This window comes from Salmo trutta, chromosome 13 (assembly GCF_901001165.1).
Source record: "Salmo trutta chromosome 13, fSalTru1.1, whole genome shotgun sequence".
NCBI lineage: Eukaryota > Metazoa > Chordata > Actinopteri > Salmoniformes > Salmonidae > Salmo > Salmo trutta.
This window is the reverse complement of record NC_042969.1, coordinates 53,897,378-53,958,325: the sequence shown is the minus strand read 5'-3', so window position 1 is coordinate 53,958,325 and position 60,948 is coordinate 53,897,378. Positions and strand designations below refer to the sequence as shown.

Genomic DNA, 60,948 nt, shown 5'->3' with positions numbered 1-60,948 from the left:
TTAAAAATAATCACTGTCATCAGTTCGATTTGAAACGTGAGTAAAAATTATATTCAATATACTATCAGATAACATTTTCATTTCATGTTCAGTGATAAAATGGATCTCACAAATCAGGATTTCAAGATGCGCAAGAACCAAATCACAGGTCAGAGATACAACAGGAAAGATGGGGGCATGTTTGTAGGGGTTTGGTCTAGCAGTGTGCGCTCTGTGCAGCATAATCTAATACTATTCACCATCTGTATACTCTAACCTTCCCTTGAAAGAACTACAGGTATAGCCGCAGTATGTGTGATACGTCAGCTGAGCTGGTTGCCCTACTCAAATGCATTAGAAACTATTAAATTAAGTTTCATAATGTCGACCCATGATGGCTTCAAACTCAAATCGGTTACTATGGAACTAGATTTCTTTCTGACATGAGGTTTGTAGATGAACAAAAAGAGGGTGGGGGGTGGGTAATGACCTTGTGCTGTCCTAATACGCTGAGTGCGCACAGCTCTATTTCTCAGCTGCAGCGTCAGCCGAATGCCGCACTCTCCTGCAAGGATAGACCAGCATTTCCCAAACTCTGTCCTTGGTTTTTGCCCTAACACTACTCAGCTTATTCAACTTTTCAAAGCTTGATGGTTAGTTGAATCAGCTGTGTAGTGCTAGGGCAAAAACCAAACGTGCACCGGGTTTGAGAAACCCTGCGGTAGACTCACACAGTCACCGTATCAATCAGAAAATGGACAATCTCTCTGAAATTGATGTTTCTTTTTCTTTACAACTTTATTTTTTACAGATCATCATTCAATCATTAGATAGTAATTTCACATCACCCATCAAAAAGTTAGTTTCCTCCTTTAACAAGGCAAAATATAAGTTTGAGACGTCAACCCACAGAACTAACTCAAGGGATGGATAGTACAGACTAGAACAGCATAGCAGCCAGTCAGTCTCACAGACACCTCCCTCACCAACACACACCATGGTCAGATTCAGTAGGGCGCAACAATATGAAATGTTCCCATAAATGCATTGTGTGGAACAGACATGATTCTCTCATGTCGAATGAGGAACCATGTCTGTTCTGAGCATGACATTTCTATCTGAAACTGAACATTTGCACCCTTCTGAACCCGGCCCTCACATCAGCCAAACCTACAGTTGGTAACATCAACGTGGGTCACCATTTCTCCTGTATTCACTTTCTTATTACATTCAAAGGCTTCATCCCAAACAGCAACCTATTCCCTATACAGTGCACCACTTTTGACCAGGGCCGTGCACTTTATAGGGAATAGGGTGCCATTTGAGACACGACCCCGGGTTCTCGTTCCCTTTTCTAAGTTTCACCACAGGCCCCATCACAGAGGCTCACAGAAGTGACAGACAAGCCAAACAGAGGAATTTGCAGAACACTATAGATCAGAGAGCAACGTGAGGTCTAGACTTGACTGAGGACTCAAAGAGTAGGGCTCCTACTGGACACGTTCTATTTGGATTTAGTAAAGTCCTTTCAAATGGTTTCCCACCGGGTCCGCTAATTTGAGCTACTTAAAAACACCAATAAAATACAACAAGGGAGCCTGGCTTCAGACGTCTACCTCTGGGTCAAGCAACTAAGGCTGAGATAAACAATTGGCATATTTTATTCCCACTCATAACAATACAAGCTAATACCATCAGTGCTCACCGAGTCATTCTGCCTATGCAGAACGATCTCAAATCAACAACCTCTGACGGATCGCTTGTCCTTCTCCTTTCCATTAAAAAGCTGAAGTTTTCATTAGATACAACAGTGTTGGGAGGACATGTTTTGTCCCTTTTCATTGAAAATCTAACTTCAATGTGCTCGATTAAATACTTTTCTTAATCTCAATGAGGAAAAGTAGCAGAGGAAGGGTTATGATCCGTTCCTAAGGATGGCTTGGCTGTTAGACTGCGCTGAGGGATGTGGCCCTGTTCCTGCTGCGTTGCCTCAGAAGGTGTAGCCAGCAGGAGGAGCCTTGTCGTCCTTGTTGCTCTCCAGGGAGAACGGGGGGATGCGCACATCAAAGTGGGAGCCGTCCGTCCTCTCGATGCGGAACGTCCCCCTGCACAGAGAGAGCATCATTAGAATTGTGACCATCACACCTCTGTACTAAAATGGGAGAAAGGTTGATGTTATTTTTTTGGATGTTGGAAAGCTCGAGTTACTCTTGCGTTTCCGTCTGTGTTTTAGATCGTTTGTTTACTTGCCTGTAAATCTGTGCAAGATTCACTCAAACCTCAATGAATATTTTAATGTTTCCCCAGCTTATGTTTACGGCAAGGACCAGTTTATTAAGTCATTCTCAGACCAGAACACCCATAAACCTGCATTTCAGGTACTGCGGTGTCTGCTGCAATTCTCTTAACTCATGTTAATAATGCAGCTCCAACATGTTACTGTGTGTAGAAGTACTTACCACATGTGTCCACTGGGTGCTTGAAGGGAAACATGGCTGCTGTACTGGAAGGCTGGCTGCTCTTTGGACAAGACTGGCTCCTGGAGACAAAAACCATAGGTTATAGCCTCTACTCAGTCGTGGAAGTAGCATACTGTATGAGTGGCTGTTTCAAATACATGCTTCCTCTGACCTTAGATGCTCTCATCCAATGAGCTTGGAGAGGAATTGAGGAAACAAGGACAGAGGAAGAAAGTATTTTGGCATTGTCTTAAGGTTCAGACACAGCCATTGAGAGTTTGTAATTCCGTTGTGTGCTGGCAGTTGTACTACTGACCCGACCTACGACCCCCCGGCCTCGGACCGTCTCCAGGGTGCCTGACAGGCTGAAGATCCTCCAGTGTCTCTCCCTCAGCTGCACCACCTCACTGCCCATGTTCTCCAGGCGGATGCAGTACCGCCACTGACACACACGCCATATAAGCATCGGGTACACATTATGTCGCCGTTCTTACAGTCTACATTTGTACCCTTGACTGGATATACGAGGCCTACATCATACATTGGTAAAAGTTTCAATGATTTGTCCTTTTTCAGGGAATTGTAAAAAAGCAAATGCTACTTACCCAGTACACATGAGAATTTTGAGTATCCTGAGAAAGAAAATACTGTATTTATTCTTTGTGCTCAGGCAGATTCAAGATCATCATAAGAATCACACGACAGAGTGGGAGGACTCAGGGACGAGCAGAACATTATTGAAAGGGTTGAGTTATGGAAAGAGCTCATAGTACCTGGTATAATATTTATTTGATAGCAACTGACATCATTAAAACAGAGGCTTTCTCTCAATGTCTTAACCTGTCCTCCCCTTCATCTGCACAGATTGAAAAAGACTCGAGGGGAAAACAATACGGTGGAAGAACCTGGTCAGTTCTTTCAGATCAGAGCAATAAAAAGAAGTGGCAAGGGGCCCTCCCGAGTGGCGCAGCCGTCTAAGGCACTGCATCGCAGCGCTAAAGGAGTCACTACAGACCCGTGTTCAATCCCGGGCTGTGTCGCAGCCGGCCGCGACCAGGAGACCCATGAGGCGGCGCACAATTGGCCCAGTGTTGTCCGGGTCAGGGGAGGGTTTGGCCGGCTGGGATGTCCTTGTCCCATCACGTTCTAGCAACTCCTTGTGGTGGGCCGGGCGCCTGCAAGCTGACTTCGCTTGCCAGTTATACGGTGTTTCCTCCAACACATTGGTGCTTCTGGGTTAAGCGAGCAGTGTGTCAATAAGCAGTGCGGCTTGGCTCTCGACCTTCGCCTCTCTCGAGTCCGTACGGGAGTTGCAGCGATGGGACAAGACTGTAACTACCAATTGGATATCACAAAATAACAAATAATAAGAAGCTACAAGGAGAGGGCAGATTTTTGAGAAAGCACCTCATAGTCCAAACAGCGACATCATCCTTACCCTCATGCCCATGTAGAAGGGGATGACGGTGACCCTGATGTTCTCCGTCGTCTCTCTGTGCACGTCGGACAGCTCCAGCCAGGGATGGTTCTTCTCCTGCCATGCCTTCAGAGTGTCCCTCGCACTGAACGGGGGAGCTGGGGTGGCTGGACACACAGGATGCTCAGTTTACACAGTTGTAACACATGCATACACACACACACACACACTTGTGAATGCCCACAAAATAACTGGATATATTGTATACTTCACAGTACCTGTGAATGTTTAAAAAAAGTATTTGAACACTTTATAGCATTACTGAATGTTTAAGTTGGAAGAAGTTGGAATTTGTGAATGTTCCAAAAAATTACTGGAAATGTACACCAAGTGTAGAAAACATGAAGGACACCTGCTATTTCCATGACATTGACTGACCAGGTGAAAGCTATGATCCCTTATTGATGTCACTTGTTAAATCCACTTCAAATCAGTGTATATGAAGGGGAGGAGACAGGTTAAAGAAGGATTTTTGTTGTGTATGTGTGCCATTCAGAGGGTGAATAGGCAAGACAAAAGATTGAAGTGCCTTTGAACAGGGTATTGCAGTAGGTGACAGGCACACCGGTTTGTGTCAAGACCGGCAACGCTGCTGGATTTTTCACGCTCAACAGTTTCCCATGTGTATCAAGAATGGTCCACCACCCAAAGGACATCCAGCCAACTTGACAACTGTGGGAATCATTTGAGTCAACATGGGCCAGCTTCCCTGTGGAACGCTTTCGACACCTTGTAGACTCCCCGCCCCGACAAACAGGGGCTGTTCTGAGGACAAAGACGGGTGCAACGCAATATAAGGAAGGTGTCCTTAATGTTTTGTACACTCAGTGTGTACTATGCTGTACAATGAAATGACAGGTGGAGACTGGAAAGCAGCGAGTGGCTAGAACTTACTTTTGTCAGGGTTGAACATGAGGAAGCGCTCAAACAGCTCGTGCTGGATGGGGACCTGCACTGTGGAGTTGTAGGGCAGGATGTCTTCATGACTCACATAGTCCAGACCTGAAACACACACATTGACAGCCAGGCAAAACGCCAGTCAGGAGGGAGGCTGGCAGGGACAGAAGTAGTACAAGGAAGTAACTAGGTTAGTTATACAAAATAACGTGGCAGCCAAGATTATTCACACACACTGACAGTGCCATTTCCTGATAAGAACTCAACGCATTTTTGTGGGTGGTGGGAGAATTTAAATTGTCCCGTTTGAAAAGAAATCCAACCACGTAGCCATTTACTTCACAGGGAGCAGCGGGTCATGTGTTGTTTACCTGGAATGGCATAGAGGGCTCTGCTGTCATCATGGTTCGCCAGGAACGTTACTGCTTCTGTCTGAGACCTCTGAGACTGTCAACACAACAGGAGAAACAACTAGAAGACTAGCAGTCTGGTATATGTCATCATTTAGGCCTAGTCAGCAAGAACAATGGCATTACATTGGTGGTGTTCGGAGGTTACGTACTATGTGAGGGCAATCCCGCGTGTCGATCAGGACCTGGTAGTAAGTATGAGTTTTCCCCTTCACCTCTTTTGACCCGTGTGAACCAGGAGGCTCTGGCTTGCTGAGGACGGGACATGGGTGTAAAAATGTTTATAAAAAAATATATCACCATTAAAACACACTTCTAAGAAGATGTTATACGCACCTGTCAGACATGGGAGGAATGACGTCTCGGTCATAGATACGGGCGTGCCAGGGGAACAACACGATCCCTCTGTAGCCAAACACACTATGAAGGAAGAGCTGAGGAGAGAACATGGAGGAACAGACTTGAGGTTGGAAACACCCTTTGTGACAAAGGCAACTACAGTATAGGCTAGGCCTACTGTACATTCACCTAGGACCAGTTCCCCAGACACAGATTATGACTAGTCCTACACTAAAAAGCAAGCTCAATGAAAAATCTATTTTCAGTCCAAGATTAGGCATAATCTGTGTCGAGGAATCAAGCCACCCCCTAATGTTTAAATCTAGGACAGCGAGGCAAAAGATAATTATGGTTATGGGGGCTGACCAATAGTTCTGGTCTGGGTGGGTAAACCGCATTGTGCTGCCCCTCTTACCTGGCCCGTTTCATATTTGCCGTGCTGCTTCAGCGCCTCAAACACTCCCACCGTCTCCAGAACCTTCCCCTCTGGCCTGTTCCTGCCAAACACAGGCCACACTATGACAACCAGGAACAATAATCACATCACACTAGAGGTCATCACGGGTCCACCCGAACCGGAATACCTGAAATTCGACCCAGGTCCTATTTGTTAACCAGAACAGCAACTTGGCTGATAAACATAATTTTGTCACTTGGGTCCAATTGGTTCTGGTCTAAACTTGGACCCGTTAGTGTATGGGTTGGGTCTAGGTATGGTTGTAGTCAGGTCCGATCGTTCTCTGGTCCGCCTATTTTAAATATTTTTTTATTATGAACGGGTCTGTTCGGGTTGGATTGTCCTCGGGTCCAACTTTTTGGACCCAAGAAGACCTTACATCACACTGTAGAACTACATTAGTCTCACATAGCCAAGTGTTGTAACAGCTTGGAAATGGAACCTAGTACACACAACATGTCATCTCAGTCGTCCCCCTTGGACTGAAGCTTCATCTCAAAAATCAGACCAATTGAATAAAACACCTAGATTTATCAAAGTTCAACAAACATAAATACCAAGTCTAATCTTTGTCATTCCCTTTGCAGTATTATATCAATAAGGTATTGTGAACAACAGCTGGCTGTGTTCAAGTCACTCGTACTTGGACAGATCTATTCTTCAAAACATTGGGGAGTGATATAGATGGGGGATTTAGTTTTGCGTGGCTCTTCTAGATATCCATATTATTGGCAGATGATATGGAAGAGATCTGACCAAAGGCTTGCGTGTTCATCAGCTATGTTGGGGATTACTGGCAGAGGTTGACCCTTGGATTATAATACCTGTGCTGACAAGAAAACAACCAGGTTGGTGAAATACCAGAACAAATACATTGTTAAAAATGCAGGGTCCATGGTGGGGTCCATGTCAACATGGTGGGGTCCATGTCACCCCAAGCCCTCCACCCCCTCTACGTTTAGAAATAGGACTCATTACTGTGCTGGCTCAAGCCAACCTGCACTCTTATGTAATCAACAGTAGATCAGGCGTTGTAGATGGGTCTAAAGCTCTCTACGTTCTTCCACTCAAACAAAAAGTGAACTAGCTAATATAGGCCAAATATGTTGCCAACTTCCTACTAGTGTTCCAGTGTCACTTTTTCCTAGATAGGTGGCTTAGTGTCTATGTAAGTCGACACTCTTGAGGTTTTCACAGGTTCACCCGAAAACCGGAGACCCGAGAGGGCCCGGGTCCAAAATTCAAACTTTTCAGGTCCTGTTTGATTGTCATTGAGTCTATGGAACTACAGCTGATAGGCTATACAGAGCTATAGAGCTATAGTCGGGTCTATAGCATATGTATTTCACACTAATAAAGTTCATTTATTGACTTATAGAAAGCCTAGCCAACATATAAAGATCTATTCGTTAACCAGAAAAGCAACAGGGCTGATAAATGTAATTTTGTCACTCAGGTCCAAATTGGGTCTGGTCTAGGCTCAGACCCATTAGGGTACGGGTCGGGTGCATTCAGGTTTGGGTCCGATTGTTCTCGGGTCCCGGAGCCAACTTTTAGGACATGAGAAGACCTCTACTACACTCCCACTTTGACCTGTCTGAAAACAACCAGGCTTGCAGCTAGGGCTGACCCCCATTTAGTTAACCGGTCGATAGGCTGTTGGTCGTCCGAGATTTCTTTAGTCGAGCAGTAACACAAATAAATCATGGTGTACAAGACATCTGTGAGTGGACTGATCCACTGTTGGGGCCGTAAGGATGGCACGGTCCATCAATCTAAGACGTGCTAGTGAAATTGTATATGGTTATATTACGTATGAACAAATGGTGCAAATAATATTTTATAAGAAATGCACTTTCTCCAGCATTGGATAGCGGTTGCTGTCCGTGGTTCTGAAACCCATCAGTGCGCTGTTGAATTGGCACCTTTCCTAGACCACGTTGCTACATCCATAGAAGCAAAGTTAACCAGCATATCGGTGTTGAGAACAATGCGGTGGAGGCAGGAGTGGAGTTAGAGACGAGAAAACAGCCCTTGCTTTCATTGTCTAAGAAAAGTGAAGAGAGGAAATGCCAACTTAATTAGGTCTCTAACCAACAGTCTAACGTTAAAATGTGCCTGACTTTATAAATCATCCATCTACAGATATGACAGATCCTGCTTCTGTTGCCTGTTTGAGTGTTTGTTTAATAGCCTACTGATTCCGTGAGCACCAAGCCTCACAACAAGTCGGATAAACAATTTCACAAATTCAGCAGTATTTAATCTTTGCTTGTGAGGGAATATGGAATGTTTTTCCTAAACAAATGTGGGATTTCGGTAACAGAACTTTTCAGTCAGAAATGGCTGTAATTATGTTAGAGCTTCAGCAACACAGACACTGTTGATGTTCTGTGGTGGTCCCGGCAGCATGGAGGAGAGACCCACAACGGGCAATAGTCACGCAGTCAACCGCTGTCATTTAACACAGCGCAGTCTGAGCCCGGCCTGGCACAATCAAATCAATTGCGGTCGGACTCCTTCTAGTCATTTAAAACTTCTGACTCACTGGAATTGTGATACAGTGAATTATAAGTGAAATAATGTCTGTAAACAATTGTTGGAAAAATGACTTGTGTCATGCAAAGTAGATGTCCTAATCGACTTGCCAAAACTATAGTTTGCTAACAAGAAATGTGTGGAGTGGTTGAAAAACGAGTTGTAGTGACTCCAACCTAAGTGTATGTAAACCTACGACTTCAACTGTACGTACACTACCGTTCAAAAGTTTGAGGTCAATTAGAAATGTCCTTGTTTGAAAGAAAAGCACATTTTTTTGTCCATTAAAATACCATCAAATTGATCAGAAATACGGTGTAGACATTGTTAATGTTGTAAATGACTATTGTAGCTGGAAACATCAGATTTTTTATGGAATATCTACATAGGCGTACAGAGGTCCATTATCAGCAATCAGCACTCCTGTGTTCCAATGGCACGTTACGTTAGCTAGTTTATAATTTTAAAGTCTAATTAATCATTAGAAAACCCTTTTACAATTATGTTAGCACAGATGAAAACTGTTGTTCTGATTTAAAGAAGCAATAAAACTGGCCTTCTTTAGACTAGTTGAGTATCTGGAGCATCAGCATTTGTGGGTTCAATTACAGACTCAAAATGGCCAGAAAAAGACATTTCTTCTGAAACTCGTCAGTCTATTCTTGTTCTGAGAAATGAAGGCTATTCCATGCGAGAAATTGTCATGAAACTGAAGATCTCGTACAACACTGTGTACTACTCCCTTCACAGAACAGTGCAAACTGTCACTAACCAGAATACAATGAGGAGTGGGAGGCCCCGGTACACAACTGAGCAAGAGGACAAGTACATTAGAGTGTCTAGTTTGAGAAACAGACGCCTCAAGTCCTCAACTGGCAGCTTCACTAAATAATACCCGCAAAACACCAGTCTCAACGTCAACAGTGAGAAGGCGACTCCGGGATGCTGGCCTAGGCAGAGTTGCAAAGAAAAAGCCATATCTCAGACTAGCCAATACGAAAAGATTATGATGGGCTAAAGAACACAGACACTGGAGAGAGGTAGATTGGAAAAAAGTGTTATGGACAGACGAATCTAAGTTTGAGATGTTCAGATCACAAAGAACAACATTCGTGAGACACAGAAAAAATGAAAATATGCTGGAGGAGTGCTTGATGCCATCTGTCAAGTATGGCGTAGGCAATCTAATGGTCTGGGGGTGCTTTGGTGGTGGTAAAGCGGGAGATTTGTATAGTGTAAAAGCGATCTTGAAGAAGAATGGCTATTACTCAATTTTGCAATGCCATACCTTGTGGACGCTGCTTAATTGGAGCCAATTTCCTCCTACAACAGGACAATGACCCAAAGCACAGCTCCAAACTATGCAATAACTATTTAGGGAAGAAGCAGTCAGCGGGTATTCTGTCTATAATGGAGAGGCCAGCACAGTCACCGGATCTCAACCCTATTGAGCTGTTGTGGGAGCAGCTTGACCGTATGGTAAGTAAGAAGTGCCCATCAGGCCAATCCAACTTGTGGGAGGTGCTTCAGGAAGCATGGGGTGAGATCTCTTCAGATTACCTCAACAAATTGACAACTAGAATGCCAAAGTTCTGCAAGGCTGTAATTGCTGCAAATTGAGGATTCTTTGATGAAAGCAAAGTTCGAAGGACAATTATTATTTCAATTCAAAATCATTATTTATAACCTTGTCAACATCTTGACTATATTTCCTATTCATTTTTCAACTAATTTCATTTATGTTTTCATGGAAAACAAGGACTTTTCTAAGTGACCACAAACTTTTGAACAGTAGTGTATCAGTGGAGGCTCCTTAGAGGAGGACCATCCTCAGTGAATTTCATAAAAATTAAAATGGTAAAATATTAAATGTATACTTTCTAGATAAAAATATACTAAATATAATCACGTCACCAAATAACAGATTAAAACATACTATTTTGTAAAGAAGGTCTACAGTAGCTTCAACAGCACTCTGTGGGGTAGCGCCATTGTGTAGCCTGAGGACAGCTAGCTTCCGTCCTCCTCTGGGTACATTGACTTCAATACCAAACATAGGAGGCTCATGATTCTCCCCCCTACCATAGACTTACACAGTAAGTATGACAACTTCCAGAGGACGTCCCCCAGCCAATCAGAGCTCTTGCAGCCTGAACTGACATGTTGTCCGCCCAATCAAAGGATCAGAGAATGAACCTAGTACTAAAAGCATAAGATACAGCTAGCTAGCAATGCATAAAATGTTGTGAGTAGTTGACTCAAAGTGAGAGAAAGACAATAGTTTAACAAATACATTACATTTCTTCCAAAATGATGGAGACGCATCACTTACTTAGCAAATGCAGCTAGCTGGTTTAGCCTACTGAAACAGGGGAATGCTATGTTAGCTAGCTGGCTGCGACTTCCCAACACAACACTGGAAGTCTTCCAAGTCAAGGTAAGCTTTTGGTATTACTAATTTATTTCCACCGGGGCCCACTGGTGTAAATGCTTACTGACTGTACACTAACGTTACTGCATGATTGTATCGCATTTACTAACGCGTTTGTTCTATTAGCTATGTTGACTTTGACGTTACTTTAGCTAATATGGTGAAAACGATGTAGGCTGGTTTTTTTCCGCCTGGTCATACAGCTGATGTGTTGTGCATATAAGTCCACAAGCTAAGGAAAGAGGAGATCGCATGAATGCGAGAAGGAATACAACGTGGCTGCTATTGATGCATCATTCAAGACAGTGGACGAACTGGCTAGCTAACTTGCTAACTCACGTTCGCTAGCTAGGTCACATTAGCTTAGAAGGTAGCCCTTACCGTGACGACATAAACCTCGTCTGCTGAATGTTGGGCAATCCACATGCTAAACACGGTAACCGGGGTCTCTTCACCTCAACTCCACTACTCCCTTCAATAATACTCAATATTCTATGTGTGTGTTTCCTGTTGTATTTACTGACAGTAGTCAGAAAGCCTCGTCGTATTGCACAAGCAGCCATCTTTCCTACTTCTGCACAAGCACGCCGCGGCTGACGTGTATAAAAGCGGGCGAATTAAAAAGTTGATTTAAAGGTCCAATGCAGCCGTTTTTATCTCAATATCAAATACTTTCTGGGTAACAATACTGTACTTATTTTCAATTAAAATGGTCAAAAATATTCCTGGCAAAGAGACATTTCTCAAGCAAGAATTTAGCTAGGACTGTCTGGGAGTGTTCTGAGTGGGGAGGGGAAAATTGAAAACGAGCTGTTTTTGGCGGAGGTTTGGAAATCTTTCTTATTGGTCTATTGATACCACCACTATCATAATTTTCGCAATTTCACAGTATTATGCCAACCTTATAGTGTGGAAATATATATAAACATCGTGTTTTTGACTGCACTGGGCCTAAAAAGTTTAACCTTAGCATCAGGTACTCTTGTGTTTATAAAGTATCTCCATTTAAAGGCCTAGTGCAGTCACACACAATTCCAGAGTGTTATTTCTACCTCAATGTACTAATTTTAACAATTACATTTACTTTTGAAACTTAAGTATATTTAAAACCAAGTACTTTTTGACTTTTACTCAAGTAGTATTTTGCTAGGAGACTTTAACTTTTACAATTGGGTACTTTTTCCCCCACTGCAAACAGGCTATTATTACTGTAACTAGCTACATTGTCTACACAGTAAGTATAGCTAGGTCGTTGTTTTCTATAATAAACTACGTACAATACGTTGTAACACGGAACAAAATAAAGTTTGCGCCAGAAGGGGTCCGTTTTTCAGCTTTTCTCAGATGCAATTTGTCCATTGCCATGTCTTGCTTGAAAGCTTGAAGATAATAATTAGTTGTATGCCCATTCGTTTTCATTGCAGCCCTGTTTGAACGCATAGTTACGCTATCTCCGTATTCACAATGTAGCTAGTTATTGTGTGTCTGCATTGCCAGTGCTTAGTTTGGCTGGAAGCAGGTTAAGTCTTGAGCAGGCAACCTCTGTGAATTTTAATGTAGTTTGCAAAAGTTCAATCAGGAAGGCTGGTCTGAAAGCTCATTTAACTTAATCGTTTAACTTAAGCGTTTCACTCTGTTTCCCAGCAAAGGGTTACCAGCATCTGTCATCAGCATTCATCGGAGACGTGGCCGTACCTCATTAAGACATGTCCATATTGTATTCTGTTTCTGTTGTTCATTCAGTTAAGCATGTACTCGATTGAAATACTGTTGCAGCCGTCAACAGGCAATAACTAGCTACAGGAGATGTTAGAATTAATACATATTTAACTCTAACCTATTTTTCTGGAATTTGTCTTCAGCATAAAAATATCCTGCCTCTTCTTCACCAGTGAATCAATGAGGATGTACAAGCAGCACTTCGGGTATTTGGTCTTTGTATTGCCTAATCTTTTGATAATATATCACATGACTATGAAAGCTCAGTCTTTGTGGTCAGTTTGGTAACAAAATCATCCTGCCTAGTCTATCTGGTTGGTTTGTGACTTTACTAATTACAGGCATTCATGAGCATAAATATTTAAGTTATGGACTGTCAGATATTAAAATGTAAAAAAAAAATAATGTTTTGGGGGGTTTAAAAAGTGACTTTGTCACCTTGCAAACAGGTTGATAACTTGTAGCTACACAATTCCCTTACATTCATGATCCCATTTCTTAAGTGCTAAAGGGTCATCGCTGATGAAAGGCCTGCAAAATGAGGAGGAGCTACTTGAGGACGAAGAGTATGAGATTGAGACACAGACACACATACACAGGACAGACAGGTGAACATCGACTGGCAGAGAAGCAGCTGAACTGGTTCCCCCCTAACCCTTCTAGTTTGATGCTGACAGAGGTGGCTGCTATACATGCTTAACTGGTGGTGCAGGTCGTAGAAATGCTCTAGCCTGGTCCCAGATCCCTCTAGCCGGGTCTTGCTAACTCCTAATGTATATGGTTATGATAGTAATGTAGGCCCTAACTTGCACTTTGTTTTCAGGTTTGAATGAGACAATATATTCCCCTAACCTTATTCTTTTAATAAAGTTATTGTTTATGGATATTATATTACTTGTGTATGTCTGTCCTTATCATATGTAAGACTCAGTGCTTTCTGTAATTGTTTTAGGTGCAGATGGTGTTTAATTTACTATCTGGATAAAGTGTCTGATCATGGAAAATGTCATAGAATTTTAGAAAAGTGCCATCAGTCACGAAAACACGTGTTCCTTATTTTGTAAGGATCAGAATAGAACTACCTTTTAATGTGAACAAGCTATACCTTCCAGAGCTTGGGTTCTAAAACAATAACTTGAAAAGATACACAGCTAGCAAATTTGATTCCTTGGAAGTTGTGAGAAGGTACGTTTTTGGTTTCCCATTGGTTCTGGGAACAAAGCCAGAAGTTGCCGTACCGGTAAAACTGAATGTTTTTTAAACATTCTAAGAACGGAAGTGAACATTTTGCCTGTTCAGGGAACGTTTATTTTTAGGTTGTAGGTAGGTTCTGAGAATGTTTTACTCTGGTTCTATTAAAGTTTTCCTGGGAGGTTTTATTAACGCTCTGAGAACAAAATTACAGGTTATTTGTTTTTTGAATAACTTCCTTAACTTTCACTGAATATTACTTTGTGATCATTACCAAAGCTAAGATGAGTTTTCATTAGTGTAGTTAGACCACTGGGAACGGCTTTGATCACAGAAATAAACTCTCTGAAAGGTATTGGAATCTTATTCAATGTTATAAATTGTTCATATGCAAGAATATTACCCCTGTTGTCAAAAGCATAAAGAACAAAGTCAATATTCCTCTCATGCCAGCTGGGGTAGAACAATTACTTATTCCTTATATCTGAATTATTACACAAAAAAACCTTTATGTGGGGAAAAAATGTGCAGGAAACATATTTTCCAGGACATTAAAGCGTTTTGGTGGAACCTAGCCAATTTAGCGGGTAATCTTTCAGGAATATAACTACATTTCAGTAAAAATTGAAGACCTCCCAACTTATTAAAAACATCGTTTGGAATGAAATAACAAATTGATTTTGTATTGATCAAACATATTTTCAACCAGTTGATCTTGAAAGTGTTATTTATGTCAACAAAATCCAACACTTCCAGACCTCCTCCAGCTCTTTTATTTGAGAGGACTGACTCTTTTAGTTTGTGAGACTTATTTTTCCAGATGAAGTCAAGAAAGGTCTTGTTGATCTCTTTACAAGTAGCAGGATTTACAAATAAAGATAATGAGGGGTACACAAAGCGAGACAGTCCCTCTGCCTTGGACAGAAGTACTCTCCCAAGTATAGAAAGATCCCTTTGTAGACAATTATTAAATATATTCTTGGTTTTCTTAATTTTAGGAGAGCAATTCATACGTTGTCTGTTTTTTTGACAAATGTTTTCCTAAATATTTAACACAGTCCTGTACAGGAATATTTTTCTATTTCTTTATCATCAGAGTCATATAAACATAAGATTTCACATTTAGAAACGTTTTAATCCAGATGCAATAGAGTGTGCAGTGATAGCATTAAGAGCATGGACGACCAGGTCTTTGTCTTTAAAAAAGACACCAGCCAGTTGGGACATTTAGATTTCTCTGTTAAAAATGGATAAGCCATGTGGATTTACATTATTCAGAATATCTAGAGATAGAAGTTCCACTACCAAAAGGAATAAAAATGACGTACACTTCTGTTGATACTGAATATTTTGAATGTATTAAGGTTCAGTAACACAATATTTAAAAAACATTTGTTTTTGTGGAAGTAGCTACGTACGTCAGATCCTGTCACAAGGTGAACATAGATGCTTCAAAGACAGCTTTCTCTCTCCTGTCGTTACTTCTAGTTACTAAAATTAGCTAAACTCTCATCGTTATCAGACAATTTAAAATGCGTAGTTGATACAATGATTAGATTAATACTGAATGTATCCATTTGTGAAGAATTGGGAATGGATCATGTGTATAAACTGCCAACGTTTGCTCCTGGTCTTAGGTTTGCTAGCTAACGTTGTTAGCTATACTTGTAGCCAGAGCATTCTCTACTTGTAGCTAGCTAGATCATCTGGCTAACTCTGCTCGGCCAGCTACGGGCGAACAACAACTAGCTAATCCAGCCACTTGTCAGCACAGTTCATTGTAACTAACTACATAAATCTGATAGTTAACGTTAGCTATAGAGAATGGCGTCGTCATTTGTGATTGGAAACACATTTCGAGAGAGGGTAAGAGACTTGCTGGAGAAGGATGAGGCTTCAGTTCCAACAGAACTACAGAAAGAATTGGAAGATATTCTTCAACAGAAGCAACCATCAACTCTGTCTTTCAGAACTGCAAGAAAACTTCATAAATGTCTGCTAGACAATGGTATGTATAAACACAGTTATATAAACATAGTTGCAAAGGTCTTACATTTCACGAATTAAGTACTAGCCTATGTGTACTTTATCTTCCTCTCAGGTCAACCCTTCTACCTTCATGAGTTGTTGGAGGACAGCTCATTGCACCTGCCTAAGGTTGAAACGCCCCCCAGAGTAAGTGAGACCTTGGTGTATGGTTATTCATTTGGTCTCCGTCATGAGGACTACACTAAAGCGTTACACCCTCTTTGTGACAGAACCCTGTGCTCGTGGCTCGTCTGCAGCGAATCAGAGCCAAGTTGGCCAATGAAGAATACAACAGGATCACACGGAATGTAAACACTCAGGTGAATTGCACAGTCCACACTCAGCATGTAGCCTACTGTAGGTATTGGATTGACACATGGCAGCCAGCCTAAATATATGATAGCGTTTAGTGTTTTGGTTGTTGTTGATTCATGCGAGTACTTCTCCCCCCCCCCCCCCCCAGCAAATGAATCGTCGGGAGACATTGGCGGACTTTGGGAGAGAAGGTTACTATGGGTTTCAAACGTTTGCATGCAAATAGTCTCTTAAGATTGTCACTATTGTCTCCATCTACCTTTTCCTCAACCCTCCCTCCTCTAATGTTGACGTGTGTGTGTGTGTCTAGTGCGCTCAGCCAAAGCTGCTGTTGTGACGGTCTTAAACTTCCTAGTGACAGTGGTGGCGACGTTCGCCTGCTCCTATCTTGGCAGTCAATACCTCTTCACAGAGACAGCGGTGGTAAGAATCCATACAAAGATCCCTCACATTTCAAAACCCTGTTTAAGAATCAGTATCTTTGTTGACATGTTTGATTGTGTGTTTCAGAGGGTGATATCTGCTGTGATTGCTGCGTCCGTAGTTGGCCTGGCAGAGCTGTATGTTCTGGTACGGACCATGGAGGGAGAGCTAGGAGAACCATCGCACCAGTTCGTGTTCTAATCAACAGAACACATTGCTGGAGAACTATGCCCTTACCTGACCCACCTGTGGACTTCAAAACGGAAATCAAAGGGGTTACATTTACATTAGTCATTTAGCAGACACTCTTATCCAGAGCGACTTACAGGAGCAATTAGGGTTAAGTGCCTTACTCAAGGGCACATAGACAGATTTTTTTGCCTAGTCAGCTCGGGGATTCGAACCAGCAACCTTTCCGATTCTGGCCCAACCTCTTAACCGCTAGGCTACCTGAATGGAAGTTAATGTACAGCTTTGACTTAACCCCAAAACTAGTGATAAGAATTGTCCAACGTTATTCATGAATTGAAAACGGATTAGAGTGAAGATCTTGAATGTGACCCAGATGTAAATGTTGTTTGTGCTTTACCATCGTTGCTTTATCATGATGATGTTGACTCCGTGTTTCCCAACTCATTTATTTACTAATGTGCACTGAACAAGTTGGGATATTTATCTATTTATTTCCATCCATTTAGCTTTTATAGGACCTGTTAAAAGAACATGTAGGATAATTTCCTACTAGGAGGGATTTTTTCATACAATAGTTTATTCATACTGTACTTTACACTCCTTCAGTGTGTTTCTGTCTAGTCAATATTGTTTGTCTTCTCAATAAAATTTGCGGCCATGTAATTACAAACTCTAAGATCAGTTTGGTTCAATGTAAAAAAAAAATATATATATATACATACATACATACATACACACACACACACACACACACACACACACATACAGTACCAGTCCAAAGTTTGGTCACACCTACTTATTCAAGGGTTCGTCTTTATTTGTACTGTTTTCTACATTGAAGAATAATAGTGAAGACATCAAAACTATGAAATAACACATATGGAATCATATAGTAACCAAAACAGTGTTAAACAAATCAAGATACATTTTAGATTCTTCAAAGTAGTCAAGGCAAATGGTGTCTTTTTGAAGAATCTCATATAAAATATATTTTGATTTGTTTAACACTGTTTTGGTTACTATGTGATTCCATGTGTTATTTCATAGTTTTGATGTCTTCACTAGTATTCTACAATGTAGAAAATTGTAAAAATAAAGAAAAACCCTTGAATGTGTGTGTGTGTGTGTGTGTGTGTACACAAACCCCCCTCTATGGTTAGGCTTGAAGTTTTGAGCTGCTTCATAACAATTCTTGATAAGTCCCACTTTACCCTTACGTTGATCTTATTAGCCCTGGTAATATTAGGGATATTCCATGTTCTATTGGAAATAAAATAAAGTTGTTTTTGTCCATTGTACCTGTCCATTTACAGTAAATTGAGGCAAGTGGTAAACTTTGAGTAACAATTGTCTCACATCAGACTGAGTACAGTTAACACATTCACATTATGAAAGGCTTATCACTTCTATTCATGCCAGTACATTTACATTTAAGTCATTTAGCAGACGCTCTTATCCAGAGCGACTTACAAATCAGTAGTAGCCTATACTTGGGCTAGAAAAACTCACAGGCAGTGTCTTTGGAGAATAGGGTTGTTTATGAATAGTGAAGATATTATTCCAGCCAGCTTCCCAAAGTCAGTCCTGGGGGCCCCCCTGGGTGAACCTTTTGGTTTTTGCCCTAGCACTACACAGCTGATTCAAATAATCAAAGCTTGATGAGTTGGTTATTTGAATCAGCTGTGTAGTACTAGGGCAAAAGCACCCAGGGGAGGCCTCAGGACCGAGTTTGGGGAAGCCTGTTCGAGCATCCAGCTACCTGCTTCCAGATGTGGCAGACAGTATTGTCTTCAACTGCCAATCGGCACCTATCTGTTTCGAGGTGAATTAGTGAGCAAGATGGATTTTACAGGCCACAAACAAACCAATTACAGTTACCCTAGGAGCTGTGTAGTACTTAAATCCCTTCCATGACAACACATATCTCTTTTCGTGATTCCAAATCATTTTAATACGATATCTGACTTCGGCTTGTTTTATGATTTCCCCCCCACCTATACTACATCTCTGGACAATTTCCTTTCATATCAGTTGAAAGATTAAAGGATGTAACTACATCTGGAATATAAAAAAAAGTATCTCAAAGATCTGAGATTTGACACCCAGATTAAGGGTTTATTGAAAGATTATTTGGTATTAAAGATTATTATGATATGGAGAGATCACTGTCCAGCAGGTTGGGGTGAACTGTCATAGTGCTCTTGTCATATCTTGACTGTATTACTCACATGTAATACTTCACTGGAGACCTTAAACCCAGCTAGAATTAAAGAGCTGGTAAGCTGATAGACGCTGAGCTTCAGTTTTAATATATTTCTTATTATTCATTTTTTTCTCTGTCCAACCCATATTATTGGAAAAAAGTGTTTTTATTTGGAAAATAATTATTTCTGTCATGGTATCTTGCCACAAGAAATCATTTTAATCAGGATATTTTGAAAGATAATACTCCCTGGAAACATTAAATGTTGAATCAAATCCGCCTAGAATGAATAACAGACCAAATGGGTCTATGAGAGATGATTCTATGTCAGATAGAATACAAATACCTCAGAAAACAACTATGTAGCGTTACATTATGTAATGCATATGGGTCCTCTTGTACTCAGCAGAAAGCTGCTTGTCCATCAAAGACCCTACAAAATAAAACTATGAGAGGGCTATCCTATAGGTAACCCTATCTCTGTAACTATATATTATGTTATTTAACTGTTTTAAAAAGGTCATATTAAACTTCTAGTCAATCATTACTATGGTGAAATAAATCAATGTATTCCTCTTTGGATGAAGTAAACGATTATTACGATTATTCACAAGCTAATGAAAGACACAAGACATAAGATTCACACATTTAACAACAAAATAAAAACAAACAATGTTACAATTGGTCACAAATTCTGCCAATGTGGAGAGACAGACAACACACATACAGTGCCTTCTGAAAGTATTCACACCCCTTGATCTTTTCCACAGTTTCTTGTGTTACAGCCTACACACAATACCCCATAATGTCAAAGTGGATTTATGTTTTTAGAAATTTGTACAAATTAATTAAAAATGAAACGCTGAAATGTCTTGAGTCATTTAACCCCTTTGTTATGGCAAGCCTAAACAAGTTCAGGAGTAAAAAAGTGCTCAACAAGTCACATAATAAGTTGCATGGACTCACTCTGTGTGCAATAATAGTGTTTAACATGATTTTTGAATGACTACCTCATCTCTGTACCCCACGCATACAATTATCTGTAAGGTCCCTCAGTTGAGCAGTGAATTTCAAACACAGATTCAACCACAAAGACCAGGGAGGTTTTCCAATGCCTCGAAAAGAAGGGCACCTAAAATAAAAAAGCAGCCATTGAATATCGCTTTGAGCATGGTGAAGTTATTAATTACACTTTGGGTGGTGTATCAATAGATCCAGTCACTACAAAGATATAGGCGTCCTTCCTAGCTGAGTTACTGGAGAGGAAAGAAACTGCTCAGGGATTTCAGCATGAAGCCAATGGTGACTTTAAAACAGTTACAGAGTTTAATGGCTGAGATAGGAGAAAACTGAGGATGGATCAACAACATTGTAGTTACTCCACAATACTAAACTAAATGACAGAGTGAAAAGAAGGAAGCCAGTACATAATACAAATATTTCAAAACATGCATTTGTTTGCAATAAGGCACTAAAGTAAAACTGCTAAAAATGTGGCAAAGAAATGTACTTTATGTCCTGAATACAAAGCATGATGTTTGGGGTAAATCCAACACAACACATCACTTAGTTCCACTCTTCATATTTTGAAGCATGGTGATGGCTTCATCATGTTATGGGTATGCTTGTCATCGGCAAGGACTAGGGAGTTTTATTTAGGATAAAAAGGAACAGAATAGAGTTAAGCACAGGCAAAATCCTGAAGGAAAACCTGGTTCAGTCTGCTTTCCAACAGACCCGGGAGACAAATTCACAGGAGAAGGCCTGGAGTTGCTTATCAAGATGACATTGAATGTTCCTGAGTGGCCTAGTTACAGTTTTGAATTAAATCGTCTTGAAAATCTATGGCAAGACTTGAAAATGGCTGTCTAGCATTGATCAACAACCAATTTAACAGCTTAAAGAATTTTTTTAAGAATAATGTGCAAATATTGTACCATCCAGGTGTGCAAAACTCAGAGACTTACCCAAAAAGACAGCTGTAATCCTTGCCAAAAGTGAGTCTAACATACAGTATTTTGACTCAGGGGTGTGAATACTTATGTAAATGTTATATTTCTGTATTTCATTTTCAATAAAATTGCTAAAATGGGGTATCGTGTGTAGATGGATGAGAAAAATAATAATATTTAGTCCATTTTGAATTCAGGCTGAAACACAAAATGTGGAAAAAGTCAAAGGGTGTGAATACTTTCTGAAGGTACTGTATTGGGCAAGTGGTATAGCCTAGTGGTCACACATCTGTTTGTGTTGTCTTGCCAACTCATGGCAAGACAGCACCACCAGAGCTGGGACAACAAGGCTATAGGTAAGCAGGGACAGGACATTAGAACTCCAGGAAGTTGGTGACAATAGCAGCATTATAGATCAGGTCTGAGATGTATCCGATGGAGGTCTGAGGGCCCACCTGAGGATGATGACCCTGTCCTTGTGTCACATCCCAGTACATCTGCTGTGGATGGGAGGGGACAACCTGGTCCACTGAGGTTTGGTGACCATATCTGACCTGTGACCCAGCTAGAGTCTGTAGATTAAAGTTCCTATACCCTGAAGTGCCCACACAGGGCTGGTTGAACCCATCCCGGTATGGCCGTGTGGAGTGTGCTTGCCTTCCAATGGGTGCAGTGGTAGTAGCAAGAGATCCCAAGTGAGATCGGCGGTCTTCCTCCCACAGTAGGGATTCTGCCAGGTTTGGGGAGACGGGTGTAGGCGTATGAGACACAGGGTTGCTGTAGAGACGGATCCAGTCGGAGTAGAACTGCTGACCATCGTCGCACTGAATCTGGTCTGGTCGGAACATCTCCCCCATTGTGGTTGGAGTGAAGGAGGGACCAGGGGAGGGGACCACTGGGATAGCTTGGCACGTGTCACCTCCTCTTCCAGAAGTAGTGTTGGTTGGAGTGAAGGAGGGACCAGGGGAGGGGACCACTGGGATAGCTTGGCACGTGTCACCTCCTCTTCCAGAAGTAGTGTTGGTTGGAGTGAAGGAGGGACCAGGGGAGGGGACCACTGGGATAGCTTGGCACGTGTCACCTCCTCTTCCAGAAGTAGGCTTAGCTGATTTGGTGAGTCTTCCACTCTTGATACTTCGTGCCCGTCTGTTTTGGAACCACACCTATGAACAATGAGTAGAGTCAGGTAAATATGTTGTTCTAGCCTAAATGCATAGATATATACAGAAAGTGTAAATAACTCACGTTTAGTTATAATCACTGCACAAACCTGTATCTTGCTTTCTGCTAGATGCGTATGTGTGGCCAAGCGTTCACGGAGAGTGATGTCTGGGTACGGCGTCAGAGCGAAAGCTTGTTCCAACTCAGACAGTTGTGCGCGACTGAAGATGGTTCTTTTGCGCTTCCTTTGGCCCTCTGTACACCCGCTTCTCTCAGGTTCGGGTGATGAAAGTCCATTGTAATTCCTTACGTCTTAACAACAACAAAAACCAAACATGTGAGAAATTGGCCAGACATATGGTTCATTGATGATTATTTAAGCAGTCCAAAATACCGGTATAGCGTTATAAAATTATTCAAGACAATTATTAAACGAAATGTACCGTATGTTTTCGTTTTCGTTTCATCTGCATTTCTGTTAATATCAATGGATATCTTTCTATATGTTATGACTTTGTTTTTGTTTGTTTCTTTGTGCTCTATTTATTTTAGGCAAACTCTAGACAGAATATTGACAATTTAATTAATAAATGCTATTCATAATAAAATAATCCTAAAGGAAACTATAAAAGTCAATAAACAAATATAACTGTCACTATTGTAACATTTTTTTACGTTGATGGTAAGCTTTTACGAATAGGGCTACAGCCTGAACATTTGAAAACTATTTACATAGCCTACCTTTACATTGACCTTGGACTCCAAAATGTGCTGTAAAATCCATCTCTTTCTGGTCAGTCAGTCTGTGTGCAGTGAATTCATGATTGATGAAGAGAGACATAATTCTACAGCTCGGTCTGTTGATGCGTAAATGATGCGCTCAGTGCTGGGTAGCGGTGCCCTCTTATAGCGGGAACTCCCATCTCAATCCCATACCGCCCACTCCAAATTAATCTGGGCACGTTCAGGTGTTATAGGCCTATAGTGGAGCCTAGTGCCCACCTCTCTTATCCTGAATTGCAGATGGTGACGTTGCCACGAATTGACAAGAAACAGATGAAAGCAGCAATGGTGTATAAACCCGCTGTTTCCGCAGTCGCTATTGTCTGACACTCCCTGTGTCAGACTGTCAGATCTCATCCCAGGGCAATCGACTGCGAAGAGGAACGCCGTGGAGGTTAGAGCGCAGGGCAGGCAGACCTTGTTGGACGCACAAAGTCAATCTACATAGGCCTAATGTATCCTACCATGTTCACTGCGAGAGTCATATTTGTTATTTAGCCCTCCATTTGCTGTTAGGATGAACGAAAAGTAAACTATAGCCTAACTATTATTTTACACAGGAAAAAGCCTAGCAACTTCAAAGGCTGGTTTCACACTTTTTCTTCCTGTGTATTGAAGTCAATTAGCCAAGTGATCGATTTCCATTCCCATGAACAGCCGTTCAACTTCTGAGAAAAGCTCTAAATACACCAACGTACACAAATCCTAAAATGTACATTTCTGAACGAAGCTGGAAGGGTTTAGAGGAATACACATTGTACAAAAACCAACTACATGTCTTCTTTTTTAATGAGCCAATTAGTAATGATTTCAATTGACTTGCCCACCCTATTCCTTTTTTTCCTTTTATGTGAAGGGATCATGCAAAATAATCAAATCATATGTTGGTCCTCAAATGTGTGCATTTATTGCTAAAGTATTACTAAAGACCTTTAAATAAATATATATAATCGACAAATCCTGCAATTAACTTGATTCAACGTTTTTGTTGTTTGACAGCAAACAACAAAAACGTTTAATCAAGTTAATTGTAGGATTTGTCGATTAATCAGATTAATCACAAATGCCTAATTTGCTTAATTGGAGCTCTAATTTAAGATTTTCTTTCATACAAAAAGCATTACAAGCTACTGGGCAAAAAGTGGTTGAACCAACATTGTTACCAAGTCATTTCAAACCAAAACATCTGTGAAGATGTTGTGCAAAACTGACTGGATTTGCAAAAAGTCATCAATGTAAGGGCATTTCATATATTTTGTTCACCTAACTTTGAACCTAAATCCAACGAATGGTGATTTTGAGTTCACGTTGAATTCACATTAGTTGATAATTTTAAGGTCTTGATTTTGTCCAAAGTAATGGTATTCAAAATCTGGTAAACTGATAAAGCACACTTTCTTTAACCTGTATAGATGAGGTATTTTGGATGTTTTCAGACGATTAATCACGATACATTTTTTTTTTGTGCACTAAAATTACAAAACGTTAACTCAAGTTAATGAATTAACTGACAGCCCTACTATAAAATGATGACATAAAAAAACAAAGGTGTGTGTGAAACAAGTAACAGTTTATTTAGGATTTCTTTGTCTTTTTTTGTCTATGAAAATAAAATCACAACCATAGAAATAACACTATGAACATAGGCCGTTTTACATTTGCATCTAGTGGGTACATATGTGCAGTTAATCTTTGCCGTTCTAGCTCGTTAAACAGCATACCCTTCAACTTTATAGTGAGAGTACTTTGGTTCCTCTGATGTAAAGGCACACTTTGGTATAGCTTTTCTATTGTGCTGCAATGCAAGACCTTTTGTAGACACGTTCGGGTCTGAGAAACCACAGTAGGACAATAAAGTCATTGATGCCTGAACAAATACAACTCTAGAAGGAACCAAATGATGAGAACATCGTATGTAGACTGATCCACAGTGTCAATCCTCTGGATCCTCAGTCCTTTGTCCTTGGTCCAGTGTTATAGGCCTACTGTTCAAGTCCTCTTGCAGCTTCTTCAAAGGGACTAGGTTTTCTCCCCAGCAAAGAGTAGATTCCGCAACCTGTCCCATTCTCTCAAACAGCAACTGTGCCAATATAAGCCTTAAACATGGTCGGTCACCAAAAAAAAGGGAGAAAGATCCTTCCCCATCTCTCTGAAACATAACACAGAACTTTCAGGGAATAATCACCCAGCCACTCATACATGAACAGGGATAACATAGACTTTTGTACTTGTGAATAGCTGTGAGCACTCAACATGGCAGAGTGAAAAATCTCTCAAAACTGGAGAAATACATGTAATACTCTGTCCATTACAGCAGGGGGAAGTGTCGTCTCTCAGTGTTCATTGCTGCTGTCCCTGAAGGCAAGAGAGTGGTGGTAGTGGTGGTGGGGCGGTGATGTCGTCGAGTAGCTGCCAGGTCATCGTTCATCACTCAAACTTGCGCAGGTGGTTGTACATGGACTGGACGTAGGTAAAGACACACATGGGGTCCGGCTTGCGCCCCATCACCATCATATCGTCCACCTCGATGAGCCGGTCACAGCCCGCCTTCTCCCTGAATCAGACAGAGGGCACAGTACAAGTCAGGAGGAGGCTAGGACTATCAATGTCATTCCTGATCGTTCATTAGCCTGATCCCAGATCTGTTTGAACTGTTCTCCCCAACTCAAATCTATGATAATTCGGTGTTGTTGGCAAGACAAGACAAACAGACCCGGGACCAGGCAAAAAGATCACATGGAAGAATGTTGACTAATTTGTGGTATTGTACAGAAGCTCATGTGTTAGAACTCTCTCTGTATGTGGCTAGAGGCACACATGGTTCTGATCTATGTTTTGTCTGTGTTCTGCATGTGTCCATGTGTCAGCAGGACTACGAGACGCTGTGCTGCAGCAGCGGTGTTCTCAGTAGTGAGGTCAGGCTGGAGGAATGTGAGAGGAGCGGATGGAAGCAGAGCAGAGGGAAGAGGAGGTTACTGCAGGGACCAGGGAGAGGAGAGGAGAGGAGAGGAGAGGAGAGGAGGGGAGAGGAGAGGAGGGGAGGGGAGAGGAGAGGAGAGGAGAGGAGGGGAGGGGAGAGGAGAGGAGAGGAGAGGAGAGGAGAGGAGAGGAGAGGAGAGGAGAGGAGAGGAGAGGAGAGGAGAGGGTATTCTCTGGCAGCGGCTGCCTCGCTGGCTTAACGTGTGGGCTGGAGACACTCTCTACCAAGATGCAACAGAAATATTGTGAGGTCATCTCAGTGCTACAATGTTCTATGTATAAACGCTATTAATGGAATCTGAAGGTGATTCCATTAAATGTTATTTCTACTTGTATGGTGGCCAGGGACACTGTGACTCTAAATGTATCTACACAGGTAACTCGTGATCGCCTTCATATCAAGCACAGCATTGTAGTGTCCATAGCTTCACCAAACCAAGAGGAGAGCGACATTGGAAATGCACATGAATAACATAAAACGTTGTCCCACTGAGATGATCTTACAATGTTCCTACATAATGAATGGATGAATCGTTCTAACATGATTCAAGACAGAAGTGCACGGGTGTGTGTATAATGCTCAGAAATACTATACGGGACGTACACATAGCGCGTATTACAATGTAAAAGTCACTTACTCCGCCGTTCCGAAGGCCAGCTCAAAGTTGTGTTTGCGGTCGGCAGGCGTCAGCACGTTGTAGTCAAACTCAGTGGGGAAGAAGGAATGGACCAGGGCACAGAAGGCCATGCCGTCACTCCAACTGGACGAGAAGTTCTGGATGTCTATGTTCTGGGGACGGCGAGACAGAGTTAGAAGTGTGTGGTGTATTTGCACATGTGTTTAGTGGGGAAATACGGAGACACTGTAAAAGAGATGTAAGAATAAACCAGACATACAAAAAAAAACTCGAAAAATGATTGGCTTCCTATTCTAACTTTATGACATGACCTCTCCCAGGTTTCTCTGTCAGTCCCGCTGTCATAACGTGGAAAACAGAAGAGGAATCCTGAATGGTTCTTTATCCTCAATTCCTCTACCCGCGTCTCTCTCTCTTTCTCTCCAATTGGACATGATTTCAGAACTGTCCTTAGCCTAGCCTATAAAACCCTCAGCGTGTCAGTGGGAAAATTCAACTTGTCATGTTTGTTGAGCGCCAGTCAGGTCTCTAATTTGAGTGTGAGGAGGCGCTGCCTGCGGGAATCGTCCGGTGCTGTTTGCTCTGCGGGCCGGGCCTTGGCCCGTGACAGCTCTCTGTTTAACCAGAGCCACATGGACAGACTGGCACAGCTGCTGCTGCAGAGTGCATGGCAGAGTGAAGCCAACAGCCCTAGCAATGAGCCGTAACTCAAACACTCACACATGCAGACACGGATATGCATGTTCACACACACACACACACACACACACACACACACACACACACACCCACACCCCCACCCACCCACCCACCCACCCACCCACACACACACACACACACACACACACAATATACTACAATAATACGCTTAGTTCAGTATGCAGCATAACCATAGCAAGTTACTTCTCATTAACACATCAACGCTCCGCTATGTGCTAATGGTTTAACCCATGGAGAAACCAGGAGAGTTATTTTAATGCCCTCTTCAGGAGCTAGCAAAAATGACAAAAGACTGCTCCTGTGTAGTGGATCCATTTCAGGTGACCAGATGACAGTTCCATATTCATCATCTTTGTTACTGGCTGCTATAGGGCTGTATTCATAATGGCTGGACCTGATCCTAGATCAGCCTCTACTCTGAGGTGCTTTGTGAATACGGGCCAGGTCTCTGTTCCAGTGTGTAGCTGTGTTCTGTCATCACAGTCTCACCTGGTATCCTATGGTTTTGGAGCGGCACCACTCCAGAAGAATCTGCTTGATGCTGCTGGCACTGGACACACCAAAGCTCTGAGAACGCTTCAGCTTGGGCTTGGAGTCCATGGGCTTGGACCTACTGAGAGGAGAGGGGACATGGGTCAACAAGATGAGACAGAAAACATGACAGAGGTCGTGTACCTATTCTCTCCCGAAGTGTACACTTGCATACTCCCCGTGGTTAAGTGGTGTTTTTCCACCATTGTTAAATTCGAGAGAGAGAGAGAGAGAGAGAGAGAGAGAGAGAGAGAGAGCGAGCAAGTGTAGAGAATTGGGACGCAACCGATGAGTTCAGAATTACCCAGAAGAAAGGAGGGATAATATAAGGGAAAAGGAGAGGACATCAGTTTAGGGACGGATGGCATAGAAAGAGAGATGATGGTGGGAGAAGAGACGGTGGTACCTGCTGGCTTCAGAATCCAGCTTTTCAAAGATGGACCGGCGGGCCTGAGCACCAAGGTTGCGCGGCAACGTCTGTGACCTCACCAGCTCCCGCCTCCGCTCAACTCCCCGCCCAAAGGGCATGTCCCCGCTCACATCTTCCACCCTGAGGGTCGGAGAACAGAGAAGTGTCACACATCAACTTGGGCCACAATGAGGCCATTCGAAATGGCAAGTGGGTTATGACATGTTGGTTAAAGCAGGGACTATCTCAATTCTCTAGGACTGAGTAAAGAATAGTTCACTCACCGGTCTGTGTTGTGTTGGATGAGGCCAGAGTAAGTCACTGACTTCGGGGGAGCAGAGAAGGACTTTTCTGCAAATGACAAATCAAAGAACAGATAAGGAAACTGTGGAAATAAAACATTGTGTGAGCCTGGTTAGTTCCAGTTCTAGTAACATGCCTGACTTGATAGATCCCTCTTACCTGACAGTCGAGGAGAGCCCAGACCTCGGCTGAGACTGGGGGTCCATGTCTTCATAGAAGACACTAAACAGCAAAAAGACAAAGAGTGTTTCAAAGGATATTATGGCTTACGGAGCAGAAGAACCAGAGAAAGACATGGAAGTCAAGAGCTTTTAGCTAATGCCCGGTGTCTCTTACCTGGTTGAATGGGGGATTCTGGGATGGCTTGAGGCTGGTTGTTGTCAGTAGGCTCTGATACAGGCGAGGGCTGAGAGCGTACGGGACTGGTGGGAGATTCACTCTTCATAACTGAGGGGTCAGCCGTTTTGGTTGTGGCGGTGATGGGTAGGTGGGGCATCCGCATGGCAACAGGGGCCGTGCTTTCATACGGGATGTTGTTATTGGCTGGCAAGCTTTTTCCATGTGACACTGTCGAGTTTTCTGAATGGACAAGCATTGAGAAAATACATCTCCTCATACAGTACATGGGATGGTAAGTATGGCTGTATTTCTACTGTAGCTGAGATGGTAGAGAAAAGACTAGTCATTACCTGGGTCAGTAGAGTGTCCATTCTCCAGTCCAGGGGATACAGGGTCTGAATCCACCTCTATTGGCTCCTCACGTTCAATACTCTACAGGACACAGAGAGAGAATCACATGAACACCCCACCCCAGAGTACTCAGGTGTCACAGTACCTTCTATTTTGATGACAGGCCCTTTAAAACATGTGAACAACTTTTGGATGACAGAATATGCATGTTATCCGAGACATGAACAGATCAAGTCATTTCAGAGTGCTGACATGTTTCAAGTTCCCATTCATGGGCTCCATGGCCAAGGAACATTCTTGTTCCATTTTTATTTTGTTAAATCCCCCCACAACGTTACTACCGCACCACATCTACTACTTTCATTAGTATGTGACTGGCGCTCAGTACACGGTGTGCCTGACTAACCAGCCAATCCACAGAGGAGCCTTTCAGGAAGACAACCAGGAAGTGACTGAGGGCTGTGTGATTTGTCTGTGGAGGATGTGTAATGTTTCTGACTTGCTCTTTCTTGCCCTTTCTCGCTCGTAAGCACGTAAGCACGCACACACACACACACACACACACACACACACTAACACATGCGCACACACACATACAATACAAGTTATTATATACAGTTATTATCAAAGAAAGGGTACATTCCTCCCAGTGAAAATAAAGTCAGTAATTGAGCTGTAGGGGAGAGAGGAGCCAGGTGACCTCAGCAGAGAGGAATGCTGTTGCTGCTGGGTTTTGTGTGTGTGTGTGTGTGTGTGTGTGTGTGTGTGTGTGTGTGTGTGTGTGTGTGTGTGTGTGTGTGTATGTGTGTGTGACTGCATTAGGAGGGCCGAAGGGAGTTGGGAACAGCTGGCTGTACCACTGGGAGAAGGTGATGGGGGCGACAAATTTCCCCCACTCAACCATGGAAGCCCCTGAGCCCTGATCAACCCTGATACTCTGGCTGAAACCCAAGCTCCTCCTGGCTTGGTGTGTCCCAGCCATGGAAACTTTCTGTCTGAATGGGCCACCAGACATGTGTGTGAGACTGTGGTGCTCTGGGCCTGAAGATAAAAGTAGGCAAATATTTTCGGATAACAACGATTGAACGTAGAGGGTAGCCTCGGTTTAACCTGATCTCGGCCCAAAGTTAATGTCAAATAGTTCTGCAGCTGAGTTTTATGAGCAACAAAAGGAAGGTATTTTACAAATCTATATTTAAGAGTATGACCAGGAATCAAGGCACACCCCACAGAGCAACACTCACGGGCGCGTACACACACCAATTCTCCACACAACACAGGCAGGAGCACACAACAGCCCCTCTCTCCGCCTCACTGGAACAACAAATCCCCCGGTCCCTGAGAATGCGTCATTAAATTATCAGTGGGGAACTATAAAATATTTGGAGGAAATCGTGAAATTATGTAGGAAATGTGGAAAAGCCCTCAGTCTGCTACACACGAGAGAAATGGGGGGGGGGGGGCTCAGTCTTAGCCTGCAGGGCTGGATCAAAGATGAAACCCCCTGTCGTGTGTGTTCAGTTTCTCAGTCTCTATGTCTTTATTGTCTTAGAAGCAGTGCTAGTGGGCACACTGGATCAACAATGTAACCATTCTAGGAGCCTTCACTCTCTCTTCTTCCTAGGGAGGCACAGCTACATTAGAATCTCTCCATTCAGCAGGACTGTAACCCCACTCCTAAACCCCTCTCCCTCCCTCCCTCTCCCTCCCCCTCTCTCCCTCCCCCTCTCTCTGACCTGGTTCAGCAAAGTACGGACAAAAAGCATCAGGGCCAACACAGCATTCAAGGGTATGAGACTGAATACAGATGGTAACTGGTGGTGGTAGTAGAGTGGGACAGTGGGTTCTCCCAGGCACATGGCACTTTCATGTGGGTGTAAATATCACAGCTGTCCCATGTCCCTCCTGGCAACATGCCATAGAAATGTTGATGTGCAAACACAAGATAATCTAAGTGGATTGTTATATTGCGAGTCTTGCAGTTTCGATGACATTTCAATGAAGGGGTGCGGCGTATTGAGTGGTTGCGGAATGGAACATGAAGACAATGGGGGCATGTTGTGAGAGAACTGGGCTGGGGGGTTGAGTGGGGTGGGGGTATGACAGTATGTGTCACTCAGGATGTTGGGCACAGTGTTGGACACAGTAACATAGATAGCCAGCTCTTATGGACAACATCACCCTGCCATACAATAAGCCTCACTAATAGGAATATTGACATTTTCCATTGATCACATACCAATCCTTTCCAATACAGGACGTGCTCTATGAACGCTTCACAACATAGCTGTCTCAGTTTCCAAACCCAATAGGAGGAAATATCTATGTATAAACAATGCTAGGGTAGACTACGGTAAACAGCATGCAAACACATGCTTTCAATGTACCATCATGATCATTTAATAAGACAGTTAGAGGGATAGAAATATATTGGGACTAAAAGGTACATTACTCATCCAGGCGGGTACAGTACATTATCACATATTAACTAACTCTGCACCCCTTTCTAAAGTCAAATTAACAACACACACACACACACACACACACACACACACACACACACACACACACACACACACACACACACACACACACACACACACGTTCGCGCGAACCATCAGAGCTGTTCAGAGCCCTGAGAGCAAGCAGACAGTACAGTTATAGTTGGCCTCTCATCGCAGGTCTATAAAAGGGGTCTTTGCTCTGTAATTTCCTTGTAGAACAGGGAAGTCCTCATGGAGGGAGAGACACACAAAACCACCTGTTCTTCAAAAGACCCACAAAGCCTGCAAATTAGCAGGGAGAATCAGGCCGGCGCCTAGGTCCTACAGAAACGGGGGGGGGGGGCCCTTTGAACACTTTCTTTACATCACCTGACTACAGGGGCCCCTGCCTTATCTGATGGGTGTTTGTGGGAGCGAGGCTGTTTGGCCGAGCACACACACACACACACACACACACACACACACACACACACACACACACACACACGTGCGCACGCACTCACACACAGGCCCTTGTATTAAACTAACTGGGCACACATACCCTTCTCAAGGGCTTCAGCGAGCCTCCCTCCTCTAATCCCCCTTTAAACCTGCTTCTGGATCTCTCCTCTGTTACTGGGATTTTCCAGGGTTTCAGGCACAAGGCAGGGTCCATAAAACACTGTCAAAGGTTAAGAATAGATATACCCCAATGTCACTGGTGTAGAGATAAGATTACCTTGTGTTCCAGTCAGGGGCTGGATGTGACAGAAGACCATGTACCATTGAGAGTGTGACGCATACGGCAATGTTAGATTGTGCGTGCGTGCCGCAGAAAGACATGTAGGATGTGTGTGTGTGATGCAGAAGGCCATGTAAGATTGAGAGAGCGTAAGGGGAGGGCCATGTAAGATTGAGAGAGCGTAAGGGGAGGGCCATGTAAGATTGAGAGAGCGTAAGGGGAGGGCCATGTAAGATTGAGAGAGCGTAAGGGGAGGGCCATGTAAGATTGAGAGAGCGTAAGGGGAGGGCCATGTAAGATTGAGAGAGCGTAAGGGGAGGGCCATGTAAGATTGAGAGAGCGTAAGGGGAGGGCCATGTAAGATTGAGAGAGCGTAAGGGGAGGGCCATGTAAGATTGAGAGAGCGTAAGGGGAGGGCCATGTAAGATTGAGAGAGCGTAAGGGGAGGGAGATACGACTCCCCAGGACAGCACAGCAGTTGGCACCCAATAACTTCAAGATCCAAGAGGTTAGTAGCCCGCTCTCGGGTTACAAGGCACCAGCTGTGCAAGACATCGGTGTCCCAGCCTCCCGACACCAAAACAAATCAATAAAACCTGCTGATATGACATGACTGTCTGATGATTCAATCAGCTAAGTTAGGAGGTGCTAGGACACGTGCTCCGATCTCCGCTCATCAAAAACAGCACACCCTCTCTAGTCCATACAGTATGGCTGCATGAAAAGCGTTGAGTCAAACCAATGCAAACAAGTCTAATACAAACACTAATTCATACTATACGTTTGCTGTTGTTGTCTGTCTGGTTGAAAATGTATAAATATAATATATATAATAAATAATAATAATAAAACAAACACTATTTCCCTCTCCTTCCCTCTCTCCGAGTCCTCCATCTCTCTCCCTCCCTCTCTCCGAGTCCTCCATCCCTCTCCCTCCCTCTCTCTGAGTCCTCCCTCTCGCTCCCTCCCTCTCTCTGAGTCCTCCCTCTCTCTATGTCCCGCCCTCCCTCTCTTCGAGTCCTCCCTCTCCCTCCCTCCCTCTCTCCGAGTCCTCCCTCTCCCTCCTCCCTCTCTCCGAGTCCTCCCTCTCTCCGAGTCCTACCTCCCTCCCTCCCTCTCCCTGAGTACTACCTCTCTCTCTCTCCCTCCCTCTCTCCGAGTCCTCCCTCTATATCCCTCCCTCCCTCTCTCAGAGTCCTCCCTCCCTCTCCCTCCCTCCCTCTCTTCGAGTCCTCCCTCCCTATCACTAACTCCCTGTCTGAGTCCTCCCTCTCTCTCCCTTCCTCCCTCTCTCCGAGTCCTCCCTCCCTCTCTTCGAGTCCTCCCTCCCTCCCTCTCCGAGTCCTCCCTCTCTCTCCCTCCCTCTCTCTCTCCGAGTCCTCCCTCTCCCTCCCTCCCTCCCTCCCCCCCTCCCTCTCTCTGAGTCCTCCCTCCATCTCTCCGAGTCCTCCCTCCCTCTCTCCGAGTCCTCCATCTCTTTCCCTCTCCCTCCTTCCCTCTCTCCGAGGCCTTCCTCCCTCTCCCTCCCTCCCTCTCTCTCTCTCTCCCCGAGTCCTCCCTGTCTCTCCCTCCCTCCCTCTCTCCGAGTCCTCCCTCTCTCTCCCTCCCTCTCCCTCCCTCCCTCCCTCCCTCCCTCCCTCCCTCCCTCTCCATCTGAGTCCTCCAACCCTCTCCCTCCCTCCCTCTCTCCGAGTCCTCCCTCCCTCTCCCTCCCTCTCCCTCCCTCTGAGTCCTACCTACCTCCCTCTCCCTCCCTCCGAGTCCTCCCTCTCTCTCCCTCTCTCTCTCCGAGTCCTACCTACCTCCCTCTCCCTCCCTCCGAGTCCTCCCTCTCTCTTTCTTTCTCCGAGTCCTCCCTCTCCCTCTCTCCCCCCCTCCCTCCCTCCCTCCGAGTCCTCCCTCTCCCTCCCTCCCTCCCTTTCTCCGAGTCCTCCCTCCCTCTCCCTCCCTCCGAGTCCTCCCTCTCTCTTCCTCTCTCCGAGTCCTCCCTCTCACTCCCTCCCTCCGAGTCCTCCCTCCCCCTCCCTCCGAGTCCTCCCTCCCCTTCCCTCCCTCTCTCTGAGTCCTCCATCTCTCTCCCTCCCTCCCTCCCCCCCTCCCTCTCTCTGAGTCCTCCCTCCATCTCTCCGAGTCCTCCCTCCCTCTCTCCGAGTCCTCCATCTCTTTCCCTCTCCCTCCTTCCCTCTCTCCGAGGCCTTCCTCCCTCTCCCTCCCTCCCTCTCTCTCTCTCTCCCCGAGTCCTCCCTGTCTCTCCCTCCCTCCCTCTCTCCGAGTCCTCCCTCTCTCTCCCTCCCTCTCCCTCCCTCCCTCCCTCCCTCCCTCCCTCTCCATCTGAGTCCTCCAACCCTCTCCCTCCCTCCCTCTCTCCGAGTCCTCCCTCCCTCTCCCTCCCTCTCCCTCCCTCTGAGTCCTACCTACCTCCCTCTCCCTCCCTCCGAGTCCTCCCTCTCTCTCCCTCTCTCTCTCCGAGTCCTACCTACCTCCCTCTCCCTCCCTCCGAGTCCTCCCTCTCTCTTTCTTTCTCCGAGTCCTCCCTCTCCCTCTCTCCCCCCTCCCTCCCTCCCTCCGAGTCCTCCCTCTCCCTCCCTCCCTCCCTTTCTCCGAGTCCTCCCTCCCTCTCCCTCCCTCCGAGTCCTCCCTCTCTCTTCCTCTCTCCGAGTCCTCCCTCTCACTCCCTCCCTCCGAGTCCTCCCTCCCCCTCCCTCCGAGTCCTCCCTCCCCTTCCCTCCCTCTCTCTGAGTCCTCCATCTCTCTCCCTCTCCCTCCTTCCCTCTCTCCGAGTCCTCCCTCCCTCTCCCTCCTTCCCTCTCTCCGAGTCCTCCCTCCCTCTCCCTCCCTCCCTCCGAGTCCTCCCTCTCCCTCCCTCCGAGTCCTCCCTCCCCCTCCCTCCCTCTCTCCGAGTCCTCCATCTCTCTCCCTCTCCCTCCCTCCCTCCTTCTCTCCAAGTCCCCCCTCCCTCTCTCCGAGTCCTCCCTCTCATCCCTCCCTCTCTCCAAGTCCTCCCTCCCTCTCTCTGTGTCCTCCCTCTCCCTCCGAGTCCTCCCTCCCTCTCTCTGAGTCCTCCCACCCCCTCCCTCTCTCCGACTCCTCCCTCCTTCTCCCTTCTTCCCTGTCTCCGAGTCCTCCCTCCCTCCCTCTCCCTCCCTCTCTCTGAGTCCTCCCTCTCCCTCCCTCCTAGTCCTCCCTCTCCCTCCCTCCATCCCTCCCTCCAAGTCCTCCCTCCCTCTCTCCGAGTCCTCCCTCTCTCTCCCTCTCCCTCCCTCTCCCTCCTTCCCTCTCTCCGAGTCCTCCCTCCCTCTCCCTCCCTCCCTCTCTCCGAGTCCTCCCTCTCCCTCCCTCCGAGTCCTCCCTCCCTCCCTCGCCGAGTCCTCTCCCTCCCTCCCTCCCTCCCTCTCTCTCCCTACCTACGGGACCCACTGCCAACAATGACTGCGGTGGAACCTGTAACCACGGTGATGGGAAATACAGGGCATTGTCTGGAAGTAATTAGAAGAGCCAGGGGCAGCCTGGGAGGGGAGCCAGCCCAGCCCTGCTTGCATGCCTCTCTCAAGCCCCCTTCACCCCTGACTCTGGCCTCTCTCGCTCTCTCTCTTTTGTTCTCTCTCTCTCTCTCGATAAACTCCCCAACATATATGGGAGTTGATCAAAATTTGGTTTGTTTTTGAATTCTTTGTGTATTTGTGTAATCGGAGGGAATATGTGTCTCTAATATGGTCATACATTTGGCAGGAGGTTAGGAAGTGCAGCTCAGTTTCCACCTCATTTGTGGGCAGTGTACACATAGCCTATCTTCTCTTGAGAGCCAGGTCTGCCAACGGCGGCCTTTCTCAATAGCAAGGCTATGCTCACTGAGTCTGTACAAAGTCAAAGCTTTCCTTAAGTTTGGGTCAGTCACAGTGGTCAGGTATTCTGCCACTGTGTACTCTCTGTTTAGGGCCAAATAGCATTCTAGTTTGCTCAGTTTTTATTATTAATTCTTTCCAATGTGTCAAGTAATTATCTTTTTGTTTTCTCATGATTTGGTTGGGTCTAATGGTGTTGCTGTCCTGGGGCTCTGTTGGGTCTGTTTGTGAACAGAGCCCCAGGACCAGCCTGCTTAGGGGACTCTTCTCCAGGTTCATCTCTCTCTAGGTGATGGCTTTGTTATGAAAGGTTTGGGAATCGCTTCCTTTTAGGTGGTTGTATAATTTAACGGCTCTTTTCTGAATTTTAATAATTAGCGGATATCGGCCTAATTCTGCTCTGCATGCATTATTTGGTGTTGCATGTTGTACACTGAGGATATTTATGCAGAATTCTGCATGCAAAGTCTCAATTTGGTGTTTGTCCAATTTTGTGAATTCTTGGTTGGTGAGCGGACCCCAGACCTCACAACCATAAAGGGCAATGGGTTCTATAACTGATTCAAGTATTTTTAGCTAGATCTAATTGGTATGTCGAATTTTATGTTCCTTTTGATGGCATAGAAGGCCCTTCTTGCCTTGTCTCTCAGCTTGTTCACAGCTTTGTGGAAGTTACCTGTGGTGCTGATGTTTAGGCCGAGGTATGTATAGTTTGTGTTCTCTAGGGCAATGTTGTCTAGATGGAATTTGTATTTGTGGTCTTAGCAACTGGACCTTTTTTTGGAACACCATTATTTTTGTCTTACTGAGATTTACTGTTTGGTCCGAGGTCTGACAGAATCTGTGCAGAAGATCTAGGTGCTGTTGTTGTAGGCCCTACTTGTTTGGGGACAGAAGCACCAGATCATCAGTAAACAGTAGACATTTGACTTCAGATTCTAGTAGGCTGAGGCCGAGTGCTGCAGACTGTTCTAGTGCCCTCGCCAATTCGTTGCTATATATGTTGAAGAGGGTCGGGCTTAAGCTGCATCCCTGTCTCACCCCACGGCCCTGTGGAAAGAAATGTGTGTTTTCTGCCAATTTTAACCGCACACTTGTTGTTTGTGTACATGGATTTTATAATGTTTTGCCTCAACACCACTTTCCATCAATTTGTATAGCAGACCCTCATGCCAAATTGAGTCAAAAGCTTTTTGTAAATCAACAAAGCATAAGAAGACTTTGCCTTTGTTTTGGTTTGTTTGTTTGTCAATTAGGGTGTGTAGGGTGAATACGTGGTCTGTCGTATGGTAATTTGGTAAAAAGCCAATTTGACATTTGCTCAGTACATTGTTTTCACTGAGGAAATGTACGTCTCTCTCTCTAGGCTGAGCTCCACTGTATTAATAACTATGCTGAGGGGTTTGTGCCAGGAATCTGGAGCTCTGGGCTGGATGGCCTGGCCAAGGCAGGGGACACACAGAGAGGCAGAGAATAAAAGACCCTGCTCCATTGTGAGAGAGCTATGAATTTGGGAGGGGAGTCTCTGTGGCTGTGCTGGAAATGTCAAGCGTATTTATCATGGGGATACACACACACACACACACACACACACACACACACACACACACACACACACACACACACACACACACACACACACACACACACACACACACACACAGACGCACACACACAGACGCACACACAGACCCACATACACACAGACCCACACACACACAGACCCACACACACAAGCACACGCACACACACACCCTCGCACAAAGATTTGAAGTGTTCTTGAAAGACTTGTGATGGAAACTTCCAACTCAGGCACGTAAAACAAAAAGGCATACACCATTCCAATTAAGTTCAAAAGACATTGTCTGAGAATGTGACCATCCGCGAGATTGACGAAAACAGCGGAGAGCTCACATTTGCTCCGTGTGCGTGCGTGTGTGTGCGTGCGTGCTCATACAACCTACGTGTTTGTGTCTGTGTGTCACAGGAGGTTGGTGGGACCGTAATAGGGGAGGACGGGCTCGTGGCAACCGCTGGAGATGAATGGTATCAAAACACATTAAACACGGGGTTACCATGGTTACCACATGTTTGATGCCATTCCATTCGCTCCGTTCCAGACATTATTATGAGCCGTCCTCCCCTCAGCAGCCTCCTCTGCACATTGTGAGCCAACCATCACAAACAGTAATTTGGTTTGGAACAGGATTAATGCTCCCCCCCCCCCTTTCATACAATCTATCCATCAGACTATACTAGACTGTGACGAACACACGCACCTATGGCACTGCAAGGTAAGCCAAGCGGTCTGTTAGTAATTGCATGTTTGAGCAGCAGTGCAGAAGACGGAAGTTGAGTAATGTTAATAGCGGGGGTCCTGTATTGTAGGGAGCGGAGAGAGTATATGATGGTGGTGTATTGTGTGTGTGTGTGTGGGGGGGGGGGGGAGCGTTGGCTTCCAGCTGATTTTAGGGATTTTGATAATAAAACCTTAGAGTGCTCTGCTCCTCTTTAGAAGTCCTCTCCGTGTGTAACGTATAACAGTATGTGTGTGTTCAGTGGAGGTGTGTTGAGGGCAGGACGCACTGGGGGGTTGTTGTTTGTACAGTACGTGCGCGGTGTTCGTCTGTGTGTTGCTCACGGTGATAGTGTGAGCGTGCTCTGACGGAGTTTCCACTGATAAAGTCTCACACACACACACACACACACACACACACACACACACACACACACACACACACACACACACACACACACACACATACACACACACACACACACACACACACACACACGTCTGTCCCCCCGTCAGTTCACATGCCCTGAAGATGCCTCAGTCTGCGAGAAGACACACACACACACACACACAGCCCCCATGAACACAACCCAGCCCAGGGCAGGACAGTGAGGGACCTAAGGATTCACACTGTGGTCCTGTGTTATGTAGTTACGTTAACTGTCAAAGATAACATTGTGACCTGGGTAGAATCTATCCAGGTCATCTTCTATTAGGGAAGTACACTGAGGAATGTAGCGAACGTGAGGTTGGAGGTGTGGTCTGTCTGTGAAAGCATGCCTGTGTGTGAGAGTATTCTGACGCATGCTACAAGTGGAGCACAGGTGAAGAGGAGGTCTGTGAGAGGAGGGGAGGAAGGGAGGAGGGAGTGGGGGAGTGGAGGAGGGGGCCCTGACTCATTCCTGAAGCCCAGAGTGTGGAGTCCGGGGATGGCTGGGTCCTGGGTGACGCCCTCCTCTTAATCCCCTCCTCAGTTAATGTACTTCAAATGAGGCAGAATGTCGACACAATAGCCCTTTCAGACCGCAGCTATGGTGGAGTAATTGGCGACAGGCAGCATTGTGTGCCTCCTCGGCAGAGACCGGACAGACTGACTGACGTAGGTGGCCGTGGAGGATGAGAAGTAGGAGGGAGGAGGAGGATTCCTGTCTAGTATTGTCAGAGCAGCAGCCTTGACCAGCACAGTGGTGGAGGCTCACAGTTCCTCTCTGGAGAGGAGAATCAAATTATCCCAGTGAAACCCACTACCTGTCCTCCTCAGACTCTGGGGGAGCTGGTGTCGGCTCAAAGGGACTGAGGGGAACTTCTGATGAACTGTGCTCAGCCACGTAAGACTGGCTCTGCTCAAGAGAGAGAGAGAGAGGGAGGGAGTAAAAAAAGAGAGTCAGGGAGCGAGTAAAAAGAGAGAGAAAAATAGGGAGGGAGCGAGAGGTGGGAGTTAGAGAATTTTTTTTTAAGAGATTGAGAGGAGAGAGAAAAAAAGAGAAAAAAAAGAGAGAAAAAAAGAATGAGAGAGATTGAGAGAGAGAGCGAGAGACTCATATCTATCTGCATCAGAGTGTCAGGTGTCCAAGGCACAGCCGAGCACAGGTGGGGATGTATTGTAACCAACCCTATAGTGAAAGTGCAGGCCCGCACACATCCCAATTGGCTGTGCTCTCTCAGTGGGGCGACGCTTAACTCCAGGGCTGCAAAACCATCTTCAGATGTGCCTGGAGGTCCCCAGCCCAATCGGCTCCCTCCCTCAGACCTGCTGAAACAGCCCCATCGGACTTTACGAAGTCAACATACTGTACAGTCTTTCTCTATCTCTCATTGGCTGTGTCTAGACTTGACAGTTCATGCAGCTTTTGTATTCTGATCATGGAGTTCTGGTCATGGAATTCCAAACACGTCTACACCTACATTTAAATGTGTCTACTGTGTCCACATTGTGTCTGGATGCCCTTTTCCCACACTATATTCAAATGCAGTTTGCATTCTGCAAACAGTGGAATAGGCTAAATCTGATTACACAGCAACAACAACTTGATGGCAGTAGCCAACTACTGAAGCTAACTTGCCAGCTAACCTCAAACTAGCCAGCATGCTAACTAGCAAAGCTAAAGAGATGGCAAACATGTTAGCATAACTCTAGCAAACAAAAACATTGTTTTTTCTAAATAAGCTAGCTGGCTAGCATTTATGAGGCCAGCAAACAGGTTCCTCACATGCTACGAATGTATTTCCTCCAACGTTTAATGAAAAAGTGTCCTCTTTTCTGGAGACTTGTGGGTGGAGAGCCGATGACGTCGCCCACTGTATGTGCTTTCAGTAGCCTGATTGCGTCCAGACCGAGGAGAAATCCGCACACAATGCTTCCCTGACCACCTCCTGAGGTGGTCAGGGAGATCTGAACACAACCCGACCTTAATGCGACTTTTCTGTGTCTAGACCTGTCTTTTCAATGCAATCTTCGTACTCTGATAGCAGAAGTCGCATGTAAGTGTCATGTGTAGACATGGCCATTGAGGCTGAAAGGTGTTGATGGGGCTGTAGGGGAAATCTGAATAGGATATTGTTTCCCTGTTGAGTTCCGGGTACATGTAACTATTCACTAGAATGAATGAATTGGATCAATAGATGAGGAACTCACATTAGTTTTCTACAGTGTTATGATCCAATCTCTGTCTGGTTGTTTGGAAATTTGAAGAAAAAAGTTTTGGCCACAAAAAGGGGATCTCCAACAGTCTGTTATGAGAAACAAAGAACCTCTGTTTCATACAAACGGACATATTTACATCAGATAAGAATCCTCAGATGCTTTACAACATACTTTGTTAAGATGAGGTGTATGACATTACTCATTTGCATACATGCTGTGTACGTGTGTGTGTTTGTTGCGTCATTGGCTGTGGGTGAGCAGTCACAGTTAACAGTCAACATCCGTGCCAGACCGTCAAGGGTTAGTTTGCAGAAAGCAGCTGTGAGTTTACAACCAAGACACAACAAAGAACCTCAGAGCCGAGAGGAAAGATTTGGAATCAAATAAAGAGAAAATCTGAATATTGACCTTATAAAAGGATGAACGTTACCGTTGTAGTTTCCAAAGCAGCATAGCTTTAGGGCCTTGTGTTGGGATACAGTCAAGAGAAACCTCTGACTTTTCAAACAGACACTACTGTGGTTTACAATAGACCAAGGACTAAGACGGTAACTTTCCCAGAATGATCACTGAGTTCCCACCCAAACCTCATCAAGTGTCAAACTGTACTGTACCTTAGAACTGACCGACTACGACAGCGTTAGCTTTTCATCAACTGTAAGAAAGTACACCAGTTTGTCTTTCAGTCCCTCATATTAGTCAAATGTCCCAATAAATGTTTGGATAGGGGTAAGTGAGAAACAATGTACTGTGTTTATTGTTGCTCGTAAAACTGAAGGTCACAATTGAATCCATTCAAAAAAGGTTGCGCAAGCTGTGGTGCCACTCAACAAAGAGAATAGTGGGAGAAGATTCTCGAGCAACATGTCAGCAGCATGATAGCAGTATATGAGCGCAAAATAACCATTCATCACAGAGAGAGAGAGAGAGAGAGATTCTTCCGATGATCTATCACTCTCAGGAAAGAGAAGATCTAAAGCTACAAGAATAGCTTCTTTCTCAGACTGCAGAGGCTGGACGGACATTAAAATAAGCAATTACTTCGACCAAAAATGTTCAGCGATGGGAAATGATCCTGATTGCTTTCATCTGGTATCTACTCTGCTCGCGTGTCTAAATATTAAGTTGAATATGACCCGAGTTTCCCCACCGCTGTCAAAGCTCTGACATCATCTCAGTGAAGTGGCCAAGAAAGTCTATTCAACCCCCCAATATCATGATTTAGTATAAACACACTCTGGAGTCTGGATGAATCATTGCACAATCTTGACAGTCTCTCAGAACCACATACTGTCACCACCACAGAATTAAATACAACCCTTTCATTTATCCCTGCCAAGATGGCTGCCAGTATCAGCCCATTCTAGAATTCTGGAGGTTCACAACATAGTCTACTGCTCTAATGTATCTCTATGTTCGCCATAACCCCAACCCAGTCTCCCCAGTGTATAAAGCTGAATGACCACTTCTCAGATAGAGTTCAGTGTGTCAAATCGGAGGGCCTGTTGTCCGGACCACTGGCAGTCTCTATGGGGGTGCCACAGGGTTCAATTCTCGGGCCGACTCTCTTCTCTGTATACATCAATGATGTCGCTCTTGCTGCGGTGATTATTTGATCCACCTCTACACAGACGACACCATTCAGTATACATCTGGCCCTTCTTTGGACACTGTGTTAGCAAACCTCCAAACGAGCTTCAACAACATACAACACTCCTTCCGTTGCCTCCGACTGCTCTTAAATGATAGTAAAACGAAATGCATGCTCCTCAACCGATTGCTGCCCCCACCTGCCCGCCCGACTAGCATCACTACTCTGGACGGTCCTGACTTAGAATATGTGGACAACTATAAGTACCTAGGTGTCTGGCTAGACTGTAAACTCTCCTTCCAGACTCATATTAAACATCTCCAATCCAAAGTTAAATCTAGAATCAGCTTCCTATTTCGCAACAAAGCCTCCTTCACTCATGCTGCCAAACATACCCTCGTAAAATCGACTATCCTACCGATCCTTGACTTCGGCGATGTCATTTACAAAATAGCCTCCAACACTCTACTCAGCAAATTGGATACAGTCTATCACAGTGCCATCTGTTTTGTCACCAAAGCCCCATATACTACCCAACACTGCGACCTGTATGCTCTCGTTGGCTCGTCCTCACTACATATTCGTCGCCAAACCCACTGGCTCCAGGTAATCTATAAGCCTTTGCTAGGTAAAGCTCTGCCTTATCTCAGCTCACTGGTCACCATAGCAACACCCACCCGTAGCATGCACTCAAGCAGGTATATTTCACTGGTCATCCCCAAAGCCAACACTTATTTGGCCGCCTTTCCTTCCAGTTCTCTGCTGCCAATGACTGGAACGAATTGCAAAAATCACTGAAGTTGGACACTTATATCTCCCTCACTAACTTTAAGTGTCAGCTGTCAGAGCAGCTTACAGATCGCTGCAGCTGTACACAGCCCATCTGTAAATAGCCCATCCAACCAACTACCTACCTCATCCCCATATTTGTTTTTGTTTTTCTGCTCTTTTGCACACCAGTATTTCTACCTGCACATCCTCATCTGCACATATATCACTCCAGTGTAAATTGCTAAATTGTAATTACTTCACCACTATTGGCCTATTTATTGCCTTACCTCCTTACTTCATTTGCCCACACTGTATTCAGATTTTCGATTGTGTTATTGACTGTACGTTTGTTTAGCCCATGTGTAACTCTTTTGTTTTTGTCACACTGCTTTGCTTTATCTTGGCCAGGTCGCAGTTGTAAATGGAACTTGTTCTCAACTGGCCTACCTGGTTAAATAAAGGTGAAATAAAAAATAAATAACAAATAATTAAAAAAAACTCACGTTAATCTTGCTGGACACAGCGAAGGTAGCTCGGCTGGAGAAGCGGGTTGCAGTGGGGCTGGAGGCCGAGCCCAAGGCTGACCCGGTCAGGGCTCCCATACTGGGGCCACCAGCAGGGCAGGTGGGGGATGTGGAGGGGGACTGGGGGCTCGCCCTCCCCTGGCTGCTGCTGTGTGTCTGGGCCTGGATGGACTCTGGCTGGTGCTGGTTGTTGTTGGTCATCAGGGCGCCTCTGTCGCACACTATCCCAGTGAGGAGCTCCACCTGATGTTTAAGGGCCTCCAGCTGGCTCCGGAGCTGCCGGTTCTCCTGCTGCAGCTGGCCCACAGCCAGGCCTAGGGGGCCCTCGCTGGCGTGGGCCGTCGCCTCCACCAGACGGCGCTCCACGCCCTGCTTGAAGGCACTTACGTCCACGTGGATCTCACGCACGGCATCCCTCAGTGTGACCTCGTATCGGGCGAGCGCGGAGCACACCGTCTCGCCCTCCGGAGAGGAGCCCTCTCCCTCAGCTGTCAGAGGACCTGCGTCCATCTCTGCTCCACTGCCTCCAGTCGCTGTGTTCCTTATTGGTCTTCGCTGCTCTCTCTGGGGCTGCTCCCTCCTCCTGTCTGAGTGTCCCAGACACACACACTTTGAATGGAGATTGGGGAGGAGTCAGTCTTGTCAGCTGCAGTTGAACCGTCAGGTCCCATGCGCTCCAGGAGGTCCCTCAGGGTGTCCTCTATCCTGCCGAGTCAAAGCTGACATTTATCAGCCTGCTCCGACACACTGAATGACCATACTGAGGTCTCTTGAAAAGCAAACACTATTCAAACATGACAGACTCTGAAAGACGTGAAGTGAATCAGTAGAAAAGTAAAAAGACACAATCTGTGTTGAAGCCAGGCATGTGACAAGGCTGTTGAGAATTAAACCAGTGAGGTAATTGTAACTTAGTTTCCGTGAGTGTACAGTGTGTGTGTGTGTGTGTGTGTGTGTGTGTGTGTGTGTCTGAGAGAGAGAGACAGAGAGAGAGAGAGAGACAGACAGAGAAACAGAGACAGAGAGAGAGACAGAGACAGAGAGAGACATAGACAGAGAGAGAGACAGAGACAGAGAGAAACAGAGAGAGAGAAAGACAGACAGAGAAACAGAGACAGAGAGAGAGACAGAGACAGAGAGAGACATAGACAGAGAGAGAGACAGAGACAGAGAGAAACAGAGAGAGAGAGATAGTAGTAACCCATACGTAAGTTCACCTCTCGAGCTCCAATATAGTATTCCCCCTCAGCGCTGGCCAGCTATGAGTGTCTGCTCTGCTCTGCCCGGCTTTAAACACTCCTCTCTCTCACACACTCACTCAGGTTAATCTCCCTCTTCTCCACTGGTCAGGGGGAGGGAGCAGGCATACAGAGGAGAGAGGAGGGAGGGAAAGTGAGAGGGAGGGAGGGAGAGAGATGGAGGCGGGCTAGATTTCCTCTATCCCTCCCAGCACTCGGTGAACTGTTGGAAGGAATCATCTGTGTTGATGTTGCCTTTCCCACCTCTCCTCCTCCTCTTCCTCCTCCTCCTCTTCCTCTTCCTCCTCCTCCTTCTCCTCCTCCTCTTAGTGTATTTGTGTCATTCTCTCACCGAGTGAACTTTTAACAGCAGGACGTTCAAGCAGCATTCTCTCTCTCTCCGTCTTTCTCTCTCTGATCTAATTTCTTTCGGTTCCAAGTCTTGTCAATCACGCCGGCTGTCTCCCTCTTTTAGCAGTGCTGTCATCCATCAGGGGGGAAACTGACGCTTTCTTCCTCCCCCCATGCCTCTGTCTTTTCCCTCCCTCTCTCTTTCTCTCTAATTGTATTATTATAGGTGGGTGGACAAGATAAGAGAGATAAGACAGGACAAATAAACTTGTGAGATTACATTTAATGAGAGAGAGATTGACGGGCAAGATAATGATTGACTTCAGGTAATCTGTGAAAAAGAACATCCAAGTGGTGGAAAATGCCTGTCTCTGTCAGTATTCCATTGTACAGTTGTATTCTGATGTGAACAATTATTGCTAAAATGGTATTGTCAAAGTGGGTAGCTGGGTTTGAGCCTGGTGAGTGAAGGGTAGGGCTGCACCCCTCTTCTCTTCCCCTCCCCCACGTAACAGGACCTTAGCAGAGCAAACATTCCATATCAGATTGGAGAGTGAGTGAGTGGGGGTCTGGCTGGGATGGTTGGATGGGACTAACACTGCCCTGCACCACCAACACAACGAGTAGCAGACGGACAGACACAAATAACTTTACATTCCACCCCACTGTTTACTGTAAACACAGCGGGGTTGGAGAGGTGGCTTGGGAGGGGGGTGATTTACGATGGCAGACTGACTGTCCACCCTGGACATCCCTCCATCCCTAATTCCCTCCCTCCCTCATACCCAAGGTCTTATGTAAGTCTGCTTGGCTGAGACACAACAGCCAGCCACCACAGGAACCACAGTCTACTGTAGCCTGGTTAAACCAGACTGAATGCGGTGCTCCCCGTTGTTTCATTTGAGTGCAGCATTCAGGGTGCTTTAACCAGGCTAGATCTGCAGGGGTGAGAAAGAAGAGAGCTCCCAACAACTCCTGTTCTGTCAACGTGTGTTAATTGAATATCTGGATAAATCATGGCAAAAACATTTACTTCACCGATCCTTTAAAATGAATTAGTGGGCTGCTTTGCACAGCAAGCGTTACCGGAGCGCCAAGTCGAGGTCCAAAAGGCTTCTTTACAGCTTCTACCCCCCAAGCCATAAGACTCCTGAACACCTAATCAAAGGGCTACCCAGACCCCTCTTTTACACTGCTGCTACTCTCTGTTTATAATTTATGCATAGTCACTTTAACTCTACCTACATGTACATATTACCTCAATTACCTCGACCAACCAGTGTCCCCGCACATTGACTCTGTACCGGTACTTCCTGTATATAGCCTCACTTATTATTTTACTGCTGCTGTTTAATTATTTGTTACTTTTATTTTCTATTTTCTTCTTATCTATTTTTTACTTAACACAATTTTTTTTCTTAACTTCTTAAAGCATTGTTGGTTAAGGGCTTGTAAGTAAGCATTTCACTTTAAGGTCTACACCTGTTGTATTCGGCGCATGTGACAAATAACATTTGATTTGAATAGATTTAATGAGCAAAATCCACTTGCCATTCTCTAAACAATGTCTCTCATTCCCTGAGTCGCTGGGCCAAGAGCAGCTGTTTCTTACGGTGTTTTCATAATTACTCAATATGACTGAGCTCCTGGGGTGATGTCAGCCCTGTTGCAGCGCCGCTCGGCTCTGCTCAGGTCGTAAATATCGGGCGTGTTTAGTGGGACGAACCAGGGGAGTTCAAACTTTGTTGTGCTCTGCTTGTCCACGACAAGTGTTTGTTATCGTACCTGAATCCCCCTAACCCTCTAGTCTGCTGTGCTTCTGCTTGCTTTCAGCCATATCAGTGTAGTATGGAGAGAGAGGGGCCCAATGAAGTCATTGCAAGTGGTGCATGGCACTTGACGAAATGAACTCACGGATGTTTGTGGTTCAGCTCTGGACCTCACCGGGTTGCTGAAGAAAGGGCTCTTTGATGTAAAACCGAGATCCCCGATAGCGATAACCAGCTTAGGTTAGGTATTGCGCAATCCAGTAGTAGTGAGACAAAAGCAGGAAGTCAGAGAGACAAACAAACAAAAACGTGACGCATGCATAGTCACACGCCTGTTCCTACAGTCTGCGCTGGCTTCATTTCAGGGAATCGTGTTGGGGCCCATATGACATGATGACACTTGCTGTATAATGTGTGTCATTCATGACCAACTCCTGGTGATGCTACCAGACAGTGGGATCCAGAGATACTGTCTGTGCTGCACCCTGTCTTTACACAGAGTTTCAGTTAGCCTTGGAATCCTAACCGAGTCCACACTATTAGTGAAACAATAGTGAAATGTAACATGGATTCAGTAGCATGAGCGGAAATAGTCAAGATTTCGATTCCATGTCAGTCTGGGGATCAGTGAGAGACGACAGAGGAAAGAGGTTATGTGTTTTGAGGGGTAAAGTATGATGACCTCTGACCTCAGAGTAATGGAAGCAGGTCAGTTTCTACAGTACCTTTGCTTATTCTATTCTCGTCATCACCACGTCAATGTATCAGTCAACATTTATCAAAACGGTCGATTCATTAAGTTAGTAATAACCTCTGGTTAACCCATAACTAAAGTCTCACGTAATTCAGCAGCTGCTCAATTCAGTTCTGGATCCATTCGTGTTAAAAGAAGAGATTAAGAGATGCTAGAACGGGGAGCGGAACCGGAATGAGGAGCTCCACCCTCTCTCTTTGCGGGAAAGTCTATGGGCCGACTGTCGCCTCCCCTTCTGAAATTCGAAAGATGCCAACACCAGCGAAATCAAATAACCGGCGACAGAAAAACCCAAGCACCGGACCTATAGCTGCCCGTCAGCTATCAGTGGTCATAGTATAAAGACAGATCTACAGTACCATTTATGTTTACGTAGTCTGCCCATTAAGATGAAGTTAGTAAGTATAGTAATTGGTGTGTAGTGTCAACATTATTAATCTCTTCAGAGGGTGCCAGGCTAAACCCCATTCCTATGTCCCCTGTAATTTCTCCTCCCTTCTCCTCCCCCCACCCCTCTAACTGATGGTTTTGAGCTGTAAACATTAACAAGGAGCGCTGAAGCTTGCCCACAGAGCAGAGCTGCGTCACTACACTATTAAAACCGTACACAAACATGTCTGTCCACCCTCTCTCTTTCTCACATCCACTCAACCTCTCGTTAAAACTCCCAGTGCCCACATGGAGGCTAGCACTAGTCTCTGAACTAGACAAGCCCTCCTCACCCAGAGAAAATGCCATGCAAGCACCTCTTTGTCTTCATGTACAGTGAGGGAAAAATGTATTTGATCCCCTGCTGATTTTGTACGTTTGCCCACTGACAAAGAAATGATCAGTCTATAATTTTAATGGTAGGTTTATTTGAACAGTGAGAGACAGAACAACAACAAAAAATGCAGAAAAACGCATGTCAAAAATGTTATAAAATGATTTGCATTTTAATGAGGGAAATAAGTATTTGACCCCTCTGCAAAACATGACTTAGTACTTGGTGGCAAAACCCTTGTTGTCAATCACAGAGGTCAGACGTTTCTTGTAGTTGGCCACCAGGTTTGCACACATCTCAGGAGGGATTTTGTCCCACTCCTCTTTGCAGATCTTCTCCAAGTCATTAAGGTTTCGAGGCTGCTGTTTGGCAACCATGTTTGTGGGTTCGATTCCCACGGGGGCCAGTACAAAAAAAAAATGCATGAAATGAAATGTATGCATTCACTACTGTAAGTCGCTCTGGATAAGAGCGTCTGCTAAATGATTAAAATGTAAATGTAAATGTAAACTCGAACCTTCAGCTCCCTCCACAGATTTTCTATGGGATTAAGGTCTGGAGACTGGCTAGGCCACTCCAGGATCTTAATGTGCTTCTTCTTGAGCCACTCTTTGTTGCCTTGGCCGTGTGTTTTGGGTCATTGTCATGCTGGAATACCCATCCACGACCCATTTTCAATGCCCTGGCTGAGGGAAGGAGGTTCTCACCCAAGATTTGACAGTACATGGCCCCGTCCATCGTCCCTTTGATGCGGTGAAGTTGTCCTGTCCCCTTAGCAGAAAAACACCCCCAAAGCATAATGTTTCCACCTCCATGTTTGACGGTGGGGATGGTGTTCTTGGGGTCATAGGCAGCATTCCTCCTCCAAACACGGTGAGTTGAGTTGATGCCAAAGAGCTCCATTTTGGTCTCATCTGACCACAACACTTTCACCAGTTGTCCTCTGAATCATTCAGATGTTCATTCGCAAACTTCAGACGGACATGTATATGTGCTTTCTTGAGCAGGGGGACCTTGCGGGCGCTGCAGGATTTCAGTCCTTCACGGCCTAGTGTGTTACCAATTGTTTTCTTGGTGACTATGGTCCCAGCTGCCTTGAGATCATTGACAAGATCCTCCCGTGTAGTTCTGGGCTGATTCCTCGCCATTCTCATGATCTTTGCAACTCCACGAGGTGAGATCTTGCATGGAGCCCCAGGCCGAGGGAGATTGACAGTTCTTTTGTGTTTCTTCCATTTGCGAATAATCGCACCAACTGTTGTCACCTTCTCACCAAGCTGCTTGGCGATGGTCTTGTAGCCCATTCCAGCCTTGTCTACAATCTTGTCCCTGACATCCTTGGAGAGCTCTTTGGTCTTGGCCATGGTGGAGAGTTTGGAATCTGATTGATTGATTGTTTCTGTGGACAGGTGTCTTTTATACAGGTTACAAACTGAGATTAGGAGCACTCCCTTTAAGAGCATGCTCCTAATCTCAGCTCATTACCTGTATAAAAGACACCTGGGAGCCAGAAATCTTTCTGATTGAGAGGGGGTCAAATACTTATTTCCCTCATTAAAATGCAAATCAATTTATTACATTTTTGACATGCATTTTCGACGTGGATTTTTTTGTTGTTATTCTGTCTCTCACTGTTCAAATAAGTCTACCATTAAAATTATAGACTGATCATTTCTTTTTCAGTGGGCAAACGTACAAAATCAGCAGGGGATCAAATACTTTTTACAAAGCGTCTCAGAGTAGGAGTGCTGATCTAGGATCAGGTCCCCCCTCTTATTTAAAAAAAATTATGTAACCTTTATTTAACTGTGCAAGTGAGTTAAGAACAAATTCTTAATTACAATGACGGCCAACACCGGCCAAACCTGAGCCAATTGTGCGCCTCCCTATGGGACTCCCAATCACAGCCGGTTGTGATACAGCCTGGATTCAAAGCAGGGTGTCTGTAGTGGCGCCTCTATTACTGAGATGCAGTGCCTTAGACCGCTGAGCCACTCAAGAGCCCTTATTCATTATGATTTACAAAGCAAAACAGATCCTAGATCAGCATTCCTACTCTGAGATGCATTGTGAATACAGGCCCAGAGCTGCATGCACTCAGCACGGCACAACATTGTGGAACGTTCAGACCGAAATACTGTATATGAACAAACATGCCTCTCTGATATGTAAGGGATCACGTCAGCTCTATTCATGATATTTCTAACGGCAATGTTCCATAACGTTTTCCTACTGAACGTGCCCCAGACGTCTGACAGAGGGATGGACAGAGAACTCTCATTAGGGAGAAAGAGACTGAAGGAATGTCCCGGCTGCCCCTCCTGTCTCCTGGGAAAAGATAAAATACCTGCTGGCATTTTGACCACAGAGACAGCCCGTTGATCCTGCTGATCCTTCCAAAACAAAAGCCCTCTCTCTTTACCATGTCGGCTGTGCTGTGGTTTCCCCGAAAACAAGCCTGCATGGATGTGATGACATCAGAGTTTCCATGGGAACCCTACAGCCCAAAAAGAATAACAGGCAGCTGATGATGTCATCGTCACATCAAAGTAAATGTAATTAAGTGCACATGGAACCAAGACAGAGAGAGAGAAAGAGAGAGAGAGAGAGAGAGGGAGAGAGAGAGAGAGAGAGGGAGAGAGAGAGAGAGAGAGAGAGAGAGAGAGAGCGAGAGAGAGAGAGAGAGAGAGAGGGAGAGAGAGAGAGAGAGAGGGAGAGAGAGAGAGAGAGAGAGAGAGAAAGATGCACTCAGAAAAAAGGTGCTATCTTGAACCTTAAAGGGTTATTTGGCTGTTCCCATTGGATAACCCTTTGAATAACCCTTTTTGGTTCCAGGTAGAACACTTTTGGGTACCATGTAGTTCTACCTGGAACCAAAAAGGGTTCTCCTATGAGGACAGCCAAAAAAAAACATTTGGAACCCTTTTTTCTAAGAGTGTAGAGAAGAGAGAAAAAGAGAGAGAGAGAAGTATGCTAATAAAATGTATTTAATGTTACTAGCGTTTAATGTTTATTGCACGGTTTCTGAGGTACGTGCAGAGACATCCCGTGATGAGGTGGATTGAGAGGTTAGCCGATTACCATTATACGGCAGGGAATGCATAACTCCAACCTTGTAAAACACTCTCTACACTGAACATCCCCATATGCAATGCATGAGAAGGTGACAAATATAATCAGATCCCTATAGGAGAGGTTAATCTAAAATAGAAAATATTGTCACATATTCGTCATACATAGCCTAAAGATAAGTGGGCTAGTACTGTCTTATATGCTAGCAGAGAGATACCGGTTGTCTGGAAGACCTTGAGCAGAGAGAAATGCAATGAGAAGTGATGGAAGAGTGGAGGAGAGGAGGAGGAGAGAAAGAAGTGGGGGGGGGCACAAACCCCAGCCAACCTCCTGAGATCACTGACTCCGGATAATTACTACTATCAACACACAGTGTACTGTCTCCAAGAGGCTGGATGCAAATGTGAGTGCATGTGAAAGAGTGCATGTGAAAGAGTGCATGTGAAGTGCATGTGAAAGACCATGACACACACGGACAGGAACACACATGCTGAAATGCTATCAGTCTGTGTGCAGCTTCAACAAAAACTGATACTTCAGTGATGATGGATTCTCAAGGAAGTGAGCAGTGCTGATGTCATACTCCCAGGCCGAGCCAAAACACATCTCTGTCATATCCATCAATTGTTCCCCACAATCTCCTCTCCTATATCGAAACCTCACAACCTTCTCCCAGGCCTCTCTCTGGCAGCCAGACAGGCCCTGATTCAGCATGACATCACCCTCTCCTTTCTGTGCCCCCAGGGCCCTTAAGAACACACATATACACACACACGGACATAGAGAGAAAATGAGCAGGACAATTAAGGTTGTCCGTCTGTCAAAGACTAACGTTTTTCACTTAAAGACCCTGAAGTGAGGTTTGGAAACAACATCACTATTTGTCCTGGCAATGAAGGTCTGTCCTCTGGAGCACTCACGAAAAAAAAAGAGAATTTGTTTTTCATTGAAGTTGTCCACTTTAAAAACCCTTGGGCTTCTCCCTCTCTCGGAGTTGCTTGAGGACACAGTAGCGCTGTGGCAAGGATGCACAAGATAGGTCCTTAAAATAACGGATCTAAGGCTACTTAACCCTGTAGAAACTCTGGAATCACACCTTGTTGGCATAAAGACACCCACAATCTCTCCTTTTATCTCGGTACATTTCTGAAGTGCACCAACGTGCGTTCAGTCCTTGCACACCATACAATGGATGGTGTCATTCCAAAACACCCCTTCACTGTAGTGAACCTGCTCGTTACCGAGGTAGTTGAACGTTAAAATGATTGAGCGTGACTTTCACCACTAAATAAATTTCCACAATTTGACAAAGCTACATCAGGGGGAAACAGCTACTCAAATTAAAAACCTTTCATTATGGCGTTAGCTATTTGCTGCAGTGACTGAGAGCCCAATTGAGGCTCAGTATTCTCAGTGCTTCTGGGGCCTATGCAGTGCAGGTGAATGGTGTGTGTGTGTGTCTGTGTGAAATGTAGGATTGTCTGAGCACAAACATAGCTACTTTTGGCAATGCATGAAGCAGAGATAGCAAACAGCTTGAGTGATGAATGACAGGCTGCTAGGAGAGGCAAAGAACCCAAAGATCCCTCCTCACTCACACCCCCAGAAAAGGCTTTTGATTTGCTGTGGATCCAGAATTGTGTGTGTGTGTGTGTGTGTTCGCACATGAAGCAGACTGCCTCTGCCAACTCCTAATGAAAGTGTTGCTGAGGAGGAGAGTAATTATTGTAAGACAGATGTGCCTCAGCTCACCTGTGTGTTTGTGTGTGTGTGGTGCGGGAGGGGGTATGGTGAACATATGACATATGTCTGTGGCACAGGTGAGAGCTCCAGCTGAAATTTTATAATAAACTACATTTTGTAATGAAAAACAGGAATGTGTTTTTACCGGTTACTGCCACATCACTGAGCTTTCTACATAGCTGTGTTTGTTCGAATGCCCATACTAACATACTGTATACTACATACTTAATGAGTATATACCACAATCTACATACTATTCGTTCATTTTAGTATACTGTAAACGAACGGTATCGTTTCAGTTGAGCGTACTAGCGGTTCACCTGTCTACAGGAAGTTGATGCTGTTGCTACATGCAACCTTTCACTAGTTTGTTAGCATAACAAATGACTAGCTAGACATTTTACGATTTTGGGTGTGTTCATAATTTCAATCTGGAGTGCCAGAGTCCGCAACAACTTAATTACGAGTTTTTTTTGTTGGTGTTGAGCGTAAATGTATCAGTTATTCTGCGCTCCGGCACACAGACGAGACAAGAGTGATTTCTCTGAAATCGGAGTAGAAAGCCAGAATTATCAATGCCCATTGAGAATGCACAACAACTATACCACTTAGCTAAGAATGACGAGAATAATCAAATCAATAAACGTTGGGGGGTTAGTTAGATAGCATATAGTTAATATACTGGCAAGTTTGATGTATTAGTAGCCAACTAACGTTAGGTAGTTAGCTAACAAACCGGTACAAACTGCTGTAATGATATGCTATGCAGTTTGTAAGGATAGCGTAGCTAACAAATTGTCAGCCAACATAACGTGCAAGGCAAGTTATTTGAAAAGTCATTACTTTATTACATTGCTCAACATTTGTCATAATTAGTTGAAGCAATGTATTTGTATCCGCTCTCGTTGGACTTCGGCTGCATATTTTCCGCCATTTTCTTCAAATCTGAAAATGATGTGAAGCCACGGCAATTTTCTGAAGAATTGCATTATGGGCCCTAAAAGCACGGAAATAACGTTTGTATACTTCGTATTTTGCCAAATGTGGGAAGACATCCGGGAACTGTTGGCATACTAACTATATCCATACTATGACCAATAAGCATTCTATATACTCAATTTACGTCACAAATAGTACGGTTAGTATGAGTATTCGAACACAGCTCATGTCTTAGGTCTGAATGAGATGTTTCTACAGTGATGAAGCTGAGTGGTCACACAGCAGTGTTGACACTGTGTCTATGGTGGGTCTGTTAAGCATGAAACACACTGAGAATCTCACTGCTGATAGGTACTTACTTTACTTTACTGACTTTATTGTCCCCATGGGGAACTTTTGTTGCAGTATCATGTATATTATTATTACATTTTTGTGTACTTTTTACCCCTTTTGTGATATCCAAATTGGTAGTTACAGCCTTGTCCCATCGCTGCATCTCCCGTATGTGCGTCCTCCGAAACACGACCATGCCAAGCCGCACTGCTTCTTGACACACTGTTTGCTTAACCCACCAATGTGTCTGAGCAAACACCGTACAACTGGCGCCCGAAGTCAGCATGCATGTGCCCGGCCCGCCACAAGGAGTCGCTAGAGAATGATGGGACAAGGACATCCCGGCCGGCCAAACCCTCCCCTAACCCGGATGACGCTGGGCCAATTGTGCCCCGCCTTACGGGTCTCCCGGTCGCGGCACAGCCTGGGATCGAACCCGGGTCTGTAGTGACGCCTCAAGCACCGCGATGCAGTGCCTTAGACCGCTGCGCCGCTCAGGGGGCCCATCGTACATTTTTAAAGTGCCGTTTAAATACAGTAGACAAAAAATTGACAATACAAAATTCATAATATTACATACAGTATATACCAATGAAAGAGACTAGCCTGCTGGCTTTACTGGTGGATAGGAACATTAGCCCGAGCTGTTTCGGAGGGATATCACACCTGGCAGAAATGATTGTCTAGTTCTGTTTTACCTGCCGGGGAGTGTTCTATACCTGCACCCAGAGGGAAGTAGTTCAAAGTTCAGGTACAGTGGCTTTGGTCTAAAATTATTTTGTGAGCCTTGCTGAGGGCTCTGACTTTAAAGATCTCATCACCTTGTTTGCTGTGGTGATAATCCTTCTCAGCATATTTGTCTGGCTGACACTGGCATTGCAAAACCAACAAACAACGCAAAAAGTTAAAATACTCTCAATGAAAGATTTGTAAAACAGAGTCAGTATAGTACAGTCAACATCAAAAGATCCCAGCTTTTTGAGAAAGTACAGTCTCTGCTGACTCTTTTTGCAGATCAGGTCTATACATACAAGAGGACACTCAGATATTTGTATTCCTCTACAATATTTGTATTCCTCTACAATGTTCTGACCTCTGATAGCTGTTGCAGAGGTGGGTGTTGTTCACTTCCTGAAGTCTGTCTATGCACATCTCTTTGGTCTTGTTGGTATTGAGGACCAAGTGTGATTCATCATACCACTCTACAAAGTCATTTAGGACTGGGCCATGACAGTGGGAGGCCGTTCCTTCTCTTGCTAGAACAAAAATGGTACCTGCTTCGTGCCAACCCAGTAGCGACGAGCCTACTGATTCTACTTGTAGAATAGCAATGCCCGTCAGTGGCCAACAACTTGACAGCACGAACCCCCATGGGGGGAGCTAACAATTAATTTTGTATTTTTTAAGAGGGCATTTTCTGCATACATCCATGGATGAGCCAGTCACACTTCATATCCAATGTAGGCTAAGGGATGGCAGCTAGCTAAGTGCACAGATGCAATGCACACAACACTAAATACTTCCTTCAAGCTAACTAACCACTGTAGTTAGTATTGACATTATAATTAAATCACAATGGATTAGCTAGTTTCCATGAAACAGCTGCCTGTGTTAGCTGCCGAGTTAGTGCAGTGTCCATAGCTAGCTAGCTATGTTGTGCTAACATTAACTATTTAAGATTAATTCATATTGAAGGATGATTTAAACAACAAGGGATAGAAGTTGGAAAACCTAATGATGTCATCACATCAGACATCATCCTTAAACTCGCTGGAACTGTAATTGAGACTGAGAGTTGAGGTTCAGTTTTATAACTGGTATATAGATAGATGGAATGGAAAACATTATTAAAACCCCTCCAAATTGATTTAATTTGGTCGAGGGCCAATGTGGAACTGTAAGCTTTTAGAGGAGGGGAGACACCCTTCTGTGCGTCTGCCACAGCTGAAGACCAACACAGAGGTGAAGATAACATGCTAACATTATTAACTAGCTAGCTAAACATTTGGCTATGGGCTGGCACTGGCAATATGGGATTATGGAGAGTGAATTATATTGTTTCTTCATCATCTTACTTGGTAGTCATCTAGATGTGGCCATCTGGCTACTATCAACAAGGGCTTTCTACAAAATAGCAACATTAAGCGCAGATAGCTTGGAATCTAGACCATAAGCAATACGTACATATATGCATTGCCAAACAACGCTACTGCCACCTTCTGGTTTGGAGTGTTTTAACAAGGCTGAGTGGCTGACGACTTCCAAGGTCTTTGCTGTGTGAACACATAAGAGATTGACTGCCTACATTCTGTTCAGAGGTGCTAAGTACTGTCGGCAGGCAAACGTTTGGCAATCCTACCGGTGTGTCTGAGCTTTTAGAGGAGGGGAGACACCCTTCTGTGCGTCTACCACAGGTGACCAACACAGAGGTGAAGGGCTGTTGGTCTGAGAGGAGGAGTGAAAAGCAAGGCATGGGGAGAGATCAGGGCCTAATGTGCTTCAACAGTCCAGAGAGGAGTGTGAGAAAGCCATCAAGGAGACCACACCTCTGTTCAAATGAAGAAGCACCAGTAACCACAACGACCTCTGCTTCCTCCCCACCATGTCCACCTCTGGCCCCTCTCTACTATCCCCTCCCCCAGACCCTCACTACCACTGGTGGTCCTGGAGGTAGAGCTCAGTGTTGCCAGATTGGGTTATTTTTACATTCCCCCCCCCCAAAAAATGGGATGCAAGAAAATATACAAACCCCACACACCCAGCTCACAGACCAAGCTGTTAAAATGTGGCTACTTTTTAGTGGATTGAGCAGGATTTTTGTTCTGATTGTGCTAGGAAGTGTCAATAGAAACTGGCAACAATAGTAGAGCTATACCGGCTTTGGGATGGGGAAGAAACCCAACCAGCCTCCGAGCAGCCTCCGAGTAGGCTGGTTCAGCCTCTGTTTAACCCAAGAGATGGTCCTATATGTTCCTTTAAGAGTGGAAACATCAGATTTGTTCATGTTTAGCCTCTGGAAGACTATAGATAGACTGAAAACTGCTGAACAACAAGCAGTGAGTAATGATAGGATGTTTAAACAGAACACAGAGGGATAGAGCACAACTGGACATGCCTAGCTCTGGAATGCAGGCCTAGTGGTGCTAGGATTCTACACAGATTTATTTAGCTCTTAATGAAAGAAGAGAGAAGACAATGGAGGGAAAGACAAACACAGAGGAAAGAGAAAAGGAAGGTGCTGGTACTTTAGGCGACGATGATAAGTTGTGTCATTTGCTGAGGTGCCAAGATAATTCACTTTTGAACAGTAGAGGACTCCCATATACTACTGCATAACTGATTGATCTCTGCTGCTAAGAGAGGCCCCCACTCTCACACACAGAGTACTTACATAGAGCTTAATGTACCCTTTGGGGTCATGCACCGCATGCCCTGACTAGACATGTGCAAGCCCGCGCGTGCGCGCACACACACACACACACACACACACACACACACACACACACACACACACACACACACAGACACACACACACACACAACTGATTTACTGGCTCCCTGAAGGCCTGATAAAACCCTGTCTGCATGACCTCACTTCCTGTCGCTCCAGCCAGAGGGAGGATGGATAGACAGTAACCCACTGAGAGGTAGAGGAGAGGAGGACACACACACGCACACACATTTCCACTTGGGGTGTTTTACTGGCTGGGAATCTGCCCCCCTGACCTTTCCCATATCATGCTGTAGGGGAGGTGGTCTGATCCTGACCTGTGACCCCCACATTGGCCCTCGAACAAATGAAATCAATTTGGAGGGGTTTTAATAACGTTTTCCATTCCATCTATCTATATACCAGTTATAAAACTGAACCTCAACTCTCAGTCTCAATTACAGTTCCAGCGAGTTTAAGGATGATGTCTGATGTGATGACATCATTAGGTTTTCCAACTTCTATCCCTTGTTGCTTAAATCATCCGTCAATATGAATTCATCTTAAATAGTCATTTGCCTGCTGATGTCTGCCTTTAAATTATAGTATGGCTATGTAGGGAAATGCCTTTTTGAAACTAAACCCCATCACTCAAGCTTGTGGGTGTGAAGCTAGTTTTAGAAGACACATTTTCAGCGGACTACTTACTCCTTTAAAAATTGGTGCAATGTGCCGAGGAGTGAGGGAAAAACCTGGCCACATCTCCTGGCAAGCCCTGGGAGAATCTACTCTTCCTATTGGGACCATGACTTCACATCAGTCCTCAGCAAAGCTGCACTGATGAAAATGGTCAGACGGTAATTACTACGAATGGCTTCTTCAAACAGGTAAGATGACTGAGGTACCCGGGAGGCCAAGGCCAGACTCAGCGAGATGACTGAGGTAGCCGGGAGGCCAAGGCCAGACTCAGCGAGATGACTGAGGTACCCGGGAGGCCAAGGCCAGACTCAGTGAGATGACTGAGGTAGCCGGGAGGCCAAGGCCAGACTCAGCGAGATGACTGAGGTACCCGGGAGGCCAAGGCCAGACTCAGTGAGATGACTGAGGTAGCCGGGAGGCCAAGGCCAGACTCAGCGAGATGACTGAGGTACCCGGGAGGCCAAGGCCAGACTCAGTGAGATGACTGAGGTAGCCGGGAGGCCAAGGCCAGACTCAGCGAGATGACTGAGGTACCCGGGAGGCCAAGGCCAGACTCAGCGAGATGACTGAGGTAGCCGGGAGGCCAAGGCCAGACTCAGCGAGATGACTGAGGTACCCGGGAGGCCAAGGCCAGACTCAGTGAGATGACTGAGGTACCCGGGAGGCCAAGGCCAGACTCAGCGAGATGGCAGAGGTACCCGGGAGGCCAAGGCCAGACTCAGCGAGATGACTGAGGTACCCGGGAGGCCAAGGCCAGACTCAGCGAGATGACTGAGGTACCCGGGAGGCCAAGGCCAGACTCAGCGAGATGGCAGAGGTACCCGGGAGGCCAAGGCCAGACTCAATGAGATGGCAGAGGTACCTGGGAGGCCAAGGCCAGACTCAGCGAGATACGTAGGGTGCATCCCAAATGGCACCCTATTCACAGTGAACTACTTTTGACCAGTGCATTATATAGGGAATAGGGGGCTGTAGGAGCTATTTATGGTGTTTGTGTTATATTTATTTCATTCCTATACTTACCTGTTTAGCACCTGTTTTACCCTCAGAACGGCCTCAATTTGGCAGGGTATGGACTCTACAAGGTGTCAAAAGCGTTCCACAGGGATGCTGGCCCATGTTGACTCCAATGCTTCCCACAGTGGTGTCAAGTTGGCTGGATGTCCTTTGGGTGGTGGACCATTCTTGATACACTTGGGAAACTGTTGAGCGTTAAAAACCTAGCACCGTTGCAGTTCTTAACACATTCAAACCGGCACCAACTACCATACCACGTTCAAAGGCACTTCAATCTTTTGTCTTTCCTATTCACCCTCTGAATGGCACACATACACAATCCATGTCTCAATTGTGTCAAGGCTTAAAAATCATTCTTTAACCGGTCTCCTCCCCTTCAGCTACACTGTGTGAAGTGGATTTAACAGGTGATATCAATAAGGGATCATAGCTTTCACCTGGATTCACCTGGTCAGTCTATGTCATGGAAATAGGTGTTCCTAATATTTTGTACACTCAGAGCATAGGGAATAGGGGGGTATTTCAGACAGAAACCAAGCCAACAACATGCACCAAATATCTGGTTACGAGGATAATGTTTAATGTGACCCCTCTGCTTGCCCCTCTTCCTCCCTGGTGTCTGTCTGGACGCCGCTCCTTTATCACTGGATCCTGGATGAATATAGCCCACTAATGAGCACTCAGACATCTACCCCCCACAGGAGTTATATTACCACTCAATCT

General features: G+C 45.0%; 3 protein-coding genes and 1 long non-coding RNA gene across 8 annotated transcripts; 2 read left to right on the top strand and 2 right to left on the bottom strand.

The window, feature by feature from the left end:
• Nucleotides 1–752: 752 nt before the first annotated feature.
• Nucleotides 753–11,594, bottom strand: LOC115206043 (polymerase delta-interacting protein 2). 2 transcript variants are annotated; one of them, XM_029772588.1, is made up of 11 exons: nucleotides 11,369–11,594; nucleotides 5,977–6,058; nucleotides 5,559–5,656; nucleotides 5,375–5,474; nucleotides 5,184–5,259; nucleotides 4,810–4,917; nucleotides 3,877–4,022; nucleotides 3,044–3,070; nucleotides 2,755–2,880; nucleotides 2,439–2,518; nucleotides 753–2,084 (listed from the first exon to the last, which is right to left on the bottom strand). In XM_029772588.1, exons 1-11 carry the CDS (start codon nucleotides 11,548–11,550, stop codon nucleotides 1,970–1,972), a joined length of 1,140 nt encoding a protein of 379 aa, XP_029628448.1. In that variant the 5' UTR covers nucleotides 11,551–11,594; the 3' UTR covers nucleotides 753–1,969. The 2 variants fall into 2 exon arrangements, with proteins under 2 accessions (XP_029628448.1, XP_029628449.1); XM_029772589.1 differs by having other exon boundaries at nucleotides 5,977–6,052.
• On the top strand, nucleotides 10,961–13,595 carry LOC115206044 (uncharacterized). Of its 2 annotated transcripts, XR_003880731.1 has the most exons (3): nucleotides 10,961–10,993; nucleotides 12,850–12,912; nucleotides 13,210–13,595. It is a non-coding gene; the product is annotated as an uncharacterized LOC115206044 (long non-coding RNA). The 2 variants fall into 2 exon arrangements; XR_003880730.1 differs by lacking the exon at nucleotides 10,961–10,993 and having other exon boundaries at nucleotides 12,839–12,912.
• A 1,719-nt stretch (nucleotides 13,596–15,314) lies between these two features.
• LOC115206042 (transmembrane protein 199) lies at nucleotides 15,315–17,531 on the top strand. Its single transcript, XM_029772587.1, has 6 exons — nucleotides 15,315–15,905; nucleotides 15,999–16,072; nucleotides 16,156–16,245; nucleotides 16,389–16,431; nucleotides 16,551–16,663; nucleotides 16,751–17,531. Exons 1-6 carry the CDS (start codon nucleotides 15,722–15,724, stop codon nucleotides 16,862–16,864), a joined length of 618 nt encoding a protein of 205 aa, XP_029628447.1. The 5' UTR covers nucleotides 15,315–15,721; the 3' UTR covers nucleotides 16,865–17,531.
• Nucleotides 17,532–24,503: 6,972 nt separating this feature from the next.
• Nucleotides 24,504–45,491, bottom strand: LOC115206041 (smoothelin-like protein 2). 3 transcript variants are annotated; one of them, XM_029772583.1, is made up of 10 exons: nucleotides 45,335–45,491; nucleotides 44,097–44,822; nucleotides 29,224–29,305; nucleotides 28,871–29,113; nucleotides 28,694–28,756; nucleotides 28,516–28,582; nucleotides 28,229–28,372; nucleotides 27,781–27,904; nucleotides 26,572–26,723; nucleotides 24,504–25,508 (listed from the first exon to the last, which is right to left on the bottom strand). In XM_029772583.1, the coding sequence occupies exons 2-10, from the start codon at nucleotides 44,625–44,627 to the stop codon at nucleotides 25,382–25,384; spliced, it is 1,533 nt and encodes a 510-aa protein (XP_029628443.1). In that variant the 5' UTR covers nucleotides 44,628–44,822; nucleotides 45,335–45,491; the 3' UTR covers nucleotides 24,504–25,381. The 3 variants fall into 3 exon arrangements, with proteins under 3 accessions (XP_029628443.1, XP_029628445.1, XP_029628444.1); XM_029772585.1 differs by having other exon boundaries at nucleotides 27,781–27,901; XM_029772584.1 differs by having other exon boundaries at nucleotides 45,325–45,486.
• Between the last annotated feature and the right edge of the window lie 15,457 nt (nucleotides 45,492–60,948).

Excerpts from the sequence above, each read along its gene's own strand:
- LOC115206042 (XM_029772587.1), top strand. The coding sequence starts at position 15,722 with ATGGCGTCGTCATTTGTGATTGGAAACACATTTCGAGAGAGGGTAAGA. Across the intron at positions 16,432-16,550 it reads GGCGGACTTTGGGAGAGAAG|TGCGCTCAGCCAAAGCTGCT; the intron begins GTTACTATGGGT and ends GTGTGTGTCTAG. Across the intron at positions 16,664-16,750 it reads TCTTCACAGAGACAGCGGTG|AGGGTGATATCTGCTGTGAT; the intron begins GTAAGAATCCAT and ends TGTGTGTTTCAG.
- LOC115206043 (XM_029772588.1), bottom strand. The coding sequence starts at position 11,550 with ATGGCTGCTTGTGCAATACGACGAGGCTTTCTGACTACTGTCAGTAAA. Across the intron at positions 6,059-11,368 it reads ACGAGGTTTATGTCGTCACG|GAACAGGCCAGAGGGGAAGG; the intron begins GTAAGGGCTACC and ends TGTGTTTGGCAG. Across the intron at positions 5,475-5,558 it reads ATTCCTCCCATGTCTGACAG|CAAGCCAGAGCCTCCTGGTT; the intron begins GTGCGTATAACA and ends TCCCGTCCTCAG.
- LOC115206041 (XM_029772583.1), bottom strand. The coding sequence starts at position 44,627 with ATGGACGCAGGTCCTCTGACAGCTGAGGGAGAGGGCTCCTCTCCGGAG. Across the intron at positions 29,114-29,223 it reads TGGACACTCTACTGACCCAG|AAAACTCGACAGTGTCACAT; the intron begins GTAATGACTAGT and ends TTGTCCATTCAG. Across the intron at positions 28,583-28,693 it reads GGGCTCTCCTCGACTGTCAG|AAAAGTCCTTCTCTGCTCCC; the intron begins GTAAGAGGGATC and ends TGTCATTTGCAG.